Below are 60,948 nucleotides of genomic sequence, written 5' to 3'. Positions count from 1 at the left end.
TCCAAAAACTTCTAATATTTATCACGGCCTACCTTGAATGTACTGTATGTCACTGAATGTAGAAGCACCATCAGACATTAGTGGAGGGCTTTTACTAAGCTCTTTATTCTAGCTGCAGCATCATCAGAGAGGAGACACCACAGAAGTGTTGGTTGCTATCTGTGAGACATGCCAGAACTGGAAGCCACTCTTCGATATCCGCACCACTCACTTTTGCCGAGAGGACTTTGATTTCCTTGCCAGGCTCCTGGGCTCTCCTCGTCTATCTCCCAGCACTCAGCAGCACTGGCAGGGGAGCACACTGTACAGACAGCCCTTGTGGGAGCAAACAGGGTCATAACTCTATGACAGCAGGGGAGAGGAAGCAGAAGGCACCACAGGGACGGGGGCTGGGTGCTCTGGTGTTTAGGAGACGGGTGGTACAGTGTTGGCAAGTGTGTGTCAGGTATATTAGTATTAGTTTGTCTGACCTTTAGTCTGGCTGACTGGTGCTGATGCATGATTAACAAACATCAATTTTCCTGTAAATTTCAGATGGAAAGAAGTAAACCCTCCGAGGCTTCTTTAATCATCTGCATGTCAACCTCTAAGTGGCAAACTCACACAATAAGTGCGAAGTCTATTAAATCCCCCCTTTGGAGACCATCTGTCTCAACACTGCAGGGAAAACTGTGGCTCTTGAAATGGCACTCCAAAAATGTCTGAGCAAGGACATCAAGAAGTGGAAACTTTTGTGATTTCTGTCTTTGAGAGTTTTTGAAGGTTTTCAAAATGGTTTAGATTACTCATTTAGAATTTTTAGAATAGCCTTTTAGAAATTTAGAATATTTTGTCTGCAAAAAAATATGAAAAAGTAAGACCCAACTTCATTATTTTATTTACATACTTACTTTAAACAACTGAATATTTTATGATTCTTCAGTTTGATCACATACAACTCTTCTGTGCCCACTAATCATACAATTTGACTTAAATATATTTCCACCTTCCATGTGCTGGATTTCTGTTGCAGCTGACTTTGCATTTTTGGCCTTGCTCCCTGCTGTTTTTATGGAGCGCTGTGTGTAAAAGTTCATCCTGCAGCAAAACCAAAACGAGGCATATTGGCATACTGATGATAAAATCACATTGAAAATGTATCAGCGAATCACATGGCACCAACTCAGTGTGTTTAATCGTATATACATGGATTGGATAATGTACTGCAGTTCAAAGTGAGCAACAGAATGGAGAAGAAAGGTGCTTTAAGAGACTTATTTGGATAATAATGGCTTGTTGATGTCACATTTCAGAAGAGAAAGGTCAAACTGCTTCATAAGAAGTAAAAAATAACTCAAGTACCCACTACAACCAAAGTATGTAGAAGAGCATACCTGAACAAACAACACATCAAACTCTGAAGCTGATGGGCCACAGCAGCAGAAGACTACACTGTGCAGCACTCCTGTTAGTATAATTCACCATGTCCCAGAGCTCATCTCAAACCGGTTTCTTTAACATGACAGTAGGTTCATTGTACTTAAATGGTCTATAAAGTCACCAGATCTCAATCCAATACAGCGTTTTGGGATGTGGTGGGACAGCAGATTCACATCATTGACTTGTTGCTCACAAATCTGCAGCAACTGTGTGATGCTAGTTCGTCAATATGGACCAAAATCACTGAGGAATGTTGAGGAAAACCTGTGCATGATGAATCAAAGCAATTCTGAAAGAAAAAGGGGTCCAACCTCAGCAAAGTCTACCAAATACAGTAGCCAGTGAGTGTATACCATAGCTTGGATTTAGGGACCATAGCATAAAGTAATGATACTATATAATGTTCTATAATTTTTGTTGTTGGAGGCTTGGGTGATTTTTTTGGTGGTGATGGGGAAATCATTTTGTGTTAGTATCTTGTCCAAGTACGTTTGCTAGTGATTACTTACATTACACGCTCCCTTGATCCTTTGCAACCTTTAGCTCGTGGAACCAAGAATGCACACAACTGAGACTTCAACTCTAATTGACATTGACCTGTTAACATTATTGTTGTCTATGATTTATTACAATAATTACATTGCATAATGAGACTTGTTATTCCTATCCCAGGTGTTTATCTAGATCAGAGACTTGCAGGGAAAGGTCATGCAGAACAGCTGGGTAAGCTTTCCTTACCAACTGCTTAAGTCCCTCTTAGGAGAATCCCACACGAGCTGTGAGAGCATTTATATTAAACACAGTCTTCTAATGTATATTTGTATCAGAAACACATTTGTAGTTCAGTGGAAGTCAAACACTGTAGATGGAAAAAAATATATTAGAGAGGGAGCATTTATTGATGTTAATGAATCTGCCTTTTAATCGTAAGAGACTACCAAAAGGAAGCACACCTCAGCACAAGTTGGAGTAAGCATTGTGTGGAATAAATCCTTCATGCTGAATGATATCTTGCATAATTAAATAAATATTTGCACAAGTAAATGTGCCTCTTCCAGCCCGTGGTCAAAACGCTCAGAATGCCAACAAAACCACAAGTAAGCTGAAGTCTAATATTCACTATATGACTGAGCAAAAGATTTTTGATGATTGCTTTCTGTTTTCTATAAGGTTTCTGCTAAATCAGCTAGAAAAGCAGAATAAGATGGATATTAAATCTGTTAAAACACCCCTATATGTAGGTGATAATTTTTTCCGAATAACCTTTATTTGAATTGTAAATAATAACTTTACTTTCAACGTAAAGTTTTTGTTACAGGATCTTCTGGACAGATTTCTTGGTAAAAACGTTAAGATCCCTGTACATGCGAGATGCCTCTGTGGTAATTTGGTACATGCCTACTTCCACATACAACCTGGATTCATCATGAATTTTTCAGACCAACATGTAGCCAGCAAGGTAGGTGGAAGTGCAGCAGGAATCAATAACCCCAAGCTTCATGTAAATTATTGATAGTTCCCAAATGCTCAGAAGGAAAGGACTAGGTTGAGTGGCGCAAAAAGGACTAATAAACATCACATTTCCGAAGAGAAATCTTAACCAGTTGTATTTTTAAAATAAAAGCTACATTTAGAGAAAGGCATTTAAATTCGCAGAAAAAATATTGCAGTGTTTTAGATGTAAACAATCAATAACAGCTCTGACAAATGAAAAATACCTTTAAGACCTACAGCGAGCAGAGACAATCATCTGCTTTTACTGTATTAAGAAGCTCTGATTCTATTATAACGCAAAATTATTGACTCTTTGCATGTTTGTGCTTTTCTAACATGCTAATCTAAAATAAATCACCTAAACATGAGGCAGTGGAATCATACTGTAGTCAAATACAATTTATTGGTTTAACTCTGTAGTGGGATATATGTAACAGTGACGTTTGCATTCTGAGGAGCTCGCATTTTTACAGCCACACACAAAGAATATAGTATATGTATGTGGAAACTACCATATTTGCTAGGCACTAGGTATGCACAGTACATGTTAGGACATATGACAACTGCAGAGTGGCTCAATAAAAGAAATTCAGGTCCCTGACTCAGAAACGCCTGCACTGCACTGTTGATTTTTCTGAAAGTGACGGCTGGAGATTGTCGGTTTGCTTCAAGGGAGTTTCCCAGAAAAGAGGTTGTCTACATTTGTCTGTAGATTTAAGGTATTGATTGGCTGTAAGTATTGGCTTTGTACCGAGTCACTGTAATATTGAAGGTTGTTAGACTCACAAGTCAGGGATCTGACAACAGGGAAAGAAATAATAAATAGAAACTGAATCATGTCAAACCAAATCCCATAAAACACAGAAACAGCCAGTATAAAATTTGCATCATATATTTTTACCTTCTAGTTGCTCATTGGTCAGTAAGAGTGAAATAATCCAAACTCGTTCGCATAATTGTACATCTATGATAATGTCGATGACACAAAATCATATCGTCGCTCAGTTGTTATGAACAGCCCTTGTAGGTAAACATTTAAAACACCCTGAATCACCACGCATTCCTCCTACTGATGACCTCAGAGAAATAAAAACTGGAATGGTAGATACTGTAGTTTAGCGTCAGAGAAGCACTGAAGCTAAGAAAAACGAGGCTCTATGAAGAAAGCACAAAAAGAAGCAAATACAGATGCTTCTGTTGCTGTTTCCACTGCCGTGTCTGAGTGTGCATGTGTGTGTAAGCACAGCTGACTTACCAAAGCCTTGAGCATGTACTGAAAAAAACCAAACAGCTGAGTTTTTGTAACATTTACATAACACTACATATGTTTGTAAAGTTGCAGAAGAAGTTTTAAAAAAGTGCATTTACAGGATTGAGGGGAACACACTATTGACTCATCAGGGGAAAAAATAACCCCAAAATGCGCTGGTAAAAGAACCACGATTTGCAAGTTGACTGGCGTGTGACATTACAAAACTAACTTAAAACTCAAACAGTAGAAGAAACCATGCAGACCTCACAGCAACTGGCACGTGAGTATATACAAACTCTGTGTGGTAACTGTAGAAAAACAAGCGATACATCCTCTGTAATACAAACAGCTTTTCTCTCCTTTAATTATTATTTTCAAGTAATATCAGTTCATACCAGATGATAATATGCATTCTGTCAGAGATTACAAAGAGATTCTTTTTTTTAAAACATTTTCTTCATCTGTTTTTTTTTTTTTATAGCAGATCTACATTTACAGTAAACTAGGTTACATTAATCAATAGTCTGGTTTACATGATGCACACTATGTTTACACATAGAAATACCATGTCTGTCAAGTTAGTTTTAGTGGACAGTAAGCGCGGTTTAAACGTATCTGTTTTCAAAGACAGATGTTCAACAAATTCTCAGTAAAGTTTGGGAGCGCAGTCTAAAATATGAAATATTGCATCTTCGTTAACACCTCAAGGACAGAACATTATCTGCATACAGTGGTCATTCACTCCGTTTCAAACAGTTATTGCTTCATGTGATAAACATCACTTTCAGACAATAGGACTGAATGAGTGTTGTCTGATTTTTATGCTAAATCACTGTGAGGTTTGCATACAAAAGAATTGCAATCTTTGGAACTTTGGTTTCACTATTTTCACACTTAATTAAAACATGGGGTTTATATATAATTATTAAAATTGAGCTAGTAATATCTTGTGATATGAGTAAAGGTGTTGACTCAGTCTGGTTTACTCTCTTTCTCTGTTACCCCATCATCCTTTACTGTGTGCTTTCCACTAGAGTAAAAATATCTATAAATTAATTTAGTCACGAAATGCATTTCCTGTCCTAACAGAGTGCCTCCAGGACACAATGTGAAGTTCAGCAAAATACCATTCTCATAACAAGCCTCTATTAATTATTTTGGAGTAGCTAAATAGGTTCCACGGGGCATAATTTGGGGATAAAACAAAAGCACAACAGACCTCAAAAACACGATACAAAAATACTTAGAAACCTTCAACTTTGTCCCATTCAGAACTCTCAAGGTGGATAACAACGCCTGAACTAAAACTAAACAAAATGAAAATGCAAAATGATCATAGGAGAGGAACTCATTATTGGCACTGTATAATGAAATCCAATTGAACGAGAATAATAACAGTCCCAAACAGACCCGGGGGATTCCAATTTCCACACTCATTACCCAGTAATGGTTCAGGCATTAGTGAGATGAGGTGAATAGAATATCAGGTCCAGGAGAAAAGGTTCCCTTCCTAATGCTTTTGGACACAAATTGCCAGTATTCCATGACCTCTTATTGAAGCCTTAATGACAGAGGCACACTGCAATATACATCCTGCAAAGTATCGGCACTGTCCTTGGCTGTGGACCAAAACTGTAGCATCAGCAGCGGCATTGAGCTTCGCGGGAGTTTCATTATCAGTGTGAATTGACTTTGGCGTAGTGACACATGGCCCAAACTGCAACTAAAGGAAAGTGAGATTAGGGGTTAGGAAAAGAATGAATTTACATTTTGATGAGGGAATTTACATTTTAACTATAAAATTTATTTTAATTGGCTGGCAGTGAATTACAATTTGTAAGGTTAAACAGAACATTTTCACAATTGTGGGATATTACCACTTACATGACTTTAGTCCATAAACCTGCACTCCAGGGGATGGTATGTGTCTGTTCGTCAAGCTCAGGTCCTCCATCAGAGGCCATATATATGTAATTAAAAGGAATTATATATTTACACGTCTTTATGATCTACTTCTATGATCTACTTAAAGCTGCATCAATCAGTTTGTAGCTACTTGAGGGCAAAAGTCTGATGTCACTTACCTTAGAAAGTTGCTCACACGAGCAATATTACACTATATATTATTGCATCACAGTTCTTTTTTACTGGGATGCTGGTTAACTCTGTTTTGGTCTCAACAAGGTCATTAAAACATTATTCATCAGCTTGTTGCTGAATTTGTCTCTGCTGCTGCTGCTGTGCAGGTCATTTCAATATTGATCATTTCCTGGAAAAAGACTGAACAGTACCACAAACTTGCAGGTGTTAAAAAAACAAAAACATGATTAGAGTCACTGTTAATTTAAAGTACAGTGATTAATGCAGCTTTAAATAAAACAAACAGGCAGACATATACTGTAGAAATCAGTGGCTTGGCTTGAAGAAACAATACAATCGTAATTTCAGCATTGAGGATATTAACTGTCTGTGATCTGACATGTCTGGGACTTATTTATCTGAGTTAAGGGCTATCAGATCTTATTAGTCTGATTTATAAAGTCAAAGTAGATTGCTTTTAGACTGTATACTTTGAAATATCATCTTTCATCATTTTAATATTGTGTAGTCTTGTTCTTATAAATTTGGCCTTTTGCAGCCAACCTACTGAGAAAATCTGCTCAAATAAAGCAATAAGATCCCACTAAAGTGCCAACTTCTGATACTTTAAGCACATCCCTGAATTTCTTTAACTCTCATCCAACCCCAAGTTTGCATAAAATGAGGTGAAGGAAGGGGTAGTGAAGCAAATTTCCCATGTGTTGTGGATTATGTTGTGAATTAAAAACACTACTGTACCATTACCAATCTGTGCAACTAGTACTTCTGTGAGTAGAAACATCTGAGTGCTGCAATTTTAAAAGTCACCATACCGACTTTATTATATTAGAACGGTCGCCTATCAGATTCTCCCTGCTGCATCTCATTCGACATTCATACGATCGGATAGTCAAACTGGAATAAAGAGAAAAGGAACTGTAGGAGAGATAACAGAAATCTCTCCATGTTCCTGTAGTCAAGATTCTTGTTGAGTCACTCTCCAAGTGTTTTTAATCAGGTTCACAAGTTTGAGGATAGCCTGGATTTGACTTTGATGTGGTCTGTCTCAGGAAGGCTCACTATAGAGTCCTTCTTGGGGAGTCCCGATTCTCCCAGACCAGTTCCCACTCCTCCTACTGCTACCCCTGCAACAGATGCAAAACCATGAACAGAACCAGGGAGGGATGCTACAGGAAAGGCCCCAACAGACATCTGGTGTGGGAGAACCACCCTGTGTGGTATGGCGCTCCGGATGCCTGTGTGACCCAGTGGGGTGTGAGGGGGCTCAATGGAAGTAGAAGAGACTCGTGTAGATTGGGGTGGACTAGGGACAGCTGGTTGTCCCATCTCGTGAGGCAGTGAAGGCTGAGAAGCTGACAGTGCCCTGGCATCTTGGCTCAGACTTCCCATTTGCAAAGAATGGGTGCTCTTATGTGTGCTGGGCCTGTGCACGGGGCTGGCTATGTGCTGCTGGACTAGAGAAAGCTGTGAGCCTGAGGTGGGACCAGCCAGGGCACTGGATCCATACTGGAATGATCGCCCACCGACTGCTAGTGGGCTCTGGACAGGGGGGCTGGACAGGACAGGAGGAAAGGCACCAGAAACAAGAAGTTGAGACTGAAGTGGAGAGGCTGAGACAGGGCTCGATACACTTTGCATCACCTGAAATCTCCTCATCATCCTGGGAGACTGCAGGTTACCCAATCCCACAGAGTTTCCTTGCATGGGGGGACAAAAATTCATGGCTACAGCCTGCTGGAGAGTGGCAACTGCTGAATTGTGGGCCTGGGTGGAGGAACTTGGAGGCGTAAAGATCCCACCGGTCAGTGGAGGCGTCATGGACATGGCCCGTGGGCGTGGCACATCCACCTGTTGAACCATCTCCCGATCATATTTAACTATCTCCTGGATCATCTCGTTCTCACGATTGTTGAAAACACCTGAGTTGAGATCATGCTGAACTTTGTGCATCAGGATCGAGTTCTTCTTGCCTGTAAAGACATGGAAAAAGGAAAGTGTTGCTATAGCAAACGGAAACAATGCAAAAAATGAAAGAAAAAACAAAACAGACTTTAATGCTATATTTCCATACCTTACAATTTGTTTATAATATGCTAAACAGAAAAAAAAGCTTAATTTACACATATATACTGATATAAACAGATATACTGCCTGTATCCCTTTTTTGCAAACATGCACAGTGTGTTATAAGACTGATGGACACGCAGACACAGAAACACCCTCTGCCTACTATAGGGTAATGCAGAGGTGCAGGCAACCATTATTTCTGCAGTGACCTCAGTGCATATGATGTAAGAGGGAGCATTTCACTGACAATATATTAGCCCTACAGGAGAAAACACTATTTACTTCAACGTATTTCTAACAGTCCATAAATATGTGCAACTAATGGACGACTATTGCAACTGCTAATTTAACAGGTTATCAGTAAACAGCACCAACTGATGCCTTTATTGCTAAATTTGATGGTCGCAAGCATCATAAACTGCAAACAAGAGATTAGTGAAACCATCTGAGGAAAAGGTCTGTGTCCCAGTTTATATGGCATGGGGAGTCTCGCCTTGTGTTTGCTGCCAGATGCTAACAGGCCACATCCAAATTAGGAAGCCAACCTCCGATTTTTATGTGAAAAAAAAGAGAGAACCTGAGCTGCCAGCAAAGCACTGAATCCAGCCTTGCCAGCTCAAAGCACAGCTGGATGCAATGCTGGATGAGTGGCCCCAATTTCAGAAGCAGTTGCACAGCCGACTTGAGGCTTTTCCCCATCATCATCTCAGCTGTGAGTGCGGTAGCCAAAAACACGCACTTGAACAAGTGATGTGTGATCTATTTTCTTAGCAGAAGCATACACTTGGTGAAGTAAAAAACAGCCACGTGATGAATCCGACACTAAAAACTGCAATTTGTCCACATTATTTCATAAATGTGCCAAGGAGAGAGGACACAGCAAGGAAAGAAAAATATTGTATATGCACTCTGATCTACAGTAACATGGAATGCACAGGGCATGAATCAATGAGTTAGAAACCATCCCAGCATGCACCAGTTCATTCCTTAATTCAGTTGTGTGTTATAAATTCATGTGGCGGTCATAATGCTTTAAAATATTAAGCTGGTTTATGTGATCTCAGACTGTAAATGACTTACAGAAATGCACTGCTTCTTATAGCAAAACCTCTTGAAAGCACTCAAAAGTAAAACAGTAAACCAGCTGGGATTATAAAGGCAGATTTGTACGAGGCATTATGATGTATGCCACTGAGGAGTGAACTGCAGAATCCCACTTAGTCCTGAAAAAACTGTCTGCACAGATAAAACTAAGACAGAGTAATTCAGGTGAAAGCAGGTGTGCATTTCAGCTGAGGGCCATCCTGGGTCACAGTAGTACTGCAGAGAAGAGAATAATGGGATCGCACAAGTTCAAACCCACCGCTGTCAGGCAAGTAAGATGACTGTGTTAGAGACTATTGTGTATGATACCTGCTGAGTGCTGAGTGCCTTCCCTCTGATGTGATGCCCAGATAGGCTGATAGTCAGTAAACAGGTCTCTCTCTCTCTCTCTCTCTAACATTAACACCTATTCACTCTAATCTGTGACTTACATTTGAGGAAAAGGCAACTAATGGTAAGATGAGGTGAACAAATCCTTAATATGCCAGCTTTCAAGGAGAAAAGTAAAGCATTAGATGTACATGTTTTTAAGAACAGGCTCAAGACCCACCTTTTTAATTTAGCTTTCACCTAACGTTTATTTATTTTATGCTTATTTATTCTATCCTGTTATTCTATTTATATTATTAATTTAGGTTTTACCTAATATTTATTGATTTTATTCTTATTCATTTTTTATCTTCTTACTCTATTTATATTTATATTGTATCCCATTCTTATTTATTTTATCTCTTTATCCTGTATATATTCTTATTAGGTCATATCTCCAGTGTTTCCTCGGAGGGGGCTCTCTGCACCAGGGCTGTGATAGACCGTGGCTGCTGGGGCTCTGTGGGTCCTCTCAGCCTGGCTGGGGGGCTTCTTTGCCTCCCTCCTGCTGTGTGCCCAGCCTGGAGGCTGCGGTCTGTGACCGGCTCCCGGTGCAGACAGCTCCCTGTGATAGTGTTTCCTCACTTGGCTAATGCGTACCCAGCCCAATTTTACTCTTTAAGTGTGCGTGTGTGTGTCTGTGCGTGTGTGTATGTGTGTGTGGGAGGGTGGGTGGGGTGGGCTGCTTTTAACCATGTAAAGCACTTTGTGCTACATTTTTTGTATGAAAAGTGCTTTATAAATAAAGATTGATTGATTGATTGATTGATTGATAGATAACATTAAAACAGGAGGCAATAAAGTATGAGAGGAAAAGATGGATGCTGTGATGTGTTGCTGCAGGGATTGGACATGTTGAGACCAAAGACAAGATTCTGGCAGCCTTCCTAGCAAAATCCAGATGACCCAACATCTGTTGTGTCCTGGTAACGAAAAGGGACTCACAGCAGAGCACGGCATGTAGAGAAGTTTGTGTGTTCATATGGAAACTGTAGTATTGTCAGCTCGATTCACCAGTGCAGAAGGCAGCCTAGAAAGCTGACTACAGAGCTAGGTTATTTGTAAGTGCAAAGCCTGAGATCTGCTGTACATCACAAACAAAGATTATTATTCTACCACAACCAGCTGCTAAGCCAGAAGGAGAACATGAGGGGAAGGCTGATGATGATTTGGTGACTTGTGCTTCACCAGCATGATACATTTGCTGCATGTGTGGAATAAAAACACTCACAGCTTGGGAGTTTAATAGTGGAATTACAGTGTGATTATGAAAATCTGCACTAGAGTGAGCAAACACATCTATACAGGTTGATCATATTTAAATGTCAGCAGTTTTGCTTGATGCTGTGTATCAAGCCAAAGTTTCCCACAGATGGGATTCTCCTGATAATACCAACAATCAACAACAAACATGTATATACATACTATATACACACTCAAACACACACACGTAGAAAAACATATTTAGTATACACATTCAGTAATGTATATACCTTTACATATTGTACATATATTTATTACTTTTTAGATTAGCCATTTTTATATTTTGCTTGTTTTACATTATTGTATTTTGCACAACTCTGTTGCTTGTGAAGCTCACACACAAGAATTTCACTCACATGTACTGTACCAGTGTACCTGCACATGTGATGTGACAATAAAAGTGATTTGATTTGATTTGATTTGATTTGACAATCAGAAAAGGGGGACACGCTGTAACATGTGTGGCCCTGGAAATGTATGATTCAATTTAGCTTTTATATAGACACACAAAAAATGAGAGGGCTTGGAGAAAATTAGTCAAAAGTGTGGGTGTTCCTGGTAAGTACTGTTGCTTCATTCCAGCTCTGTGTTGAACTCCTCCTCCTCCCACTGACTTTTATGGGGATTTTATCTGCTGATAACACAGAGCTACTCTCTGAGGTGTTTGGAGGCTTGGAAAGAGGAGACAAAGGAATGCATATTTGTTGGCTTGCATCCTCGGAAATTCTCCTAGGGAAAACAGCAGTTGGAGAACTCGGCATCACACAAAATTATTGTATCAGTGTGCAATGAATGTGCGATCTAGCTGCATTTGAAATAATTGCATTGAAGAGGATCAGGTCTGCATCTACTCGCAATCCTATTGCGATCTTCAAAGCTACTTTGGTGCATCAAGACTGGCAATAAAACAGCAATAAGACCGAGTCAGTCTGCTCTCAGTTTGTGATTGAATGACATCAAACAGGTGAACGGGTTGAACTGTGATAAATTGGCAGATTGGCAGAAAACTGACATTAAAAGTAAATTTACATCAACTACTTACATTCCAGTCAGAACCTCATAGATCGTAGAATTCTTCCACAGACAGTAATGTAGTTATTCTAAGACAGCAATTTAAGTGCAAAATGACATTGGAAAAAGACCCATAGCAGAGTTGTGTATTCCACAGAACTTGTAATCAGTTGCCGAATCAAAAAAAAAAAATTCAATGGATTCACCAGGGAACCACCAAATTGTCTAAGTCACAAGGAGGTTGCTACCATCTTTTTTCTCTAGTGTGACTGAGCCATTGAGAGATGGAATTTCTCATAGATATGGTGGTGTTTCTTGCCATACATCCTCCTTAGGTGTTTGTAAACTGGCCAAGCTGTAGTGCCAGGCTCTGCTCATCAAATGTGCATCATAAATAGCAGCGATGGATGACAATAAAAAGGGGAAAAGGCATACAACCATCTGATTGCATCCTCTAAAGTGCAAACTTGGTTGGGGGTTATCATGCCTTTGAACAAGTTGGTACTGCAAGTTGGACCACCCTCATTTGCAGAATTCAGAGATAAAGCATGGATAATACGTCACTGTTTCCACAGCAATACCATTGCCAAGTAACACCTACAGTTTCTTTTACTAGCCATTGATTAGTAGAGGATAATGACACATACACAGAAGGTCACACAAGTCTCTCTATGTCCATTAATGGCCCACACGGGTCAAACAGTGTTGTCATTAAAATGCATGGATGGCTGAATCGGCATTCCTCATTCAAACTTCTAGTCACAAATGCCCTCACAGAAAACAATACATAACTACTGAAGACAATCAAGCTTAAAGATTTATTTAATCATGAAAGCTATTTAGCCAACAAAGCATGTCTCTTTTATTTAGACTCTTATGTTCATAAGGCACCTTTTTATAGATCTCTGTGTCTTTGATCCACTTGTTTTCTTCTGAGAAAGACTGTTGAGAAAGCCAATTAAAAGAGCTCATCATTAGTGACTAGTATGCATCAAGTATGCACGGAGCCCAGTGGGAATGTTTGATTGGAGGTTTGGTCTTGAAGCAGACAATCCAAGCCTCTCTTTAAATATGTGAGCTGCCTGACTGAAGTCTGCTCATGTGTGGAAACTGGCTGCTATGGCAACAGCTGGCAGGTGGCAGATGCAGGGCCTCGTGAACGTATGAGGTGTGGTCATGTGATGAGGGATGTAACATTAGCTGACCTTGGGGGGCATGACGGGAGATGGAAAGTTGTTTTTAATGTGAAGGAAAATATAAACTGTCAATCAGCATTCATGAGCACATCTTTGTGTGTTTTTTTTTTAATATATTTTTTTATATACAGGTCCTTCTCAAAAAATTAGCATATTGTGATAAAGTTCATTATTTCCTGTAATGTACTGATAAACATTAGACTTTCATATATTTTAGATTCATTACACACAACTGAAGTAGTTCAAGCCTTTCATTGTTTTAATATTGATGATTTTGGCATAACTCATGAAAACCCAAAATTCCTATCTCAAAAAATTAGCATATCATGAAAAGGTTCTCTAAACGAGCTATTAACCTAACCATCTGAATCAACGAATTAACTCTAAACACCTGCAAAAGATTCCTGAGGCTTTTAAAAACTCCCAGCCTGGTTCATTACTCAAAATCGCAATCATGGGTAAGACTGCCGACCTGACTGCTGCCCAGAAGGCCATGATTGACACCCTCAAGCAAGAGGGTAAGACACAGAAAGAAATTTCTGAATGAATAGGCTGTTCCCAGAGTGCTGTATCAAGGCACCTCAGTGGGAAGTCTGTGGGAAGGAAAAAGTGTGGCAGAAAACGCTGCACAACGAGAAGAGGTGACCGGACCCTGAGGAAGATTGTGGAGAAGAACCGATTCCAGACCTTGGGGGACCTGCGGAAGCAGTGGACTGAGTCTGGAGTAGAAACATCCAGAGCCACCGTGTACAGGTGTGTGCAGGAAATGGGCTACAGGTGCCGCATTCCCCAGGTCAAGCCACTTTTGAACCAGAAACAGCGGCAGAAGCGCCTGACCTGGGCTACAGAGAAGCAGCACTGGACTGTTGCTCAGTGATCCAAAGTACTTTTTTCGGATGAAAGCAACTTTTGCATGTCATTCGGAAATCAAGGTGCCAGAGTCTGGAGGAAGACTGGGGAGAGGGAAATGCCAAAATGCCTGAAGTCCAGTGTCAAGTACCCACAGTCAGTGATGGTCTGGGGTGCCATGTCAGCCGCCGGTGTTGGTCCACTGTGTTTTATCAAGGGCAGGGTCAATGCAGCTAGCTATCAGGAGATTTTGGAGCACTTCATGCTTCCATCTGCTGAAAAGCTTTATGGAGATGAAGATTTCATTTTTCAGCACGACCTGGCACCTGCTCACAGTGCCAAAACCACTGACCATGGTATTACTGTGCTCAATTGGCCTGCCAACTCTCCTGACCTGAACCCCATAGAGAATCTGTGGGATATTGTGAAGAGAAAGTTGAGAGACGCAAGACCCAACACTCTGGATGAGCTTAAGGCCGCTATTGAAGCATCCTGGGCCTCCATAACACCTCAGCAGTGCCACAGGCTGATTGCCTCTATGCCACGCCGCATTGAAGCAGTCATTTCTGCAAAAGGATTCCCGACCAAGTATTGAGTGCATAACTGAACATAATTATTTGAAGGTTGACTTTTTTTGTATTAAAAACACTTTTCTTTTATTGGTCGGATGAAATATGCTAATTTTTTGAGATAGGAATTTTGGGTTTTCATGAGTTATGTATGCCAAAATCATCAATATTAAAACAATGAAAGGCTTGAACTACTTCAGTTGTTTGTAATGAATCTAAAATATATGAAAGTCTAATGTTTATCAGTACATTACAGGAAATAATGAACTTTATCACAATATGCTAATTTTTTGAGAAGGACCTGTACATTCACTCCAGACTGAGACTGCTGAGCAATCGCTGAAAAAAAAATCAGAATGATGCATTTCAAGTAAAGTAAAAGTTTTAACTGGCTTTGCTTTTCTTCCCAAAATGGCAAATATCTACCAAGAGAGTTAAACTGCACTTAAACAACTGAGCTTAAGGAACCTAATAACATACAAAGATACATATTTACCTTTGATTTCTTTCCTGAGCCGTACACCACACACAGCCCTTGTTAGGATCATTCATAGACTACATCCCAGCTGTCAGACCGTGCAGTGTTTTGACAGAGACATCACAGTAATGAATGAGTATGTTTTCCTTATGCTTCATTTCATCTTGTGAATGACTCATAAGCTTATGAAGACAGCAATGCGCGTGGCTTTTATCACTGAGGCATAATTATCCAAAACTAAATCTCTGTTCATATCTCTGTTCATAAATCATGTCAGAATAAATACATTTTTACTGTTTATTGTTCTTTCACACATTTTTTCTCTTTTCTTTATTGTAGCCTAGCATGTTTCTGTATAAATTTAAGAGACGATATTGGACTGAGGAGCCTGAGTGCTGCAGTACTGCACAAAAGTCTTACAACACCCTTAATTTATTTAAATTTTGCTTCCAAAAACCTGACCTTTTTGTATTTTTAAAAGTGGTCTTTGAATACTTATTCTCTAAAGTTTCTAAAGGTCTTTTTCATTTTCTCTCATTTTCAGTCTTGTCCATGTACCTGACCATTTTCAGAGGATTGTTCTTTTTTGGTTTGCTGAACCATTTAACACTGAATCATTCGAGCATAAAAGGCCTCCTAACTCAAGTGTTGTCTCTACGCAGCTTAGCAAAGAACCAATTTTAAATTGTATCTTTAGACATTGTGTTATCAGCAGCAGTTCACAAAAACACATAATTTGTTCCAAATTCTTAACAAGGTGATTCCCCAAGAGCTATGAGCTGAAAGCTTTGATTGGTGTGCAGTATGTTCTTAAAAAATTGAGGAAAGTGGACAAATGGAGGACAAAAAAAAGGAAGAAGTGGTAAGCCTTAAAAAACTATCTACAGCAGATGAATAGTATCTGAAAGCTGTGTTCTTAAATATCTTTTTAATCTTTTGGCTTTTGTTTTAAATTTTGAAACTTTTAATCACATCATAGTAAAACAACTACCGGAGACTACCCATCTCTATATTGAACAAAATGGCAATCTTCTTACCTATCCTGTCCAATCTGTCAATGGCAACTGTCTCAAAAGCCCTCCTCATCATGGGGTACTCCTCCAGCACCTCATTGAAATTGTCCACAGAGAGAGAATACAGGCGACAGTAGGTGTCCGCACGCACACTGGCTGTCCGTCTGCCACGGGTCAGCAGGCAGATCTCTGGAGGGGTGAGAGATACGGTCAGAACAGAAAATGGCAAACCCACAGATTTCAGTGCGTTAGACAGCAATAGAGAAAAGATGAGAAACACTATGAGGTCTGTTAAGCAGTCCGACGCTCAGCCAAAACACTGTTACAGTACATTAAATGTTAAAATGTTCTATTATGTTTCCACATAGGCTGTGGAAAACTCCTGGGCTTAAGAAAATGTGTGCTCAGAACAAAGGCTTTTAATAATACAAAGTCTGTGTGTCATCAGCATGACTCGCTGAATGTAACCCTAGGTATTTCCTCATTCACTAGCACTACACTGACAGCAGTGTATAGTATATTTAGAGATGTGCTCCATTGCATTCAGTTGTTTCCCTTCCCTTCTTTAGTATCTTCTTCTCTATTACTTTTTACTTTTATTGGCTGGAGCTGACTGTTGTCTTGACAACCATATTTCCTCCTTTTCCCTTCCCTGAAAGGTTGACCTCCTCTGACTCTCTGGGGAAGGAGGAAGGGGGTGTGGGGGCACCAGGATACTCCATTAAGAGCAGGCACTGCACTGCACTGTTCCTGTCTGATTATATGAGGTTTCTCACAAACTCAGAGCAATCCAAGGAAGTCACACTTTATTTTATTTTATCTACTTTCTAATGAAGAATAATTATATTTTCATGTGTATCTGTTAAATCTAATACTACAGTCTTTTAGCCTAGCTTAGCAAATAGATTGGAAACAGAGTGAAATCGTTAGCAGGTTCCATCAGCTTAAAGTCAAGACCACTACCAGACTAGACAGCAATAACATCTGTGTTTACACCCTTGTAGAAAAATAGTTTTGGTCTGTACGATGAGTAATTTTTAAAATTTATATATTTTTTGTTACCCGTCAGTTTGGGAAGTCTTAAAGCTTACAGTAACAGGTGTGGCAGACAGAGGTAGCTGTAGCTGATACCTGTCTGCTGTATTTTAATACTTTGTTATTGAGGGCTAATTAGCACATATATGTGTATATACACATTTTTATAATATATACAGTCCATTAGATTCTCCATTAGCATAAGCTTCTTTTCATACTGACTGACTCTCTCTGCAAGAAAGTTTTTCCACCAAACAAAGGTACTGATTTAAGGCTACACATACAAGCACTTACACATTTCTAGACAAGCGACCTATGGTATGTAATTGAGTGCATTTATATTAATTCACTGACATCATAGTGAATCACTAGCTGGTAATCACTGCTAGTGATTACCAGCAGTTGCTTGAAATCCACTTTTGTTAGAATTGTGGGAAAAGGCATCCCTTTCAGAAAGCTCTCTTGAAATTGGAATATCCCTGCTTACACAAAACGCAGCCATTTACATACTGGTAGCATCAATAGTGTCTACTGGGAAGTGCAGACAGAGGATAATAATACCAATGAAACTGCTGCTACTGAATTAAAAGGGTTTCCAAACCACTGGGTGACCATTTGTGGCTTGTAGACGGGGAAACTGCCATCCTTAAATATACTGAAAGAACAGAGAAAGGCTGGATAGTTAATGTGAACTGTGGCAATTTGGATCTTTGCTTCAATTTTGGATCATGATCATTGTAACCTGTTTCTGTGGCATAAGCAGCTCTGTTTCCTGTTTCAGTTAATGTAATATCTGCAAATTCTCTTATTTACGGCTTCATTTTCTGATATGTTCACAGGAATGAACCTGTTCCCCTGGTTCCAGTAAAAACTGAGCACAGGGAGCACTACTTTAAAAAACAAACAAACAAAAAAACAGTTTTGTTTGTCTTTTGATATTCTGACAAAACAAGCAAGTACAAGGAGGTTGTCATCAGCAGTATCCTAGGATGGTGTTGGGACACCAGAAGAATCTGAGTAACAAACCGCTTGTCCACAGGATCTGCTCACACACTGTGTAATAAAGATGATGATTATGAGGTTATGTTTGGCTGTATTCACTGTGGACTTTATGGAAAGGGCATAGGGGTAAAAAAGGAAAAACCCTTCCTCAAAGTCCATTAATATAATACAACCAATCTACCCCATCTGTGTGTGATAACTATGTACAAAATATAGTGTGGTGTGGAAAGGAGAAAATCCACGAAAATCTACCAGTGGCTAAGGTTAAGTCGGATACTAAATTTAAAAGCAGGTAAATCCAATCAAAAAACACTTTGTGCATTAGCTGGTTGGTGATGGTGACATCACCATCTACTTAGTGCTACTGACTTATTCAGAGATTTTACCACACATACACACCCCACTGGAAGTTAAACCTTGTTGTCACCTCGGTTCTTAGCTCACTGCTAGTTGTGTGCATGGAGGCCTGTGATTTCCTCCCTGGTGGCAGGCATGACTTCAAACACTCGATGTCTGACATTATAAATGGCCCCATCATCTTCATTCTGCTGTGCTAATTAGGTGTTATTAATTAGGTGTGTGTGTGAATGGATGTGTGCATGTGCGTGCTGTGCAGTCATGTCACTACAACAGTGCTCTGGGCAGCTGGCACATCAACGAAACTGTGAGTGGACAGAGCTTCTGCAGAGGGCATCGGATGTTAAAAATGCAGCCCAAAGAGTCACGCTACAGGACCTAAAAAGTGTATGTTGGTGTGTGTGTGGGTTTATGCGTGGCAATAGTAGCACCACATGCTTCTAAACAGCCACAGAGCAACAACAACCCGGGAAAGTGGGACAGAAGTCGCCGTAAGGCTGAACAAGAAGTCCAAATAAAACATTGGGATAGTTTTTTGTTTATCTGCAAACTGCAAAAGTAAACACACATCTGTGATATTACTGTAGTGCAGTGCTGTCAAACACAAGGCCCAGGGACCAGAAATGGGCTGACAAAGATGCCAATCAGGCCCACTGGACAGCTTTGGAATTTCCTACTGATAAAGACATTGTCATTCACACTACACCAAAGTAATTGAATAATAGATAAACACTACCAATTAAACTACAAAGCTCACTGCCTTTTCTAGGCAAAACTTTTTCTGTAATTTTACATATTTATTTTTTGTGCTGACTGATTTCTGTCATTTGCTACAGCAGCATTTCTTTATCGTGTAGGAAAACTGAGATTTACTGTTGAAATTGCACATTAAATGAGATTAAGTTTGTAATTAAATATCTTTACACAGACAGAGAGGGGAGTTTTGCTGCTTTGGCCTACTTAAGATCAAAGTGAGTTTTAGGTGGCCCATGATGTAAAATGAGTTTTACATCCCTGCTGCAGTGGATTCTAGTGGGAAGTAAAGTGTAAATAAATGAATCAAACTGAGTAGATTACTGAGTAGTTACATACCTCCAAAGTAGGAGCCATCCATCAGCTTCATGCCAATGCTTCCTTTGGTCAGGACGCTCACCACCCCGTGCTGAATGAAGTACATCTTCTTGCCAATTGTCCCCTCTCTGATGATGTAGTCTCCAGGCTGAAATACTTCAAATCTCAGTTTGGTCAGCATGGCTGTCACAAAGTTGGGATCTGCGTTGGCAAACAGCGGCATGGAGGCCACCAGCTTACGGCAGTTGAAGTTGACAATTTCCTAAATGGCAACAGGAGATACAAATGGTTAATCTGTGCAGATTTTTAGCACAGGGATTTACAGTTAAAGATACAAACACGGGTTTGGTGATAGCTGTCTGATGATGGGTAGAGTGTATTATAGTATATTCACTGTTTGTACAGTTCAAACACTATTCTATATTATAGTTTTTGGGGGTTTGCTTTAGATTGTCTTGAAGGACATTGTCATACATTTTCACTTTTTTGCAGTTACCTGACATTTAAAAGGTGCAATCATTACTTTTGACCCATTTCTTTTGCTTTTGTAAACCTATATATTTTTCAATTTGAAAAAAAAATTGCCAACTACCGAATGAGAAGGGGAAATTAGACCATTTAATAACTAAATACATACAGAGAAGGCTGGAAGTAATCGATTTTAAACACGGGGTTACATTTTTCAGATGAAACAAGAATAAATGACTATTTTATTGAATTTATTCCATCTTATTTCATCTGTGGAGACTTGTGAAATGTGTGTATTCATGGGTGAGTGAGTACATCACAGAAAATGTATGGGATTTTTTTCATACCTCGCGCAGAGGTTCATTAAGCTCCTCCAGGATGCTCTCTTCATCAAACATCTTGCCCTGGTATCGGTGCTCATAGTAGTCATGGATTTTCTGTCGGAAGTCGGCTGGGAGTTTGTGGAATGACATGTACTGCTCCACTTGTTTGTACTGGAAGATGGAGAGAGGCATAGGAGATATTAATGAGAATGAACAGAAGCATAAATCAATGAAAACAGGATTCAGCAACTTTCTTGTTAATTTTGACACTTTGCGAAGTACGTCCGACTTTAAAGAATCACGACGGCCTTGATACAGAAGTTGCAGCAGCTGGAAAGACAATTCTCAAAAGACTGTTTCTTTGACTGTCCCCATCAGCTTCAGGTGTACATGACCAGTAAAGCTACTGAGATGTACAGCTCTGCACACACAGGGATCCTATGACCTATTTATACCTTGTAGCCATGGGAAGAAAATTGTGATGAAGTAGTTAAGGAAACATGACAGCTCTGTAAAGCCCATGAGGATTCCTCCCGCTCTGATGTGTTCAGAGAAGAAGGACGCTGTGATCATACATGCCAACTAAAGCCAGTTTCTCTCTCTCTCTCTCTCTCTCTCTGTCTTTCTAGTGATGTTGCATTCACAAATGCTTTTTATAAAATGACAAATTTACAGAAAATACAATCAAGGTTTTCACAAAGGAAACATGTTTTGTTGTTGTGCATTTCATTTTTCATGAAGAAAAAAAAAACATGAAACAAATCTTCCATGATCTGTGAAGACTGAGGGGAAGTTGGTAAATAATTAAGTGGAACTGGGCATTTGAGTGGAAAGAGTTTCTATTCAGAGAAAGGAAGATGTTTGTCACCTTTGCTTGATTAATATGTAATTATGTGGCTAAAAATAATCACGTGAAAACAGAGGTTGGCTTTACCACATCGTGTTTGTTCACTGGAGAGTCAAACTGAACCCACTGATTCACACCATCGCGTATTCGGCACTGCAATGCTTATCTGAAACAAATGCAGCCTGAATGTCCACTTTGTTGCTCTGTAACACATTTAATGCCTGGATTCCCTGTGAAAACAGAAGCTGCTGGACCTACTGTATAGCTTTTCCTATAATGTGAAATTGAAAGGCATGTTATTCACTGTACACAGACAGTTTTTGGATTGGCTTTATTTATTTATGTCACAAATATCCATGATCCCATGGAGTTTCACATGCCAGCTGTTGAGAATGGTGGGAATGAAAGAAACTAAAGTCCATACTGGCATACTTAGCACTCATTACATCAGAGAAGGTAAAAAGTCTAAACATCCAGTTAAAAATGTTAAAAGTGATACAGAGTGCTAAACCGTGTTTATCTATATGTGCTTTTCCTAGAAAATCATCTTTACTCTTGATCAAAGATATAACTAAAGTACAAGTCTAATACTATGATGAATGAGAAGTGCAGCTTGAGTAATGAATATGTTTGCATATTTAAAATTTAAAAGATAAGAATTGTGTCTCCAGCCCATGAATATGCATTATTCTGAATAAAAGACATGATATTAGGTATGATGTAATTGTTAAGTTTTTCATGCTTAATTGCTTATTATTGATCAGAATATAATCAGGTAAGTTTAAATAAGTTTAACTGATATAACAAATAAAAAAATATATAAAAATATATCTAATAACAGATCTCTCTTCCTTCCTTCCTGTATAAAAAAAATTGTAAATCTCTACACTACACACACTATTAACACCCTGAGGGCGAAAACGTGACCATGTGATTTTGAAAAATGAGCCGATAAGATTACCCCTGAAACCAGTGCAGTGCACTTCACTTCCTTTTATATCAGCAGGCACACCAACACAAAATGATGCATAAAGATGCAACATGCACACACAAAAAGGGAGAAAAAAGACTCAAAGAAAATCATAAAAGTGGAGAATAATATTAATGAATCAACATTTATTAAGAACTCACAGATAAGTTGCTCTAGAACTGTAATCAATACTGGCTAAAGAGAGTATGGCCCTGTGGATGGTGTTGCTTAATGTTACATAAGGCCCCTCTCTCTTTCCATCCCAAGTTTGTGTAATAAGCACTGTGAGTCATACCTCTATAGAATAAACTGTCAGTGGAAAGAGTAGTAGATTCTAGCCTGACGCTCACAGTTAGATTTAAAGGACACGGCATGTATGGAGGGGCAGCAGCGGGGGCACTCACAGTGACCTTGCTTGTAGTGGTCAAAGACACATGCATTGGGAAGGATGGCTTGCTCTCCAGGAAATTACATTTTGCCACATTGTGAAGTGACATATGGCTTTGTGACTAAAATGCAGGCTTGACCCTGGTGGCATGGGTGTCACAGCAAATCACAAGATACTTTATGCATCACCTACTGGACTAGCTGTCGCAGTATGACATTATTTAACTGTTTTCTCTCCAAATATAAAACGATGAGTGGATTTGACAACAACAACAACAACGACAAAAAAAACGTGACTTTATGTAAGAATTGCAACAATGGCAGAAAGGAGTCACCTTTGGTCCTGTTTTCAGGAAAACATAATAAAGTTCTCGAGGCAGTTGGACTGTTCTAAATCCGCTCCATCTGTTATAATCCTTTCACAATATTTCTGTTTATTATTTCAGAGCTCCCTAATACTCTTTCATTCTCTTTCCTTGTAACTGTCTGGTATTATACTGTTCTGCGATGCAGATACTCCACAAATAGATACATGTACATACATATAGGAATGAATTACCTTACATAAGTACATGATCAAATATATGCCATGTCTTGAGTAGATCGCCCGCTTTAATGAACAGCATAATGAAATTACACCTGCAAAAACAATTTAATGCTTCCTCCTCTTTCTTATGTAAACTAATTTTAATCTCCATCTCGTTCAGTCTTAATTAATTGCCTTGGGTCATGGTTAATTTAGCATGAAAGGCCAGTACTAAATGAAACCTTACAGGTTGTCTTCCTCAGCCATCTGCTCAGATTTTGAGCATATGCTGAAAGTCAACACATAATCCAAACAACGACAAAATGGTATCGTATATACATAATAAAGGGGGATGCCTGCAAAATGAATGTGCCCTTCACAAACCTGATTTAAAAAAACGGTTTAACTTGACAAATTCCTTCCCGTTCACCATGTGTCAGTAACAATAAAGATTCAGCCAACTTCCATAATATCTGACTCACTCAGTCAAGCGCAGGGATAAACGGGAAGGCTCCAATTAAGTGTTGCCTGCCCAGTGATTCAGTATGTGACAGCTTCAATTAAACTGGAATGACAACTCTCTCGCGAGCTTGCTTCCTCGTTCTTCTACTACTTGAAATTGGTTGGTGAAGAAGCCGAGCTTTACTGCCTTTCTGATTTTCGCAGCATTAGACTCAGATTAGTGACTACGTCAGTCAAAGTTAGCAGGACAGGAGTGATGTTCAAAAGGCCTCATGCTTGAAGAAAAAGATGTTTATAAGTGAACAAGAAACAATTGATGGTCTCCCATGAGGATATATTAGGAAATGATGTTGTGGAAATGCAAAAGAACAAAGGGGAAAGATGGCCGGTGGCTGTTGTTTGAACTCGGTTAATGCTGCCAATCATGCTGGATAACACACAAATCACACTGAGAAAATAGAAGGTGTATGAAAATCCAAGTTCATAGCCACATCCAGTTAATGCACACTTACAAATGTAATACTTGCCACTTAAGAGAGCAAGTTTTAAAAAATTGAATACAACAGGGCTTGTTTTGTTTTGAAGTCTCAAGCAAAGATCATCATAGTTTTTCAGTTTTATTTTGCCTGATCACTTCCTTTGTTTCTTTGTGTTAATACATAGCTTCCCAGCTTTCTTTACCCTGTTTATCTATCTGTGCTCTGATGTATATTTTACTTTGTTAATCACTTTCCTTGCATGTCTCTGTCAGTTTTACCTTTTTCTTTTTTTTTATCCCTTATTCAACTTCTTGTGTGTATTTATAGTTTCCCTAAATATAGCTGTGCATCTGTTTAAAGATTGCTCTTTCATCATTGTAATTGCCTTTGATTGTACAAAACAAATACATCCACGTCAGGTACAGATGATATGCTTCTGAATTGTACTCTAAATTTACAAAATGTGCCCAAGGAGAAAGATGACACTGAAATCAGGTTCTTCTGTAGGACTTGTATGAAGCAAAGTAATTTTTATAAAATTAAGTCAGAGTCTGGATGTCATAGCTGCAGAAGTTGCACAGATTTTATATTATTTATTTATTTTTTTTGATTGGCCATAAAGCCCTAGTTGGTGGCTTGCAAGCATGATGCATGGCTGTCACTGTAAGCTGCCACAGAGGGAAAGGAGAAATTGAATTGGTGCTCCTATTAATGGGCCATGTCACTGAGAGTCATGGCATGAGATGTGACGGTCTTATATCTGTCTGTGTGTGAGCTGTTCTAAGTCTATAAAACCTAAGTCAATTTCAGCTGTACCCTTTTATCTTTTGACTGAAGAGTGGAGACAGACCCATGGGTTATTATCATTATTACTGTTACTATACTAATAGATTTTAACATATTTCAAAAATTACACCAATAACACTGATTTCTTAATGGCACATAAGACTAACAAAGGAGGATTACACATGATTATATCAAAGGATATAATTTACAGTTTGACACAGATTCGCACTGCCTTCATGGATTTTTACACAAGTTTAGGTGTATTCATGGATGTTTAATTGATTACAGAAAGACTTTAACACAGAACCAGCAGAAGTCGCTGTTTAGCCAAACATTCGATAATGAGCGTCAACTGCAAAGGAGAGTCTGGCATTTCTCACTTTAAGCCTTGAGAAGTGGCTGTGAGCTCCACAAAGGGCAAGTAAGTGGATGCTAAGTAAAAATATTTTTGGGGGTCAAACTTCAGATGATGTGGATCTGATCTATCACATGCAAGAGATGGGTCCCAAGTTGTCCGGGTCAGGACTCAAGTGATTGTCTAGGTTATAAAGTGAGTAGTTCTTGAAGTCGCTGTTTGATGCGTTAAGGCCAAGTGCATCTCTGCTCATCATGTGAGTCCCCAGGGGTCACATCTTCCTCCTCTCACCACTGTTTGGACACACTGCTCCGTGGCTCTTTAGGGGAGGAAGTGATGGGGTAGGAGGAGAGGGAGTACAGTTACATAAGGGCTAATGCCCTCTGTCCATGTGTGGTGTCCGCTACCAGATGGTGTATTGCCCAACAGTCAAGGGCGAATGGACACATAAAACAGGGGAGAGGGTTTTTTTAAAGATTCAGAGTCCAAGCACCAAAAGAACACTTCATGATATTTGACACTATAAAAGACAAAAGAATATCATCTAACAATTAAATAAAAAATTGAAACATGTTCTAAAATATTTATATTCTATTATTTTCTCTTTAAAATAACAACAAATATCTGTAAAAGAATGAGACACCATTGTTCGGAAGTCTTGAGCAACCCCCCATATTTTGCAAGAACAATGGTCAATGAGTCCAGTGATATATTGAAATACAAGCAAACACAAATACAGTATATAAGCCATAGGTTTGCACAATTCTTATAACAAACATGAAAGTCCATGTTTGATCTGACCACCTTTATTCTTCAACACAGTCTAAAAGCTCTTAGGATGTCGGCTGCCTTTTGTTCCGGTTTCTGTCATGATCCCACACTATTTCAATAAAGTTGAGGTCTGGGCTCCTGGAAGGCCAGTCCATGACTGATAGTGTTCCATTGTGTATGACTTTACAACACTGGTAGTGTGTTCGAGAAAAATGAAGGCGCAGCAGGCATATTCCAGATGGTAATGCATGGTGGATCAAAGAAAGATGGTACATTTGCGCATTCAGAGTTACATTGACAATATCTCTAAAGCCTCTAGATGAAATGCAGCCCCCAAACATGATACGGCCTCCACCGTGTTTTACAGATGAGACTCACTGCTGTACTTCTCCCCTGACCTCGCCCTCCAGATGCATCTGGTTGATTCTTTGCTAAGCTGTCTGTTATGTGTAGACACAACACTGGTTCATCCCAAGAGTTAGATGCTTTTTTATGTTAAAATGATTAAATGGGGAGTTTGTATCGCATACTGCGTACTGCAAACACATGATGGACTATCATCATGTGACTATCACATGGGCAGAAGATCACCTCAGTGAAGTTATGAAAAGAAATAGGCAGATACACTAAATTTAAACCAAAATTAATGTTTTAAAAATTGAATTGAAACATCCTGACAGAAGCAATGGCTCTCTGGATCTACAGTCTTTGCTGTGAGCGGTTATCATTAAAAGTACTTTGTAGTTGCCATTTGCACCCAGCAACCTTAGATCTGTAGACTGCCCCACTCAAAGAAATCCATCACTAATTCAGCACCATCTTTTAAATCCACTTCTCAAAATACACTCCCGTAGACTTGCTTTTATGTAATTGCCTTTTGATCTTCCCAACTTTTAACCTTGCGATGCTTAACCATGCATTTAAAAAAAAAAATCGAATTTAATTTCATGGAGTTGTTTTTCCTTTTGATCATGTTTTCTATTTTTATTTCCCAGCTGCATTTTATTCTTTATTAATTTGTCTTTTCATTATTTAATTTTTGCCCTTTCTGCCTGCTTGTTATGAATTTTGTGAACTACATTTGGGCAATTGCTACTTTCAACGTTTCTCATTTTTGTTGTCATTATACTGCCTCTTCAAAGGAGGTTATGTTGATTCTGCCCATGTTTGTCTGTTAGCAAAAAGCCAGAAAGGTGATTTCAATTGAATTTGCTTTGCATTTTTTTGCCTTATTGCTACCTGGAATCAGTACTACACCACTCCCATTTGTACCTCAACACATCTTCGACCACCTTCAACTTTTTTCACCCTTTACTGAGCTTATTTGGTAGACATATACATGCTACTCTATTGTGACTGGGTTTCAGTTGGGCTGTTTTTTCATTAATGCCATAAATCTAAATAAGGCCATCTTGCATTAAACACAGATTACAGCCCTTTCTCTAACAGCGACTCAAGAGATACTGGGAAAAAAAAAACAGAAAGGGGAAATGAGAGTCTGACTCCATGCTGCAGTCTGCTTTGTGTCAGTTATATGTTTCTGTGCTTTATTAATGCTGTGACGTCTGTAGCTTCAGTTCCTGCCGTCTTTCAGGTCCACAACTCTTCCATGATGCAGAACAGTGAAATAATAAACAGCACAGCTAAACAGTGCAAGGCTGGACCGAGCCAACTTATCCAACATCCAGTCATTCGTGACTGTTTGTTCATCATTAACCACTGAACTAAACAGTGCATCACAGCGGTTCATAATACATCCTGCCAACAGATAACAGGCTGGAGACAGAGCTATGAGCTGGAACTCGCCAAGCTGACAAAACAGATTCTTTTTGTAGGATAGTCTAAATACTAGCAACAGCACGAACTTGTATTGACATACCACAGTCAACAGTTAGCGCTTGCATGCTGTGTCAAGACAGAAATGTCATAACTTCCACACTAAGCATCTTCTCCTGTTTGCATGCACTGACCAAAGAGAGATGTGGATCTGTTTACTGTGGTATGGAGTTTGACATGCTGGCATTTTTCTGCTTTTATCAGAGCTGACATATATTGTTTGATTATTGGTCTGTTTATAATTTGGATCATAAATAGAGACAGTAAGTGTGAGATAAGAGGGGGATGTTTTGTTAATGAGAAAGTGGTGATCAGTGATTCCCAATGTTTTCTTTCTTTACAGCATATCCCTGTCAGATGAACAGTATTTCAACCAATATTTATATCTATAAGTAGTTTTGTGGATTATCTGAGCAGTGTTTACCTGTTTTAAATCTCTAACCTCTCTCTTAAGTATTTAAATGTTTTATCACTACTTTTAGCAAACTATCCCTGCTTGCTTCAGTAAGTAGCTTTAAAACAATCACTGGCATTGTGCTAATGTTGCAACTGGCTCGGGCTGATAGGAGGTACAGGGCAGTCCAGATGTAGCTAAGGGTCAGTTTCATAGCAGTGTTGCTTCAATGTTTTTGCCTCCTAAAGACAAATGTGCAGACAGTGCTTACCATGTCTTAAAAGGAAATAAATTCGATGAACAAAAACATGCAATATGTTTCACCATATCATTATTTATTTAACAAAAACTGAGCCAAAATGCAGAAGCAGCCGTGACTCAGGATCACTGTGGAGGAATTCTACCCCACTTTTATCTAGGTTTGTGAGCATTCATTTATGCACAGCTCTCTACCACAGCATTTCAATCTGGCTGAGGTCTAGGCTGCACTTGTTTTTTTAATGTTTGACATGCTATGTTTGGTTTTTGCCAAACAGAGAGGTGTGCGTTATGGCCTTGTTAGTCTTGTCTGTACAAAGGACGTTGTTCTAGAAGTGTTGTGGTTAGTTCAGATGATGCTTTACAAATATAAGCTGTGCTTTCTCCTGGAAACCCTTCCTAATAATAATAATCATTTATACTTGTTCAGCCTTGTTGGCAATGGCAATTTTATTCATGCAATACATATTTCATTATACGCCAACTCAGTGTGCTTAACATATGAATTGTAATTGTACTGTCATGAACTTTAACGTCAAACACGCTAAGTAAGGCTTGTAGGGTCCGAGCTCTTGGGCTTTTTGCACTTTACCTGGGCGTAGGTTGAATTTCCTAGGGTGTCTACTCCTGAGAGGACTGGCAGCTGTGTTGAATGTTTTCCTATTGTAGAGTAATTAACTTCAGATTCTTTCGCAATGGCCTTGCAACACTTTCCATATTGATGAGCAGCAGCAGCAATAACAGATTCTTTAAGATTATTATTATTATCTTACCTCCATTACTTTGTGTCAACATGTCTGAATTCTGCAGAACAGCCAAAACGTCTGCTTTTATAGAGATCCTCGCACTTGCTAATGATCAATTAATCAAGTGAGTAAATAATTTAATTTGATTTGATACACATAACAAAGGTACCAAACACTTAATAAAGGAATAAAACTGTTGATTTCAAATCATATCTTTATTATAATTCATTATTTCACTTTTCCTAAATAGGGTCAATTTTGTGACCGTGCAATGTTTGCAGTTTATCATATCTGTATGGATGGGTATGGGATCAGATAGCATGAGACATCTTCACGTCACCCAGTATCTAAGGAAACTAACAAGACACAGAGCACCAATAACACTGTCACCATTAAGAAAAAGCAGGAGCAAGCTCCCCTCCATGGTCTGCAGAGACCTAAAGTTTTGATCTGCTGTTGTACAGAGACGACAGACTGGCTGAAGCCCAGTGAGCTGCACCCATGAATATCGAACTGATAGAGCAGAAGCTGTTCCTATCAAAATATGTTGGAGCCAAATGAGTGATCCATCTCTGTTCATTACTATGTGATAACCTTATCCATGTTGTTGTAAGAGACAAACTGCAAATTTAATTTCTTTTTGGAGTCTCCTTATGACATCAGAAAGGAGCAGAGGGACCACCTGATCTATGCCACCAGTGAGCTAAAGATAGACTGTGATAAACTCAACCCCCTTATTTTTTGTTGTTTATTTCAACAAAATACTAAAAATGACAGTATCGCTTGGAGTACAACTTGCTAACTCAGTTATGCTGTTAGATTTACCACACTGGTAAAGTGGAACTAAATTAAATTTTGCTTGTGTTGCTAACACCTGGGATAAATTGAATTTAAGAAAAAAATATCATCAGCAATCCTTTCCAGAAAAGGTGTCCCAATAATCCAGGATAATCCACAAAAACACAGTCCACTGTTCTCAGGCAGATTATTTCCTCAGAAGGGAGAAACTGTTCCAAAGATGAGTGCAGATAGTGTGGTTTGAGGATTATTGATTTTAAAAGACATAAAATAAAATGTTTTAAAGTTCTGAAAATACGATGCCTCAGATCGACTATCAAGGGAAAGCAAAACAATTTTTTTGTGAACTCACAAAAAAGTAGTTGTTTTGAGGGGGTCAGAATCTTCATGGTAGCTGATTTGGCAAACGTGTTGGGAAACATTTGTTTATCCTAGGAATACATTATGCATTTTTATCTCTCTTTTGGGTCTCCATCCACACATGAGTAAAAAATCTAGTGAGTCACCTTTGGTGCAGTAATTAAACAGAGGCATTACAAACAAGAAAATAATACTTTTGTTAAAATATAAATATTAATACCAGCTTTAACTAACTGTCCCAAACATGTCTGCTTCACCTGAATTCCAGATTTTCCTTTTTTAAATGGTAATACACCAACGGTGAGTCAGAGCCCTACCTTTTCCTGGTACTGACGTCTAGATGAGTCAAGTGACTGGATGAGTGCGGTGGCATGGCCGATGAACATGGCATAGCAGGTGGCTCCTACAATCATACTGAGCATGGTCAGCCAGATGTCCGACATGCTCTCTGGGGCTTGTCTTCCATATCCAATGCACAGCATGTGGCTCATGGCTTTAAAGAGGGCAAAGGAGTACAGCTCACTCCATGTGTCATTCTGTAGAAAGAGATATGAGGGTAAGAATCAGTTTAGTAAACAAAATATAAGTTAAAGAAACAAATATTGAAGAGACTGGAAAGAAATAAGAGAAATCAAGATCCTAGAATAACTTCCACTTTCATATTTTTGGTTTCATGCTTTGGCTTTGACACCTGGAACTGTCTTCTTATCTTCTTTGCTGAAGATATACTGTTCATAGACATTAGACTGATGCAAGAGAGAGTAAATTAAAGAATGAGAGGTCTAAAGAGTAAGACATTCCTGTGGTCTGTGGTTCCATGTGTGGTGATTGTTTCAGGTTTAGTGGAGGGCCTAATCATCATCATTGAAAAACATCCTCGCACCTTGGCTACGCAGAAGAAGATGGGAACACAGTGTTTGGTTAATGAGGAGCTCGTACATCTACTTACTCCAGTGTGTCTTTGATTGGTTCTGGCACACTCATTCTACCTTAGGGTTCATTAGAAAGCTCCACAGGCACTACTGAACCTCACATCCTCCCCTCAAATGGTTGTATTCTTACACATACACACATATACCACAGTATGTGTGTGTATGTGTGTTTCTTCTACAGCTCCTCAACCTGTCAGCCACTGATTGACTACACATATTTTTCTCTGATTTGTATTTTCCACTGGCATTTGCATTAAATTTGAGATTCAAGTTCTGCTAGTTTTGGAAGAGGTAAAAAAGGATGTACTGGAGAAGGAATGCTGTCAGATCTTTATAATTTAGCATTTTAAAGGTGATTTGGAGGAATGCAAATAAAGAAGATGACATTTCAAAGGCACTTGGTCTCAAGGGATGGGGTTTACCAAAAACTCTTGAGCCCTTGTGTCACTCGGCCTGCTGAATTTGTTTAGGCAAATAAACAGAGCTGTATAATCTTATGCAAAATACTAAAAGCAGCAGTTCTAAGAACCATCACTATGTCAGCTTTGTTATTTCTACACAATACCACCTTCCAACTACAATACTTCCTTTACTTTAATTCGTAAACATTAATCATTAAGCATATTAAAATAACAAATATTCCCTGCAAACCCTGAGAATATATGTAAGTGCCGAGTTTGAGACTAATTGAGAAATTATGGAGGTAGTGTGTAGGCAGTCCATTGACAGTCTGTGAGCAGACTGGTCATCTTCCTGCAGAGACTGCCCCCAGTGTCATATATATATGCTACAACTTGTCTAAGGGGCTGCTATGGTTTGTTCTGTTGGTCCATCAAAGTGAAATCAAGTGTTGGGAACAATAAAAAGTGTCCACTGCAGCGACTGTCTGTGCTGTAAATACAGATTTTTTCATTTCATCCTTAATGGTTTCTCCTTTTGCTCCCTTCCCTCTGCTCACTTCTCAACCAATCAGCATTTGACTGCAACACAGCATCATCCATTTCAAGGGATTTTGGAGGACTGCACAGGAGCACGGTTGCAGTTGCTGAAAACCCTTCTCGTAAGCGCTTCATAGGCAAATACCTCTGCAAATGGACACAACCAGGCTAGCGTATATTAAGCATAAGTCTCCCTGACTGCCACAGGTGGCGAACAGACGTGGAGCTGCCATCAGCATGTGGGCCACATTGCTGGTGAATAAGCAGCAGGAGCAGGGAGCCCCAAGGTGTTGAAATAAACACCCTCTTTCAGCCAGCTGCATGTATCTGCCTGTTTCCAGCTTATTCTCCTATAGTCAAATACATGTGTACATTAATATACAGTACACACTGTATACTGTATTTCAACCGACAGAGCTTCACTGCAATATAAATATATTGATATTGACATTGAATGATATTACAATTTTTTTAATGATACAAAGTGCTCAAAAAACTAATAAAAACATAGAAATAAACACTATTTGTATAAAAGATACTGTATACAATAAGTAATTACAAAGTCATCCATTCATACTCCTGGGTTACATCAGTTCATGAGCACATTCTATAAAATCATTAAATTGCCCCTAGCCTGTTTCTTCTTGATCTATACCACAACTCCTGATGATAAAATAGCTTATCTACTACTGCTGCATGCTATTGTGACATTTATAAGACATCATTACTATAAATTTACAGTCACTGGCAGTAGTTTTTTATGTTACTATCTTGGTACAAGCACAAGGGGTGAGAGTATAACTCATCTATGGGTGGAAGATGCAATACCCTGACTGTCTTTCATTATGGCCACGTGATTGTCATACAAGTACATGACATAAGCACAAATGTAGGATGTATATGCATAATTGTTGGTTAGCGTTAAGTCATCAAATGGAACTTACATGTGGCATGGCTATTGGTGCCAGACAGGCAATACCAGAAGTATTTCAGAAAGGGCTGATATACTGGTATTTTCAATCATAACCAACAATAAGGTTTATACAGAATCATCTGAAAAAAAGGAGTTATACAGTGAGCAGTGGGTCGCTGAGCAAAAACCCTTATTTATGTCATAGGACAGAGGAGAATGGCCACATTACAGGAAGGTAAGTGTAACTTAAATTACCACTCATTATAAAAACATGTCAAACCTTGAAGCAGAGAGGCTAATGCAGCAGAAGACCGCACCAGGTGCCACTCGAGACTACAACTGACCCTGAGTTTGCTGTGACATTAGAATGGTATATGTAAACAACACAAGTGAAAGCCACATTGGCTAAAGATAGGAGAAGAAAGTGGAGGAACAGAAGAAGAAGTATGGGGGTGGTGGAAAAAGTCGGGGATGAAGCAATCAGACATGCGATGTCTCCGACTGCTGCATTTGTAACAAACGCACAATCCAACGACAGACAACACCTGAAAGACAAAACAGAGGGAGGTAAACAAACAAATACACAGTTTTGCTGTGTGTAAACCGATGATCTTGAAATCTGTAGTTGTTTAAAAATGGCTCATCCACCTTCTGGAATGGTCTCTCCAAAGCCCCGACCTCAACCCTAATGAAAACTTGTGGATTAACCTTAAAACCCGGATCAGTGCCAGGAAACCGACCAAAGAATGAACCCTGCCAATTCAGTCAAGAGGGGTGCTCAAATATCTAGCTAGATTTATGCCAGAACTTGTTGATGGCTACCAAAACTGTCTGACTTGTGCACCTGATTCTTTTTTATTTAGTCATTAAAGACGAATGCTGTTCAATTATTCCATCCTGGAAAAAGAACACTTCAAAGAAACCATAAAGAGCCCAAACATTACCCTGACATTCATGCCCATCATGAGTGGATGTAAACTCCTGATCACAAATCTATGAAAGTTAAACGTATGCCTGAGGTTTTGGCTCACAGGGTTTACTTGTACATATGCTGACACGTGACAATCCTCCTAGGTAACAGTGAAAACAGAAAATTAGGAGAAGCATCGTGGGTCCTCTAAACACACAGCAAAAACCATTCTGAGGCATATGATGCTTTAGAGATAAAGGTGGCATTTCGTGATGCATGCTATTTTGCAGTCTTGAGAACAAAGAAAGTGAAAAATCATGACATCCTCAGTGTTGAACTGCTTGCTCGCATGTGACTGCATGACCAAGGAAACCCTCTGAGACGAGAGCAACACACACACTGACCAGCTGCAACCAGTTAGCATGTGTTCAAGTTTGTGATAACAAGTGATTAAAACTGACACAGTGCACAGCTGTCTGTTACTATTGAAAATTACAACCTTCATAATAACACAATAAACTAATTCTACAGAGATACCACCCTATGTGAGGGTGGGGGGTGAGATGGGTGGGATGAATTAAATTAGCGCTTGTGTTCATTTTATTCGCTATCAGTCTTCACTGAGCAACGCCGATGATCGCTAATTGTACATAATACATTTAGAGAAGAGCACAAAGGGAGTATGGGACATCTATGATGCACGATGGCGTAATTATAGAATAGTGGGTGTACGTGCATGCTGGCACACCCGGCTGGGTTTACGAGGTGTTTGGCTCACAGCATCTATTCAGCTGTATGAGCGCTGAACATCTCTTAAACACGCTGCAGTCCCTCTCTCTGAAAGTCTACAAGTGACAGAGGGAGTTTGGTTTGCTTCAAAGAGCCTACATTTAGAACTTTAATATGTAAAGTTCCATGAAAGTGCTTGTTAGCAATGTAAAGATTCATTATTTAGAAGCAGTGGGTCCATGTTTGTATTTATTATTCAAATGCAAATGAGTCCAGAAAGTTGCAAGATGTTTTGGTGTCTGCTTGAATTACATAACAGTATTAATTAAGAACGCTGACTGTAACAGCACAGTGTAATGTGTTTGATTAGAGTGTTCATGCATAAACCTACTGTAGCTTCAGCGTGTCAGAGATAAATAATGGACTAACGAGGAAGACGCCAGATCAGATGAATGCTACATCACAGGTTTTAATTTCTAATTTAATTTAATTTCTTTCCTTAATTAAACTACAAGCTTTTCATTCAGCATCACGTGTGGGGCAAATCACCTAAGGGTGAACCAAATGCAGTATTTTTTTTATTTTCTGTTGGGAAGTTTCTGTTATTTGCTTCACTTACATGCTGTGATTTTATTTTAATATTCAGAGATTTTCCATGATTAAAGCCTGAAGTTTCCGGGGGAAAAAACGCAGCTATTCCACAAAATTAAACTGGCATCACCAATTTTGTTGTGTAAAAATGTGAAAAGCTGATGGACAAGCACAGCAAATATGATTTAATGTTTTTAAAATCCATATGAACATTCTTGAAATATTTCAGTGTAAACCAAACTGGTGGGACTGACATCCCCCAAAGCCATACTCGCCATCTACTAGTATGGCTACAATTTATAGGAATAGCCCATTAAAGGAACGCTTGTGATGTATGTGTCAATAATTCAGATTTTATGTTTCAGTCTGATTTATTGAAGTCATACTCCTGTGTATTGTTTAATTGACTTTGTCGAATGTGAAATGAATGCCTGTAAATTATATGTCCAATTGAAATGATCTGTAAGAAGAATTTGCCTCTGTGGATCGAAGCTTCCTGCTCAATAAGCTCTTATTATTGGATTTTGGGTTTTATTAGCCTTTAAGTGGAATTTCTCCTTTGACAAATATGTGGAGGGATCTCTCCCTCCACATATTCAGAATCATATTCACAATGAAAAAACCTCCACACAGATAAAAATGATCCACTTACTTGCTGGCTATGCAAGCAATATTTAATCTCTTCTCTTTAGGTTTATACATATATATATATATATGTGTGTGTGTGTATAAAACTGATATAATGTTTGTATTGCATGTGGACGGGAGAAGATCACAGCTGCCATCTATTCGCATTCAGCAAAACTGAAAAACTAGCCATGCAAGTCTAAGTTTTCTGAGGTTACAAATTACAGGTGGACTACAGTGATTGATAGTACTTTAAGTTCGCACGGAGTCTTTGCTGAAAGAAATGACGGTTCAGTCAGACCATCGAATCCTCTAACAAACCCCACCAGCGTGGGCTGTATCATTTGGAGGATCCAGTCTCTAAAGTGAGACGCAGCTGTAGTATTCACAACTGCTGTTTGTGTGCAACCATGTGCATCCAGAGAATCTGTCTAGTTAATGATGCAAGCTGTGGCCATATGAGTCAAGCCCAAAAGCATCTATTCTGTTCTCGACCAAGTACACGTTTCAAGTTCGTTTGTTTAAACACTGACAATAAAAAGGAGAGGAAGAATAATTCTGCAGGGCTTCTAGACATTTTTAAGAGACATTTGTTTTGTTGTTTTGTTTTTTAGCCATGGTAGCAACACAAGTCTGTGGATGACAATGTGGTTAGTCACTCTAACAAATGAGTTGGGCCACAGTAGTCTTCCCCACCCCACAAAAGGAACTACATTCTCAAACCTATGAGATTTCTTAGTTAACTCAGCTCTCAGTCTCCGACATGCATTGTACAATATGATGTTATAGAAGGCATATTCTACTTATTTATACTGATCTTAAAAACTGAGCTGAATTAAAGGAGCAATCAGTCTCATTTTGGTGTGCAATTTTCTTACATTCATCTCTCTTTTTGCAGATAGGTTTCCAGAAAAATATAAGTATTCCAACAATTGCTCATCCTGAGCATATTTCAAAAGCTTTTCCTCCCACATTTAGATTTCTAACCAACTATGGGATACACTTCAGGTTACACTGAAGTTTGTCTTTATGTATTTATTTTGAAGTTTGCCTTCATTATAAAGTAAAGCGGCAAAGAGCATTCACTGCATTTTACTACATGGCTAAAAATGACAAGACAACTTTTCTTCATAAAATGGGGTTGGTTTCACCGGGGCAACTTGGCCCACAAAGACTGCAGCTCCAACCAGCCTGTGAGGCTGTTTTTTCCTTTTCTATTTTTTTTTTTTTTTAGCTAGCTACAACATGACTTGACCTTGCAAGAATTTTTAATCCTCTTCAACAAAAATACATGTCTGTGGGCTGCAACAGTCACTCTGACTTAAAAATGCATTTAATTAGCTAAACTTTGTCAATCGGTTTCTTAAAGTCTCTCTGTTGTATTGCCTGCTCTAAATAGCACCACCCACTTTTCTTAAAAATCTGTACCAAATTAGCACTGAGAGTGGCTGTCAGATCATACACAGCAGTTATTGTTCACACACATATGCAGCATTTCCACTTACAGACCTCACACAGTAACTGCCCATTATTTTTATATGCACTGACAGGCCTGTTTGCCGGTTCGGTCACTTCAGAATGAATGGAGGGCCTCGTTATCAACTTCCAAAGCATGAATATTTCTTGAAGTGCATCTCTTTGTGTCTCAATACAGTGCAAATGCATAAATACGTTCTCAAAAATTTGTGTTCTGTTGCAGTTACAGCAGCTCTTCTGCTTCTCCAGTTATAAAGCAGCCAAAATATTAACTACAGAAACGCAGTTCATTTTTTGATGCAGAGAAAGAAGTCGAGAGGAAAAGAGCGTCTTTATTCTAATGCCATTGATATAACAGCCAATCAGGCCGAGGGAGATGGGACAAAACCACCTGTCATCTTTCACATAACAGAGAGTCACTTACATAACAGACCACGATCATCCGGTCTCTTGATCACTCTGCAGCAGGAGCCTGATTGTCGACTTACAATAAACACCACTGTCTGCTGTGAGAGTATCTTTTCCCTTATTGAGTGTTAAGAGGCAGAGATGAATACATTGCAGAAAAAAACAGTCTGAAGGAGGATATTTTGACTATCACTTAGTTATACTATATATCACATGCACACAAATCTCAGCCAAACACAACACATCTATATAAAGGGACATGCATAAAAATGCATATAAGAATAGCTACTGAAGAAACGAGTCCCATGTTTTTCTCAGGAATGGCTTTCTTGCCCTATTTCCATAACCCTAAGTGCATGCATGACGCAGAGAGCAAAACAGGGTGGAGTCCAATAAATGTCCAGTGCAGGCAGGCAGCCTGTCAGCCCGAGGAGGCATGAGGATGAGGATCATTTAACACTGCATCTCTCACTTAAAGCAGCTCTGAAGAAGATGTGACCTTGATTACCCTGAAATGGCAGTGACAGGGCACACCAGGCAGCCACACCCACATGTGTGCTCGCTGGCATTATGGCAGCGAGCTTGGAAAAAGGCACAAGCCATAAACAACACACGTCACTCTGGAAAACTGAAAGTATACGGAAGGAGTCACTGAAAAAGCAACATATAAAGCAATTTTCCATACATACAAATCCATACATTCAAGAAAGAGAGATAGAGGAAATAGGATGGCCAGAGATGAAACTAGAAAGCAAGGGATGGAGTGACAGAGAAGTAACAACGATCTCCCCTAGGGTCAATTGGTGTGAGATCCATCTGTTCCTAGAGATCACACACACTCATAACAGAACGCACCTATCCATGTAAACACGTACACCATAGCATCATAGTACACAGTGTATTTCAGGGAAGTGAATGCCAAAAATCTCTGTGCCAAAATGAGAAGGTTTCCTCCCAGCATATCAAGCATTTCTCAGCTGCAGCAGAGTCAGCCAGTGCCTGACAAAAGCATAAAGAAGGAATTATCCGGTATGCTGAACTTCCTTAGGAGAAGGAGCAAAAGATGTAATGTTCCCCATAAAAAATGGTTTCAAGACAGTTACAGTTATGTGGAGAAATAAGCATCCGGCAGCCAACCAATGACGTCTTTTAGCTCTGTCAGAATAATTCGATGGTTTCTAGGACTGTTGATATTGCTGTCAATTAACACATTAGATTAAGACTATCTTTTCTGTTTTCTTCCTGTAGTTAGCCCCTGCAATGCAAACTGTCCTCTATAACTCAATCTATTTACACCCATTAGAGCAGATCTCTTCCTCCTGCGCTTGCATGCAATCTGCTTCACCAGTTTACTTACAGCTGCTCACAAACCAATCATCACCTCTCTGTTAACAACATTGCACGCACACTGTACAAATTGCAGAGTCACAGCCATTCATTAAGCTTATCATCTCAGCTGCTGTATCCAAAATATCCCTTGAGTACTTCATACAAAATATTTAAACCAATTCTAATGTTTCTCTCTTTTTTTTGTAGGACAAACAGGATTGACACTGACACTAATGCTTCCTTGAAACCACCACAATTCTTCTTCTGTTTGCCAACAAACATACTGTATGTGTGAAAGTGAATATATGTGTGAAATACAGTTTTATGATAAAAGGTATTTGTGAAAAAAACACCTATTGAGTGACAGGGCAAGCAGGGATATAGTTTACACCACTCATATCCTCTGACTTGTCTGTGCCTCCGGCCACTGCCACTCACCACCTTCCAATCTGTTATCTCCAAAGCAGAATGACATGTGAGACTGGATAAAGGGATTAAGTTCAAAATGATAAAAACCCAGACAGCAATTTTGGGTGTTTCTCCTCTTTGTTTGTCCACACTTGTGATTAATCATGCAATTTAGATAAAATAGAGACATACAGAGGCTGTTCTTTAGTCAATGTTATAAGGTTTTGTTTTATAGCTTAGATAATAAGTGCTTTCCAAAATGAACACAACTTTAATAATTGCTTTTCATTAATTATCCAGTTGGATTAGGAGATAGTGTGTTTCAATACTAGCTATCAATTTCTTTTTAAATTTATGTATGCATTCATTTTATTTATTTATTTTTTCTCATGCATGCCAGCAGTAATTTTGGTGAAAACCTCTCTTAATGGTCTGTCTTCCAACAGACAGCTAGAAGCCACCTGCCACCCAGAAGGAGGACAGGACATTTGACAGGAGAAAGAAAGAAGAGCACGCCTAAATTACTGCATGAGCTGCTATATGAACTGAGTGACAGCAGGATGTTTTCTTTCATCCACCTCCTACTTGCCGTACACTGGCGTGTCTCCTGGGTTTGACTAGTGGGGGGTTAATTGAAGCTGAACGAAAGCTCCAAACTCCAGTCTGAATAAATAAGCTGTGTCACCACGCTAGTTGTGCAGTGAACACTTTTCCTGTTATTGTTTAACTTACGATCGCACTGAACACAAAAACATACACACAGAGCATTTTTTGCTTACCACCATCTTGTTGAGGGAGACCCAGCAGTCAGATGGAAAGTCCTGCAGCATGGGAACAAGAAACTGGAGACAGCCATCCCAGTGGCACAGCAGTAGCATCATACCAATCAGGTTGAATATTCGCACCACGGCACTGGCTAGGTCATAGGTCATGTGGAAGATCTGTCAGGAGGAGGAGAGATGGGACGTGAGGGTTACAGATTTGGAGAGGAGGCCAGAATGAAGCCAGAACTGATGTGTGAGCAGAATGAAAAGTTGGTGTTTATAGCGATTGAGCGAGAATTGAAAACAATGGTAAACACTACTCTATCGGCTCTCACAAACAGCACATCCAGCATGTTATCATTCTGCTGATAGCACTGGCAACAGTGATGCTGTGGGGACTATATAAAATAGCTTTAACTTGTGCACAGTTTGCACAGTTGCAAATCCTGATCCACTCTGTAGGACAATTATTATATTATATTTTTTAAGGAAACAAATCATACTCTTGCAAATTTAGCAGATTCGTTTTGGGCACGTGGTACAGTTTAACAAGCTGTAAAATTTCCAGAAATGAGGAAAACATAGTTTTCATATGCAGTTTTTTTGTTGACGCTGGCAAATTAATATTCACATTTAGCCATGTTTTAAATGCTAGTTATGTGCTAACCTCAGAGGTTTACCTGAACACAGTAATGTGAGAGCAGTGGGAGTGAATTATTATAGTAAAAATGGAAGCTGGTATCCACCGCAGTAGGGTAGTACTTTGCAGGACTGACATAAAAAAAAATCAACAAACTGTCAGAAGAATGAAAAAAAGAAGGGTCTGCAGTTTTCTCAAATAATGTGATCAACAACAAATTCCCCATATAAACCAACACAACCAAAGCAGCAACCATTTCATTTTCCACAACATTTGCTGAAGGAACTGAAACTGTTATTGTTGCTGTTTTGCTCTCACAGATCCATATCTTACAGAATTTTCTACAGCAATTGATGCCACAAAATTACAAAATCACCTCATGCCTGCTGGGTGGGTCAATACCATTCTTTTTTAATATCCGTTTCATTTTTCCAAGAGCAAAATCCTTTATCTGTCGATACTGCTACAAAGCTTTCAGTACAACTCCAGATCATGTTACCTATAGTAATACTCTATGGAGAAGTTTGTGGAGTGGTCTGGGAGAAATCATCTACTTCTGAATGTGAATAACACCAGAGAGATGGTGTTAGAGAGTAACTACATGGGCCATATCTACTCTGGGGCAAGATGCTGATGTGGTGGAGGAGTAGCAGTACCTGGTCGGTACTTCAGTCATTTGTAGCGAGCGCAGTGAGCTTTGCTGTGATCTGCTGATGCTGTTTCTGAGGGAGGAGCATCAGAGAGACCAACAGACTAAGTTAACTGATTGGGAAGGCTGGCTCTGTGATTGGCTGCAAACTGGGCACTTCTGAAGCTGTGATGGAGAAGAGGTGACTGACCAAACTGCTCTCCATCACAGACAATCCTGCCCACTATGAGCAACACTTACTGGGCAGGTAGCAAAGCAACTTCTCTAACAAACTGATTCAGCTCTGCTGCCACAAGGAAGGATACAGGCAATCTTTCATACCACATGCTATCTGTCACACAATATATCTGTCTGGCAGGGAATCATCTGCCAGATATTTGTATTGTTATTAATATTATTAATATTATATTTATGACTTCTCTGTTGATAAGTTGGTTTCACAATGAAACATCTCTGTTATTAAACATACATCTCTCTCTCTCTCTCTCTCTCTCTCTCTCCCTCCATGGCATGCAACTCAAAGTCTAGTTAAGCTGCCCATGTTCTTGCAATGGAGAGGTTGCTACAATATCCACAAACTGAAAGGAAGTCTGGAGAAAGTTTTTTGTGAGTTTCACACTTATACAGGAACCTTTCACACCAGAGGTTGTTATTCATCTCTTGCTAATATATAAATATCTATTAGGGCAGCTTTAGGTAACATGACGACCTGTGAGGAAGAAATTTAGGATTTGATATCTCAGTTTATTTATAGGTAACTTGTCTGTTAACAACTAAATTTATTGTTATATAAAATTTAAACAATTTAATGAAATATGATAACAGATGGTATAATTTTGACCAGTTTTTTAGTAACTTAAAAACAGCAAAAAATGTGCTTCCCATTCCCAGGCTGAGGTTTCCCCATTATAACCAGGTGTGAGACCACAGGGCATTCAATGTGCATTCATGATAAAACCTCATTAGATGCTGATGAAGCTTTGATCAGCAGCCCAGGCCAGGCTCTCACTGCTGTTTCTTAAGATTGCTCACCCCAGGTAAGAAGGCTAATTTGCGTGGAGCTGTTGATGTGGTCACAGCCTTGTAAACACAACTCACTATTGCTTGGCTGGCTATCTGACAGGCCGAATTATCGTGGTTCGTGTGTGTTTTTGTGTGTGTTTGTGTATGGGTAGGTTTACAAGCATGTGGGGATTAGATCTTGAGAAATTCATCTTTAATATGAACTAGGCCTTTGTGTGTGTGTGTGTGTGTGTGTGTGTGTGTGTGTGTGTGTGTGTGTGTGTGTGTGTGTTTGTGTGTGTGTGTGTGTGTGTGTGTGTGTGTGTGTGTGTGTGTGATGACATGAATGAGCAGCCTCTGTTTAGAATTTACAGTTTGGGAGCAGCAGGGTCAGGGCATGCTGTCACACATCTCTACACCTCAGACGCCCTGCTGTCCTAAACATACAAGTCACATGAATATGAAAAACTGACACATGTTATACCCCAGTTGTTAATGTGCATGATCCTAGTTTAAATAGCTCTTGGACTTTTCATATGATTTGTGTTTGGATGGATAATGGCAATTGTATCAAAGTTTATTTAAATTCCTCCTAAATGTAATTTATAAAATGTGCAAAACGATTTCCTCAGAAATATGTAGTATTTCAGCTGTATACTGCACATCACATCTTCCTTGTCCAGTTCTAAAATGTCATCAGCACCTGGTTGTTTCAATCTTTTGATATATATTCATTTTTTCTTCTTTACAGGAATTTAGGTTTGATCCCTTCCCCAGGCCTGCTTTGGGTCCATATGTAATTAAATCAAAATCAACAAAAGAAACTACTTTCTTTGCACATTTTGTGTATATCCTCTAATGGCTAATGGCCTTAGGTCATTTAGAAGACGCAGAAAGGGAAACACGCTGTGAGGCCCTGCCCTGTGATTAGAAAGCATTCCCATTATGATTAATGAGCTAGGACTAATGTTCCCCCCAACACCAGAACAGCACCTGGCCATGTGTCACTGTCACACCACAATCTGGGTCAAAGCATAGTACTGTGACTACAAGTCACAGCCTGAAAAACACAGATAAACTATTTGCTGCTTCTTTCTGTCAGACTGCTAAAATGCATTTAGTGCGTATGCATTTAGTGCGTACTAGTGCGTATGATGAATATGAACCTTTTTATCCTTCCATCCCTGACGCTTGTGCATTTGCTCTTGTCCATTCCCCATCATTGTCAAGCTCATGAAAAAGGCATCAACACAAGCTTCCTGCTTCAGCAAATTGTTTTTCTCTGCTTCTGTATCACCAACATAGATGCATAAGCGATTTATTCCAAATAAATTGTTTTTTAGCATGACTGTTACCCAGTGCTCACCTCACCTCTATACTGGCCTTCAATAGAGCTATATGGTGAAATCATCACAATACTAAGACAAGCTTTGAGGAAACAGTGCTGCAGCGAGCGGACTTAAGCTGAGCCGAGCTGAGCTGGGCAGAAGGGGCAAACAGTTCCCCCTGTTTGGATCAGGCAGAGCAGAGCAGAGCTCAGCTGAACTAAGAGGATCAGGGCAGGGCCAAGTTGAAGCAAAGGAGCACTCGCATGTGTGTGTTTCTGTGTGTGTGTGTACGCGTCTGTGTTTGAATGAGTAATTAGGGTTTTCGTCAAACCCAAATTACCACTGTGTAATCAGAAGAGCGGTGGTTATTTTCAGAGTGAGGGGACACTCATTTGATTGGAAGATGCTTGTTTAGGCCAAATAAGGAAGCACAAAGAAGCACACACACAGTCTAAGCTGTGGAATGCTGTGTTTATGTAAAATGGGGCCATGTGATGGATGATAATGCACTTGTCTCTAGAACATTATTTCCTGATGCAATTAGAGATGCAAGGGTGTTTGCATTAGCAAGTCTTTCAGCATGTGGTTGCAGCTGTTTGATGCCTTAATATGTTGAAATGCTGCAACAAAACATTTTTTACTATGTGGAAAGTTTTTTTCTTTCATATAGTTTTAAATGCATCAACAATGTGATGATCAAGTAAGATGACCTATAATCCACTTATCTTGGCTTGCTGCAGTAGAAAACTCTACACCTAATTTTTTGTGCCTTCTCCTGTGATACTAGAATGACTTATACTGACAGAACAAGCCACTGCACTGGAAACTGCTGCACAATTCTTAATTAGAGCCCAGTTAGATTAGATTCTCATTATTAATGAGCACATTTGAAAGTGGAGGGGTAATAGTAAGCATTGATCAAGATAAAAAAAAAAAACAAGGCCAGTAACAAGTTAGCACAGCTGATTTTGTGCTAAAATATTTTCAAAGTTCATATCTAAGGATTGCTGATCATATATACTGATTAAACATATTGTGTCCAATAATCCCACCTACATTATGTTTGGACCAGTAGAAACCCAGGATGTGACACATCACATCACATGCATCAAGTATTTAGTATTTATTAAGGGTTTATTTGAACAGTTTTAGAAAGAAGATAGGACCAAATGGTAGTCAGCATATGCTCTATCTATTTCAGGATCATGAGATAGTCCTTGTAAAAGTTGATTCCCTGTGAGCGACCCCTAGCCTTACAAAGTTTGAGAACCACTGAGTGAAAATCTAAAATAGAGATGTTCAGTGTGGAAGTTATGTGTTTCCTTTCAGTATTAAGTGTCACATAAGCTGTGCATTAGCACCCCATCTGATCCCATATACTTACTTTATCCAGCACTTATCCAAGCTAAACTTCAATACTCAACAAAACTTTCCTGTTTGTATAGAAATGCTGTAACTCAGCATACCTCCTCCCACTGATGGATGTAACGGATGAGTCTAGACAGCCTCAGCAGACGCAGCAGACTGAGGATCTTCGTGAAGCGGACAATGCGGAGTGCCCGTGCAGTTTTGTACACCTCTGAGTCAATCCCCTTCTCCACGATGAGGAAGATATAATCCACAGGTATGGAGGAGATGAAGTCCACCACAAACCAGCTCTTCAGGTACTTCTTCTTGATCTTCTTGGGGTCGAGGATGATCTCAGTGTTGTCCTCGAACACGATACCAGTCCTAAAGTTGAGTACTAGGTCCATGAGGAAGAAGGTGTCAGAGACCACATTGAAGATGATCCAGGGTGTGGTGGTTTCATCTTTAAAGAAGGTGATGCCTACAGGGATGATGATCAGGTTGCCAACCATGAACATTAACATGGTGAAGTCCCAGTAGAACCTGTCAGGACGAAAGAGTAGAAGATGATTAGAAGGCGCTCATTTAATCCCAAATGCATACAAAAATTAGAAACACACACAAATAAAGGGCAGTATAGGGCCATGTGTACAACTCTGAAATCTGATAAAGAAAAGGACGTAATAATAAAGTAATAAAGGAGAAAAATCTGATGCTATGCATATGAGAAGAGAAACCACGTCTAAAATCTGATGTCCAGACATTCACAGTGTTGCTGCATGTTATGGATATCACATACCAGGAAATATGCTGATTCTGCTTGATTTATGACAGGGGGTAAGCATATTTCCGGCCCTCTCTGTGTCATGAAGCAATGCACTCTCACAGGCTGAACACACTCAGAAAACTAACCCAATCCAAACTGATAAATCTTTAAAATTTTATGAAATGCCTGATAGTTCCTTCACTTTACCCCATTAACTACAACCATGCAAAGAAAAAACAACTAAAGCAAAAACAGCAGAATACCCTCCAAACAAGTCAAGTACAAACATCAACCGGAGCCCAAATCAATAAAGCAGCCTTCACGGCTGTGGTGTTGTGCACCATCACCTATTTCCAGTAGTTAGTTGATGTGATATTTATTGGTTTGAACAAACATTCACACAATAGCCAGTCACACAGCATTAGGTGCTGAATTATGAGAATACAACCTGTGTTTTAAAGATAATTCAGCTGGTGAACAGACCATGCCAGGCATACGACTTGTACGTAGAAAAAAGGCATCTATGAATATTCCTCTGTTTATTAAAGTAAGAAAATTGTGAAAAGTATTTTTTATATAACTTTACTCAACTTACCTATTATTAACTGGCAGATTAATTATGAACGATGGTTGTTAGTGTTGCAGGATAAGAGGAAGACACTGTGGCTACTTATATTAGAGGAACTAATGGAAGCGGCTGCTGAGTCATGACTTGAACTCTCTTGTTATGCGCATCCTGCTGTTAAGCTTTGTCCGTAAGTTAACACGATCAAGCTATGTATTGTTAATAAACAGCAGGCTTTACATATTTGATGGTACTCAAATAAGAAAGACAAGAAACCTGGTTTCCCCACATTTTATTAGAGGAGCTGTCCTCGGTGCTGAAACCAAGCACACTTTAAGACACATTTAGAGTCAACTTTGTGACACATCTGGAATATGGGGCTTTTGTGTAAACACAACATCTCCCATATGTCATCAATCGGTGCTTCAGGAATAAAGAAATAGCTCTGTTTATGATAGGGTAAGGTTCAACTTTTTTCCCCCCCAGATAACCATTGAATGTTTAAAAATAGCATATTTATGTTCATATTCCCACAATCTTCACATATAATGTTGTTTGACGTAAAGAATGGGCGCTGGGCAACATTCAAAAACACCCCTTTAGCTTCTTTACAGCAACACTTTCACTGACCTAACACAATTTGACCCATACCTGAAGTCGCTGTATGGGTGGATAATCCAATTACCCGCTGACTTTACGCGTTCTTGTTCTTTCTCCACTGCCTTCTGGCTGCCAAACATGCGCAGGGAGAATTTATTAACTCCAGGCTGAAGCATGGAACTAAACTGCCGCTGCATGTATGTCTGATTCCCCTTGGAGTCTCCATCATCCGGCACTATCTGAGAGCCGTCCTCTGCTTTGCTGAACGTGACAGAACTTCTTGGCTGCTGAGCCACTCCTTTACTACTCGGGGGGTTGGAGAAGGAAACTCTGGAGTCCTTTTTCTCCGTTGCTGCCGTCGTCTTGACCTCGGCCCCAGGCCCCTGTGTCAGGGACCCAGCTGAAGTGACAGAGCCGTCCATGCTCGCAACCAGCTCCTTATCGTCTTCAGCTGCTACTACTCCATCTGCCTGCTTCTCCTGTCTTGAGATGAGAGAAGAAAGACTGCCTGAACTGGCCGGGTCTCTTCTACAGTCTCCGTTTTTGTTGCATATCATACCGATCCCCCCCTCTCCTATCACGCCCGCCTCAGACACTGTGTTTCCTGCACTCCTGTGGTCTGACTCTGTGCCGCCAGCAGCATCCCTCTGGCATAACAGAGCAAATGCACAGCTGCCGCTGGGAGTGAAAGGTGTGGAGTCCTCGCCTCGCAAGAGGAAGAGCTCATTGTTGTTGGAGTTTTTTCGCGCAGGAGAGACGGCTCCGCCTCCTGGCGAGAATTTCTTCATATTGGTCCCCCTGCTACTCCCATGATCCTCGCATCCAGCCGAGCTGGCTACTTGAAGGGGTCGAGCCTTCTGGAATTTGGGCTCCTCCTCGCTGTCCTCCGCCTCGTCCATTACAGGCAAACATACACTTCCGTACCTTAAACCGGGCGAGACTGGGCGGCGGCAGAGGAAGGAGTGTGGACTTCAAAGCCTCCGTCTGCTTTCCATTCACATCACTTAACGGCGTAACGGTGGCGTTGCTATGGCTGCAACCTGGCTGTTGTTATTGTGTTTGTGTGTGGTAGAGAGAGGGAGAGAGATAACAGCTTTACCCTGGGGCTTCAACCACCTACAGGTAGCTTTCAGCCTACTGAAGAAAATGTGCGCACAGAAGAAAACAGTTTTGTCAGACCTGGACACAAAAAGTCCGTGAATGCGATTTTAAAAGTGAACTCTAACTAATTAAATAACACACAAATACATTTTTAGAATAACTCAAACTTGTGTGAATGGAAAACTATGATGATTAAAACAACAACAAAAAACAACAACCAAAAAACCTTTTAATATGCAGTGATGGCCTGAGCAGTTTTACATCAAAAGGAATCATCAGCGAGTATCCCATGCTGCCATGCTCAGTTGACCCAGTATCAGTTCAATTCCATCTAGACTTTCTCAGAGTCTGGGAGCAGCGTCTGCCTGTTGCTTTGGTTTCTGGCAGCCTTCCCAAGTTGTGGGGTTTTTAATGGTGAAATGACTCCACCTTGTGGATAAAGGTAGACCTAATAATCTAGGGCCAAGGCACTCACGAACAGTGTAAAGATTTGGAAGAAAAACATCATGTTTGCCACTAGCTTATCCTTTTTGTGGTAAATCCTATAGTTATGGCTAAATCAGGTGACCCCTGGCTGATAAGGGAGAGCTATTTAACTTGGGAGGGGTCTCAAACCATATTCTCTTTCCATCTTAGCTTGGAACAGGGTGGCTTGGTCCTCTGCCAGGTGTTGGGTGGTCCTCAGCTCATGGTGGGGTGGCCCACTGCCTCTGGTACTCTTGCACTCCTGCCCTTTGGCTGTGGAACCTCCCTCTTGCCTTTGCTGGGGTGAATGCAGTTGTCACTGACATTTGTGACCCTCAAGTTCAAGTATGTTTCATGACAAATGATTAAACACAGACACTCATGACAATTGTATGTTTGTATGTCTATGCATTTCTGTTTTGTTACAAATGCAGCAGGTAGGAGACCCAGTGTGTTTGACTACCTTTTTTTAAAAAAAAAAAAAAAAAAAAAAAAAAGCTGGGAACAGGAATTTCTGAGGTTCCCCTTTTTGTAAGTTTCAATTTGTTGGTAATTTAAGCACATTCAAACTGACCCTGTACATTTCTGCGAAGCAATAGTTTATAACCTGAACAACAAGCTGACTTTAAAGTCTGTGTTGAAGGGATAAAATAAAGCTGAACTAGGGGTCAGTCAATTTTCCTTCAACCTTTAATTAAGCAAGTAAGTTCTTAAGAAAATACCTTCATATTTTTTTTTTAATTTTATAACAACAGGAAAACTCAAATCATGCTTTACAAAAAAAAGAAAAATCAAGTAACATCCACAAACAGCCACACCCAACAGTAAAATGCTGCCCCCTGGTGGGGAGAGCTTGGAATTCTGTAAAGAGTAAATGCCTTAAGAACAGGTACTTTGTTTCAGTGAGTGAGCTGGTTTAGAAAGAAACTGACTATATTTTGTTATAATGGGAAGTTGCTGCCAATATTGATTATAAAGTTGACATTTAAATATCAAAATTAGTTTGTTTTTTTGTTCAATGAACCTTACCGTCCAAAATAATCTCAATGCAGTTGTATTTGAGTGTAACCAATTAAGCTATAGTGCTGTTAATTTCATTTACAAACCCCAAAGAATAAAACTTAGATACTACAATAATAAATTACTTAAATACGTTTCCATTAAATCGCAAGCCCAAACATTTTCACTTTAGGATTGCTTTCGATTGTAGCTTACCATTTCTAAACCACTGTAGTTGAGTAACAAGACCAGACAAATTTTAATACCTTTAATTTATATTGTGCAAGTTGTACAGAGATGTTGTTCCATGTAGAAGGAAAGTACAACAATTGACACAATTCTGGCTGACTAGGTCTCTTAAACTGTGCAATTCTGAAATGGTAATATCCAATCACAACACTACTCTTGGTTAAATGGAATATATGGCTTCTGAGTCATCTATACAGTGAAAGGGAAGAGACAAGGATCCAACAGTCGCACACAACCAGTTCTGATCACAAAACGCAAATAAAACTAAAACCAATATTTGTCAGCAATTTGCCTGTATCAGTGTGTGTAGCATTAAAAGTTGCATTTGACAAAAGCAACAGTTACATCTCTTGCACTTGGTCCTTAAATTTCAACCGTGTATGTGAAGTCGGCAACAAAAGCATCGATGAGAAACGCAATTTAAAATATTTAAATAGGGAAAAGCTTATGGAAAAAAAAAATCCTATTCAAAACACTAGTTTCTTGTGGTAATAAAAAGGTAGCACACATTGAATCTTAGCTATTATTTCTGCATTTTAAGCGACACATTAAAATTTAGTGGCAGGTAACAAAATGCAAAAAAGACAAGAAATGGTGGTTGTTAAGGCAAAGTGTAAAACTCTGCTAAGGGAGGTTTGTGGTGGTGAAGGGACAGAACATGTGAATTCAAATGCCCTTCATCATTTTCTATTCAGAGTGGCAGTGATTCATCAGGATCAAAAAAACTGTTCAGATCCTCTAACTGCATCTTGGGCAGATTTATAGGTCACCATTTCAGATCGAAGAATATAAAACCAATGACTGATAACTGAGGTCAGTGCAGGAAGCATCAGCATTAACAGAAAATAACTACAAACTACGCAATCCTCATGTGAACACTAATGATTTTGCAACAACACACACACGTGGCTAGAACAGCATTTAAAAACTCATGCAATATTTGCCCCATAGTCTCAAGCAGAAATTATTTCACACTATGTTCTCTGGCTGCACAATATGGAGAGGGATATAGAAGAAACCAAACCAAGAGGAAATCATATTCTTTTAAACATTAAACACCCAAGCACAAAAAGGTACTTAAAATTGCAAGGTGCACAGTATATTGTGCCACACAGCAGCTGAATCCTGGAGTGTCGTCTGGACATCCATCTATGTAAGGGGGAGGAAGGGGGGAAGAAACTTTTATTAAAAACATCCCATTCCTTACAAATAAATTTGCAGACACAGACTAGCCCACAAAATGCAGTATTAATTTTAACAATTATATTAACTCACCTCTTTCAGCTTTTAGTTAGAGTTCCTTTGCCTCACATTCTTGTCTTTGTGGTTTGCATTAGAATTGCTCTTCCTGAAACACATTTAACAAAATGAGCTCCAACAGCAGCAAAACCTTGTGCCAATTTTATTGCTATAGCACATTTAAAAGCAACAAAGTTGACCAAAGTGTTTCACAAGGTAATTATCAAAGATTTCACTTACAGAGGAGCAGATCCTGAGTCATCATCTGGACAGCAGAACACGATCAATGACAGATGGAAAAACAAACAAACAAAAACAAAGTTAAAATGTTTCATCTCGGATTGGTGTGAGAAACCCACGCCATCCCCAGCCCACAATGATAGTAGCAAATGTTTTAATCGGTAACATGACTGCAATGGTGTTATGATTAAATCCAACTAAACACAAATAGAAGCATGCCCACCTGTTGCATTTCTGACATTTACGTAAAACCATATAAAACCTATTTAACAATTACAATCATTTGTTCTTACTCATATAATGTGGCTTTTGGCAAGTTGTGTAATAATGTTTAACGTGAACATTTTTTTTTTTTTGCACTGGCTCCAGTCCCCCCCTTGGTATCACAGAGGCTCATGCAATTCAAGCAAAGGAAGACCAAAGGAACACTGCAGTGCACTGCTGTGGTAACAACAGTAAACATCTTTAAACTGGCAGAGCTAACACACATCCTTATATGTCCTCTGGCCATATTCACACCCGAGCAACAGCATGTATTCACAGTATGGCAAAAAGTAGGCTACCTCTGCAGCCAAATGATGAATGACACAAATGGTACATGACATACTGATCTTGAGAAGGTTGCCTATTATGTATCATGCATATAGTACAAGATGCACAAAGCATGCAGACAAATAGTTGAGACCTCTTTTCAACCTACCCAAATTCATGTCAAACCATTAGAGTAGTTTAAGTGTCTCATTGGACTCTTTCATTGGCTCAAACACACGTGTTTAAAAACCAAAACAAAGTGAAAGAAATATTTGAAGCTTGCGCTGTAGGATTAAGGGCCAGTGAAAGAGTGACCAAGTCTTTGAGCGCATTCCTCTTAGAAGTGGTTACTATGAAAGCAGTTCATTCAGACTCCCACTGCCTTTTCCACGCGGTCATCTCAGTTCAACCACTTCAGTCTGACATGCAGTTTTGTTCACTTACCAAAATGCAAAATCAGCAGCGAACAGAGAAGTAAAAATGTAAATAATAAAAAAATAAAATAAAAATTCTAACACAGATTCTTTACACAGTGGTGGCAGCTATTTCCTGATCTTTATTTTCAAAATGAAAAATAATAGTTAAAAAACAAAAACAACAAACAAACAAACAAACAAAAAAAAAAATTCAACTACAGCCTGCATCTCTCCCCATACAAACCAGCACGTTGCTTTCATAGTCTCAAAGGGCATTCAATTTTCTGATCTCATTGCTCAGTACACTAGGTCTACAGTTTGAAGTGTTCTGGTTTTAATTGAAGTTAAATGACTTATGAAAAAGAACAAGTCTTTCCTGCAAAAAGAGGAGCTGTGGGTTGACAAACAGCCGGTATTACACCAAAAACTATGGAATAATAAAATGGTATATAGTTTTTCTACTAAGACTTCCTAATAATATCAAAATGGCCCAAAAGGTTTTGGAAGTCACCAACTATTGCAGCCAACTGGCAAAGGTACTTGTGAGGAGTCACTACATAATGACTTCAGCTTATGCTGATATTTGCAAGGGAACGGTTGAAATCCCAGCATTTTCTTCATTGCTAAAAATCAAAGATGAAGGCAGTGTTGCATCATTGTGCTAATTGCAATTTTATTATGAACTAAATAAGGATGTAATGTGTGGTGTAGGGGACATAGCATACATACCGTCATTGACCTCATCAGGCTTTCTCCTCTTCTCATAGATAAAGATTATCGTGACAAGGATGATGACCTCTGCCACGATGCCAAGAAAGGGCCAGAGAGCAGCCAAGCGACTGCGGACACGCAGGTTGATTCTGTCAGTAGCTACGCCGAGGTCGTTACTTCCAGAGCAAATGTAGTGCCCGAGGTCACTGTCGATGTTCAGGTTGTTAATGGTCAGACTGGTCTTGTTGGGGGTATTCTTGATCTCATATTTGTCAGTTCCATTGGTGATACTCTGAGGGTTAGTGAGTAACAAAGTTGTTAATCTTTTACAAAACAAAAAAACAAACCCAAAACGTGTTTGTCATTAACTGGCAAACTAAGCCAGAATTATGCACCGTTTAGTGAACTGGAATATGACCATATCTACAGTGAAACATTAAGACTGCTGATGATAATGAGGGTTTTTTTTTTTTTTTTTTTTATAAATATAATCGTAATGCTCAGGTATGCACTGTGAGAGCTTGTAGAAATTTCAACTTGAGACAATATTAACTAAAGTGTTAGTGAACATTAATATCATTCTGAGTGTGACAGAAACTCACAACTTGGGTTTCCTCGTTGATCTGTTTGAACCAGAGCCAATCAGTAAGTAGCGGATATCCATGACTCACACAGACCAGCACAACTTTGTCATTTTCATTGCCGTGCTCAGAGTGCTTGTAGGCAGCGACATGGGGAGGTGCTACAGCAAAAAGAGGTACATTGATTCAAACTACAATGTGACAGTAAACAGTAGATTAAATAACCCCATCACTGGGAAAGAAGCCATTTCACATAATTATTATAGGACACCTAAAAACAGAAAGCAATACATCATTTAAAATGCTCTCAGACATATTTAAGTTCTTCAAATAATTCTGTTATGTAGAAACTAATTGTTCCCTCACATGCAAGTGACATCCACCCAGTTTGTAGCTCCAACAATATAGATTTTTTATAAAAAATAATTGAAATAGTTCTGTTAATTATGGTGAATTTTACCAACGCACAATCAACAAACATCATCACAAGTGAAATAGTCAGAAATAACAGGAAACGTGTATTCACTCCCAACCTGCAAAGCTCCTCTAGGAGTCAGGGAGGAGAAAAACAAACAAACAAAAAAAACAAACAAAAAAAACCAAACACACACCACTACACAGTTAATGTCAATTTCACATTTTCAAGCATTCAGTATGACAGCATGGATTCATGATCCAAGACCCTTTGACCATTCACCAGAGCACAACATAATGTAACACCACATGATTCCTGTAACCTAAACCAATAGTTCGAGATATTGCAATGTACAAGGTGGGCTATTTATATGGATACACCGTAATAAAATGGGAATGGTTGGTGATATTAAAGTCCTGTTTGTGGCACATTAGTATATGTGAGGGGGCAAACCCCTCAAGATGGGTGGTGACCATGGTGGACATTTAGAAGTCAGCCATCTTGGATACAACTTGTGTTTTTCCAATAGGAAGAGGGCCATGTGACACATCAAACTTATTGGTAATGTCACAAGAAAAACAATGGTGTGCTTGGTTTCAACGCAACTTTATTCTTTCATGAGTTATTTACAAGTTTCTCTTTGTTCACAGCCATTGACATGTCGAAAAGGGTAAAAAGGGGGAAGTGGATCGAAATTGTTTTGATATCTGGTGAACGCAGTAACCGGGTCATTGCAGCAGATTTCAATGCCAGACACCCTACGAGACCACCCATCTCCCATGCTACAGTTAGCAAACTGCTTGCTAAGTTTCGTGAAACTGGTTCAGTGTTGAATTTGCCAAAATGTGGACGCAAGAAAACTGTCACTAATGAAGAAACATCAGTGACTGTCCTAGCTTCATTCAGCAAGAGCCCACAGCGTAGCACTCGCCGCATGTCACTGGAGAGTGGCATTAGTCGAACATCCCTTCGGCGGATATTAGCTACTCACAAATGGCACCCTTACAAACTCCAGCTACTGCAGCATCTCAACGAGGATGACCCAGATCGGCGCACAGAATTTGCAGAATGGGCAAAACAAAAATTGGAACAGGACCCTCAGTTCACGCAGAAGATTTTGTTCAGTGATGAGGCAAACTTTTATGTGAATGGTGACGTTAACAAACAAAACCACCGCTATTGGTCTGACACTAACCCACATTGGATGGATCCCTCCAAGACTGTTGGAACAACAAAAGTGATGGTTTGGTGTGGTATATGGGGTACAACGATAGTGGGTCCATTCTTCATCAATGGAAACCTCAAGGCCACTGGATATTTGAAATTGCTACATGATGATGTGTTTCCCTCTTTATGCACTGAAGCTGGCACGTTCCCTGAGTTTTTCCAGCAAGATGGTGCACCACCACATTATGGGTGCCAGGTCCGAGCATTCCTAGATGAACAGTTTCCTGGAAAGTGGATTGGTCGTCGTGGGCCAGTTGAATGGCCCCAAGGTCTCCCGATCTGACCCCCTTAGACTTTTATCTTTGGGTCATCTGAAGGCAATTGTCTATGGTGTGAAGATACGAGATGTGCAGCACATGAAACTACGGATATTGGATGCCTGTGCTGGCATTTCTCCTGCGGTGTTGCTATCAGTGTGTGAAGAGTGGGAGAAGAGGGTTGCATTGACAATCCAACACAATGGGCAGCACACTGAACACATTTTATAAGTGGTCAGAAACTTGTAAATAACTCATGAAAGAATAAAGTTACGTTGAAACCAAGCACACCATTGTTTTTCTTGTGATATTACCAATAAGTTTGATGTGTCACATGGCCCTCTTCCTATTGAAAAAACACAAGTTGTATCCAAGATGGCCGACTTCTAAATGGCCACCATGGTCACCACCCATCTTGAGGTGTTTGCCCCCTCACATATACTAATGTGCCACAAACAGGACTTTAATATCACCAACCATTCCCATTTTATTACGGTGTATCCATATAAATGGCCCACCCTGTAGTACAAGTCTACATTTTTAATCTGCAGGGTATTATTTAAAAACTATTTGGACAAAAAATTTGAACTTATCTCTGAAAACATCTTTGATATGCAAGTCATCTACTTACTTCTGACTTCAATGGTCTGCTTCACCTCTGGATCAGTCAAGAACACGCATTCATACTTTCCACTATTGGTATGAGTGATCTTCTCCAAACTATGGGAAGAAAAAGAATCATTTATTTGAGAATAGTTTAACAAGCTTTGTTAACAGAAAGTCAATGTATTTTTTTCTTTAAGACATTCGTATGCAACAAGTGACTTAGGACCACTGCTGAAACCCCTTTAATGATGGCAATTAGTTTTCCACTTGGCCAAGTAGAAAATTCACAATAGATCTCCATTTATGCTCAAGAGCGTGGTAAAACTAAAGCTGCTTATCCACCCAGCAAATATTTCATATTTTCCCCCTTTATTACAATCCCACTTTTGTTTGGTGCTACTATCCTGTACAATCCTGCATTCTATCTCTAATGGGGAATTAAGGTCAAGCAAAGTGAGCACACAGCTTTCACGGCTGCCAAGACTACCAGTAAAGCTGCACGTCTATGCAACCATCTCTCTGCTAATCAAGAGCAGTGGAATGCCTGTATGGTGTCCCTAGCTCTGCTGCTAAAGCCAAAGAGAAAGTAGCGAGAGGGGGAGATCGTAGACGAAGACAAAACAAGAGAGAAAATGAAGGCTAGCAAAAGGCATGTATACCAAACATAGCACTTTTTTAAGGCACAGCAATGGTTAAATATTTACAAGCCAATTATACTTAGCCAATCATTTTAGTCACTCAGTGTTTCTAATTAGTTAAATATGTCACTGTCCACAAAAGGCCTCTGTTGGAAAAGGTCTCTCGCTTTACCAGCTTATGGTAAACAGCATAATATTCTGTAAGACCAGCAGGACAGACCTGCCTACATGGCACATAGATGCTTTTTTTTTTTGCTTACTTGAGGGTAGTGTGATGTATGTGGTCATCCTTTTTGGAGTTTTCAATGATTTTGCCATTAAAAGTCCAGTGGGAGCCCTTGCTGAACATGCTGACATCTGTGAGGTTGCAGCTGAGCACAGCAGAGGTTTGGTTGGTGACTTCAGAAGGTTCAGTGCGGATGTTTGGTGCTTAAATGGAGGGAAAAAAAATAAATTGAACTGAACACATTATTTATAAATATACCAAGTAACAAACAGCACTGGCTTCAAATGCATCATTGCCACTGGTTGCTTATAAGATACAGTTACAATTTACATTTTGATCTTGACACTCAACAGCTGTCTTTAAAAGAAAAAAAATCTATTTGACACAATGACATCACAGGGAGGGGAAAAAAATGATAGAAAACATCTTCAATAGAAAAAAAAATTATACACATCCTGTGAAAAATTCCCTGTGGTTCTGGTGGATTATTCTAAAGAGTCAAATAACTCCGCATCTCAATTTAGAGGCTACAACATAAAAATGTTGTAGAAATTCCATGTATATGGCAATCCTATGCGCACACTCACCAATGAGCAAGGAGTTAAAAAAAATAAAATTAAATTTAAAAAAAAAAAACAAAAAACTCAAAATTAAATGTAGAGGCAAACTACCCGACTTGCCTACTAGCCTTAATGTTGTCAGGTACACATTTACGTATCATTTTTGCTAAGACAATTGTTGAGTGTTGATTGGTCAAAAAAAAAAAAATCCAATGATTTCCAACTAAGCTTTAACATGTTCAAACTACTTTACAAGTTTAAAGATTAATAAGACGGGAGAAAACAAAACATGATGACAAATAAACCATGAAAACAATGTGACACACACACAAGTTCTATACAGGTGCACAGAACTTTCTGAAAAAGGTGGAGAGAGCTCCCCTCCTGGGAGGGAGAATGGGAATTATACTGGAAAGGTAATGAGCTACAGAAAGGTCATGGGGAAAAATTATTTAATTCATGCAGAAGAAGCAACAGCAATAAAAACTAAGTTTAACAGCCAATTGTGATAATGGTGAACTAAGGATGTTTAAAATCAAGCTCCAATTGGATAAAGCAACATTACTCCAAGTTCACAAAAAAGAAAATAAATTATTAATACTGGGCCACAAGGCAGAAAGATGCCCCATGGCTGAGAATCCATTTTTACAGTTAGTTGCCATCTTCTGTACCTACTGTTCAGTAGGCTATAAGCCACAGGGATGGTCTACAAGCATGAACAATAGGGGCATTGCCAGTGTTAGTACCAATTAAGGAAAATGCTAGCAAATTAAATATCTAACAAGAAGCAAAGCTAATCTGACGCCCCTTTTTTGGTTTTTGACTATAAATAGTTAAACTGATCAAATATTACATTGTTCATGTACAGTAATAATCCTGAAGGAGCCATTTGCATATTTCCAACCTTATGACCAGTATTATATACAAGAAAACCTACCATAATACTACCCAAGCCTTAAACCGAGAGGGGAAAAAAGGCATCAGATTGTACTGTGTCAGATAATACAGGGTTAGGGAGCTATGGATGTCATAAGACGAGGTTCATGTTCTACTAGGGAACAACCTTGGACCTTCTCAGGAAAGGAGGAGGAGTGTGTTTATTGGGTGAAGCAGGATGGAAAGTTCTGGTCCGGGAAACACGGCAGAGGTATGTAACAGGAGATTAATGTCCAGGACTTAACTAATGAGGAGGTAACAGTCATCTACTTTGACTGGGGGTCTCCTCAGGTTCACTCTGCCACTCACTTTCAATCACAATAACGTTTGCCTGCGAGCGGATCCACTTGATTTTTGGCGTCTTCTTCAGTTCATTGCGGTCAGGGTCGTTGGAAGCACGGCACTCATATGTGCCAGAGTCTTCAAGGGTCAGGCTAGTGAGGTGAATGGTGCTAGTGGCATGTGCTATATATGTAGCATTTATTTTCACACGGTCGTTCCGTGCCCCATCAAACAGCTGGGTAAAGGTCTCATTTGGCTCCTCGCCCTCTACAAACCACCACTGCACCTCAGGAATAGGGTTCCCAACAACCTCGCAATGCAGCTCTGCACTGTCATTGGTTAGCTTCATCTGAGACAAAGGGGACTTGATAAAACCCGCTGAGCGCAGTTTTAAAGTAAGCCCAGCAAACAAATTAAAAAATTTTAAATGTGATGGGGTTAAAGCAAACCAAATGATTTAATGAATTGATGGTAGAGTGCAATGGTGAAAAAGCAACAAAGCAGGAAAGAGAAAGAAAAACAGTTAATACACAAATGAAATAAAAACATGAAAGTAAGCACACACACAGAGAAGAGAAAAAAATAAAACAGATATGAGCATCATGTTCACCCAATTTCTGTAGAAATGTTTGTAATCATTTTTGTCCTCTTATTAGTGCTGGGTAGATTAATGAAAACATTGATATCCAATATAAGGTCTGTAGGTCCTGACTAGCTTGTATTGACTGGGCTGGCTCTAGGGGGAAATAGAGACAGTATAACACTCCCTTAAGCTAATCAAGTTTTAGATAACTGTTACACTTAATCTTGTGTCCATCTAGAGATTTAACCCTCTGGGGTGGCCAGACGCACTGGTGTGTCCAAACCACATGACCGATTTAAGATGAGCAACGAGCAACAAGATGCAGCCAATCTGAGTCTCCATTTGAACTTGTATATAGTGAAGCCTTTTCAACACAAGTTGTTAAGTTGTGTTGATAGGCTACATAAAGTGAAAGAGCAGTATCAAAAGCTAGTTTTGAGACGTGAAAGATTTGTGACATTTGGCGTGTTTGCAGTATATAGTTATTGTGTATTTTTTTCGTTTGTTTCGTTTTCTGTCTCAAAACAATGAGGGCACTAGTGAATGCCAAAGTTGCTGCCAAAAAGCCCACTAAAGGCAGATTTCAATGCAAATCTGTCTCCAGGTAGAAAACAGGATGAATGAAACACCTTCTGTTGTCAAGCTGGCAGGTTTTTGGCCTGTGATGTGTTCCTGTGCTTGTGGTGGACAAAAAATATTTTGTGGAGTATCACAGATAATTTGTGTGGCATCTTATTATGACGCCTAATTGTTCTGTAATTGAAATTTCTATAATAGTTTTAAATGGTTGTAAGGGAAAAAAAGCACAAGTCTTTAAAATTTGTTATACATTTTGCATTAAAAGTAAAAAATAAATAAAATTTCATACTTTGATTTTATGTCTTTGTGGTTTTTAGATCAAGTAAAGTAATGTTAACCAAGATAAACAGTTTTTAAACGTGAAATATAAAGGTAAAATCAAAAGTAGTCAAAAACGGCCAATTACATCCTGGGCCCCAGAGGGTTATTAACCATTTGAGTAACTTTGTATGTATTTACACAGGCTCTGTGTCGAGCCTGAGCATATACCTCAAAGTCCAGTTTGTCTGATTAGTGTAACCCCTGCCATTGTACTTGTAGCATGATTGCTAACCATGAATGCTTCCTTCAGCTACATTTAAGAACAATTATTTAATTAAAAAGACAAATCTCTGATAATGCTTTTAGGGACACTGTGTTGCCGCTTTCAAAAACATCTACTTAAGCTACAAAAAGCATAAAATTATGACCCCCACTGTGCTATGGAAGACTGCTTTTCCCAAGCATGTGATCTCTCAGTCACACTGCCAAGAATGGCTGACAAAGGTAGG

General features: G+C 39.4%; 2 protein-coding genes across 3 annotated transcripts in view; both read right to left on the bottom strand.

Annotated features, from left to right (window-relative positions):
• Positions 1 to 3,339: 3,339 nt before the first annotated feature.
• hcn2b (hyperpolarization activated cyclic nucleotide-gated potassium channel 2b) lies at positions 3,340 to 48,323 on the bottom strand. Its single transcript, XM_063467019.1, has 8 exons — positions 47,389 to 48,323; positions 45,526 to 45,949; positions 40,456 to 40,617; positions 30,733 to 30,951; positions 20,465 to 20,611; positions 19,671 to 19,911; positions 16,209 to 16,373; positions 3,340 to 8,235 (listed from the first exon to the last, which is right to left on the bottom strand). Exons 1-8 carry the CDS (start codon positions 48,234 to 48,236, stop codon positions 7,265 to 7,267), a joined length of 3,177 nt encoding a protein of 1,058 aa, XP_063323089.1. The 5' UTR covers positions 48,237 to 48,323; the 3' UTR covers positions 3,340 to 7,264.
• Positions 48,324 to 50,155: 1,832 nt separating this feature from the next.
• The window catches only part of bsg (basigin), a 15,362-nt gene continuing 4,569 nt past the window's right edge, over positions 50,156 to 60,948 (bottom strand). Inside the window, exons 2-9 of one of the 2 annotated variants that reach the window (XM_063465730.1) lie at positions 59,044 to 59,394; positions 57,273 to 57,441; positions 56,400 to 56,488; positions 53,891 to 54,030; positions 53,307 to 53,580; positions 51,631 to 51,655; positions 51,427 to 51,499; positions 50,156 to 51,300 (exon numbers count right to left, since the gene is read on the bottom strand). In XM_063465730.1, coding sequence (XP_063321800.1) covers positions 51,439 to 51,499; positions 51,631 to 51,655; positions 53,307 to 53,580; positions 53,891 to 54,030; positions 56,400 to 56,488; positions 57,273 to 57,441; positions 59,044 to 59,394 — 1,109 coding nt within the window. In that variant the 3' untranslated portion in view covers positions 50,156 to 51,300; positions 51,427 to 51,438. The remainder of the gene's footprint in view (positions 51,301 to 51,426; positions 51,500 to 51,630; positions 51,656 to 53,306; positions 53,581 to 53,890; positions 54,031 to 56,399; positions 56,489 to 57,272; positions 57,442 to 59,043; positions 59,395 to 60,948) is intronic. The other variant, XM_063465731.1, reaches the window with a different exon arrangement.

The sequence above is a fragment of the Pelmatolapia mariae genome, linkage group LG23, assembly GCF_036321145.2.
Source record: "Pelmatolapia mariae isolate MD_Pm_ZW linkage group LG23, Pm_UMD_F_2, whole genome shotgun sequence".
Classification (NCBI taxonomy): Eukaryota; Metazoa; Chordata; class Actinopteri; order Cichliformes; family Cichlidae; genus Pelmatolapia; species Pelmatolapia mariae.
Note: the sequence above shows the minus strand (reverse complement) of the source record. Positions and strands in the feature narration are given on the sequence as shown.

Coding starts and splice junctions, on each gene's coding strand:
- hcn2b (XM_063467019.1), bottom strand. CDS start 48,236: ATGGACGAGGCGGAGGACAGCGAGGAGGAGCCCAAATTCCAGAAGGCT. Junction 45,950..47,388: donor CACCCATACAGCGACTTCAG/GTATGGGTCAAA, acceptor TCGTCCTGACAG/GTTCTACTGGGACTTCACCA. Junction 20,612..30,732: donor GACGTCAGTACCAGGAAAAG/GTAGGGCTCTGA, acceptor TCCATCTTCCAG/TACAAACAAGTGGAGCAGTA.